Genomic DNA, 72,089 nt, shown 5'->3' with positions numbered 1-72,089 from the left:
ACAGATACACCCAGGTTATCCAGAGACAGGACTTATATATCTGGTCAGTTTACCTTCACATTGTGGTTTACAAGCAGTTTTGTGTCTATTCATTCATGGGTTTGCAGTCAGGGGGTAGTATGGGCAGACATTCAAGTTTCAGACTTCACACACTGTATGACATCCATGCTTCTACACCCCCCTCTGTTATTCTCTCCTCTTCCTAACATTATGTAAGCAATATCTCAGAGGTGTCCCTATAGTTGGGCCTTTATCCCAGTAGTATTTATGGCCTGGTCCACTTGCAGTAGGACATGGGAAGGCATACTACTGGCATTTGTCAACATGGCCTTGCATTTGTTTTCTGTTTACTGTGTTAAGTTGTTAGTTAGGACCCCCTGACATTCCATACATTGGCACTATGGGTGAGGCATGGGCCTTTGCCAAAAGAATGTAGCCCATTTGAGAGTGCTGCAGGCCATCTGTAGCAGGCCAGTACATTCTGTTAGTCATACATTCCCAGGCTGCAAGCCAGTATATTACCCTGGGGTGACAGTGGTGAGTGCTTGAGATGTTCCTGTCAATCCTTCCTCTTCATACTTATCCACAGGTCTGGATGTGGTCGGCTTGCTGCTTACAGCTAGGGACACACCTGCATTGGACAACCCTTCAGCATGCAACATCATAGGTTCATAGGTTCATAGGTAGGTACTAGGCTATCAGCCTAAGGGCCTAAGGATAACCAACAAGGTTCCCTGGCTTACACCACCCAAGAAAGTTAATTTCCTGTGCTCCTGTCAAGCAAAGCCACAGAAGTGATCCACGGGGTATATTTCCTATTCCCATCCACTCATCAAGATTGTTCTTGAAGAGTTCTAATGAGCAATTTAGCTTGAAATAGATGGGTAGATTGTTCCAGAGTATAGGAAGTCTCTGAGACAGGAATCTATCCCTCCAGCATGTCCTGTTTATTGTGGCGACAAAGTTTAGGTCTCTAGAGCATATAGCTCAGAGGGATTGGGATTTCATAAGGTGTAGCATGTCCAAAAGCTCTTGGTTTAACATAGCTTTATGTGTTAGGCAGAGATCTCCTTGGAGTAGGCAATATGCTACAGAGTAAAGCTGGAGTTTTTTGAGACGGTCAGTGTAGGGCATCTGTTTGAGGCCAGTAATCCTCTTTCTGAGGTATTTCTGTGGCCTTTCCAGCTGCTGCAGATGTCTTGTGAGGTACATTCCAAAAGGGGCATTGTACTCTATAATGGGTCTAATGAGTGCCAAATAGAGGGGAGCAATTACCTCTTTTTTTCCTGGATGAGAACCCTTTTGTGATGAGGTGTGCCAGATAGATGGATTTCCTGACTACTGTGGCGATATGATTATCAAAGGAGAGACTACTGTCTACCTGGGTCTCAAGGTCTCTTATCACACATTCAGCATTAAGTAGACTGCCATTTATGTGGTAGTTCATGGGTACAGAGTTTTTACCAAAGGGGATGACAATGCACTTTTTGGGATTGAGCTTGAGGGCATGCCTCTGACACCAGGCATCTGTCGCAGTGAGGCCCTTCTGTAGGATGTCCACATCATTTGGGGACTTGACTATGGCTCCTAGTTTGCAGTCATCTGTGTACTTTGTTAGCCAGAGGCCTTCTGTGTTAGCCTGTACAAAAGAGAAGTAGATACCAAACAGGAGAGGTCCTAGGACTGAACCCTGTGGTACTCCACTTGTCACTGGTTTGAAGTCAGATTTGGAGTCTGCAACTTTTACAGTGTGGGTTCTGTCAGTGAGCCAGTTAGCAACCCATCTTGTGATGTAGGGATTTATACCTAGTTTAGTGAGTTTAGCTATAATTCCAGAATGGGGGATGGTGTCAAAAGCCTTGGCGAGGTCAAGATAGGCTGTGTAAACCACCTTACCCTCATCTACGGCTTTGGTGACTGCCTCAAAGACGTCGATCAGGTTCAGAAGGTATGAGCTACTTTTCACAAACCCGAACTGGGTGGGGTCCAGAGTTTGGAGGTTACCAATGTCTTTGTTTATGAGTTCCATGATGATACATTCCATGACCTTGCAGACCAGGCTCATCAGGCTAATAGGGTGATAGTTCCCAGTCTCAGTGGTGGCTCCCTCTTTGTGGAGTGGGATAACTGTTGCTGTGTGCCATTCAGTGGACACATGCCTGACATGAGACTATGACTGAACATGGTGCTTAGGTGGGGAGTCAGTTCATTCTAATGTTCATGTAAAATGCAGCCTGTGATGTTGTCCAGTCCCATGAATGCTGTGTTTTTGGTTTTAGAGAGTGTAGCTTTTACCTGCATAGATGTGATTACAGGGACTCTGCATTCTTCCTGTATAGATATGGGCCCTTTAGGGGGTGAAAGGGGGGTAAAGTTAGCACTGAACCTATCTGCCAGGATGTTGGTAATATCAGTTGGTTCTGTAATTTTCGTGCCATTGTGCTGTAACTCAGAGCAGATCTGGGTGTTGCCATTGAGATTTTTGACATAGCTATAGAATGCTTTGTGGCTGCCCTTAGAATCAGTGGCAATTTTGTTTTCGTAGCTAGCTTTGGAGGATCTTACAAGGGATCTCAGATTTTTACTGAGGCTGAACAGGGAGCTCCTCCACTCATGGGATTTTACTCTCTTTTGCAACAGTTTCTTCCATCTGTTGTAGAGTTTGTTTATGGCAGGGGACCACCAGATTGGCTTCCTGTTTTTGGAGGATAGCGTCTTGGTTCTGTTTGGGAATGCACGATCCATGCACTCATGTAAGTGCTTATAGAGTGCATTTGTGTAGGATTCAGCAGTCGTAACTGTATTGTCCATCTGCATGGGTGCCATGGAGTTCACCACTCCTGTCTTAAGAAGCATGAAGTTGGCTTTGGAGAAATTTTATACCGTGGTTTCCTTAATGGTGGGTGGGATGCGATTATCTAGGATGATTAGCTTATGCTCGGATCTGACCAACAAGGAGTTGACTTCAGGTGTGGAACACCAGTCACTCATGTTGGTAATGACTAGGTCTAGAATATTGTTGCCCCTGGTAGGGGTGTGGATAAGTTGATCCAGGACCTCGGAATTTAAGAATTCCAGAAAGCATTGCATGAAGGAGCTAGTACATGAGTAGTTTTCCAAGTTAATGGTGGGGTAGTTGACATCGCCCATTATTAGGGTGTTTGGTTGAACGCTAATATTTTTCAGTATATCAAGAAAAGAGGAGTGGGAATCCTGGAGCATGGTGGGGGATCTGTAGCAAGCTACAATTTGGATTGTAGTTTTGCCCAGAGTTAGTTGCACTTGGATAACCTCAGATGCATTATGCTGTTCAACTAACTTGGAGGTGTGGATATCCTTAATGAATATGGACACACCTCCACCTTTGTCCAGGTTAGATGGCCAAAAAGTGTGGTATGAGTTATAGCCTGGTAATGCAGGGGTGCTGTCTAGAGCTTTGAACCAGGTCTCAGTCACTGCACAGATATCGATGTTCTCCATTTTAAGGAGTGCCTTGAGTGAGTGCATTTTCAGATTTAGACTTCTAGCATTGAGTAACATTACCCACAGTTTTTGCTTGCCCATTCCTGTTATGGTGGTGAATTTGTCATTTGAACCTTGCCTAAAAATGGCACTATAAGCGCAGCAAGAGCCTTAACCAGTATCCTGAATCTCATGTGCGACAGGTGCAGGCCATCTCTGGCAAAGCATCGTGGTCTGTCGACCATGTCATCCCAGGCAGACAGATACTGATCCCCTTAGAATGACACCAGAAGCTTAGCCAATTGCTGAAGTCAATCATTTTGTCCTTGTACTGCGGTATCATTCTGGGCAATGGCAGGATGCTACTCAGGGCTAGGGTCATACCTGCCTGGGCTACATGATCGGAGAGCTCTTCCACATATCTTTTCATGTAGTCCAGGGTGGTACGTCTCAGGTCATTCAGGCCAACATGGACAATGACAGAGTCATATTTGTACTTGTTGTAGAGTGACCTGAGTGTGTGGGTTATGTGGTGGATCCTGGCACCTGACAGGCAGCTGACAGTAACCTTCTCCTTGTTTAGTCTGGTGAGTGAGACATCAGTGTGCCTGACTATAGAGTCACCTATAAGTAGTGTGTTGGATACATTGGTTTGCCTTATGGGCTGTGGTTTATTGGCACACTGAGTCTGTGGGCTATGTGTCATTTGGGTTGTGTTGGGGGATGGAGGTTGCTTGCGTTTCTGCTTTGGAGGTCTCTGTTGCCTGAGCAGATTATTATGGAGAGCCTCTGTGAATGTTTTTGTGTTTCTATGTGTGGATTTTGGTGGTTTAGATTTAGTGAGAGAATATGATGAGTGTGGTGTGGTGCAAGTGTTTAACTTTTCTTGACTGTCAAGTTCAGTCTTGGTTGGAGACAGCTTTACCTCCAGTTTGGCTAGATAAGTGCATCTCTCACAGGTTGTGGCATTGGGTGGTAGGAGGAGAGGGTTGTCTGTGTACATGAGGCAATTGCTACATTGCCTCAAGATGCCCAGATTCATCAGATAGACAGGATAGAACACTGGTAGCTGACCCTTGAACATGCCTGAATACAAAACTACTTTCCTCTAGACAAGTGAGGAAAGTGAGTATAAGAGCGTTTTCTCTAAGAAGTGAGGAAAGTAAGTACAAAAACTGTTTTCCTCTAGGTAAAGAGAAAGGTTGAGTGCCGTAGTAATTTGTGGCTTATTTAGTGCTAACAACAAGTTCTGAACAAATTCTGAGCACGAATAAGCAAATTCAAGTGCTAAAACTAAGAATCTGTACTTGAATCTTGTGGTAGATAGGCTACCTAATGCTTACCACTCCCACTACTAAGCTAGAATGCTTCCCTCCAACACAGAAAGGCTTGGTGGCTCAAAAGCTTACAAACAGTCCTGGATACAGCAAATCTGTATCTGGACTAGATTAGTTACATGAAAGGTGGGAAACAAGTGCAAAAGTGGGCTTTTAAACCAGAAAGTTGAAAGAGATGGAAAAACTTCCAAACAGACAATAAACTACAATTTCTGGGCCAGAAACCACTCTTGTGATAGATAGGCTACCTAGTGCTTACCACTCCCATTGATAAGTTAGAAGGCGTTCCTCCAACCCAAAAAGACTTTGGGGGCTCAAAAGCTTGCAAACAGTCTTGGATACAGCAAATCTGTATCTTGACTAGACTAGTTACAGGAAAGGTGGGAAACAAGTGCAAATGCAGGCTTTTAAACAAGAAAGTTGAAAGAGATTGGGAAACTGCCCAAACGGCCAATAAAAGTACAGTTTTGTACCTACCATAAATGTAGATGTTCGAGGATCTCCATTGCTGCAGTCCTGACATATGGGTATTCCACTGTCCACAATCGGCCCGAATACCAAAGGGCTAGAACCGGCGTCGGTCATTGGTGCCCGAGACTGACGTCAGTACGTGCCAGTACAAATGCGCATGACCGACGCCATAACCTCAGTCTTTCTTGCCTCAGACGTCAGAATGCAAAAAACACCACCCAAACCCCAACCTAAAAAGAAAAGGGGAAGGAGGGAGGGAGGTGGACTGCAACAATGGAGATCCTCGAACATCTACATTTATGGTAGGTACAAAACTGTACTATGTTCTTCGTCTCCCATTGCTGCAGTCCTGACATATGGGTAGAATCCCAGAGCAACGGAAAAAAGGGAGGCTGTCCAACTAAATAGCAGTAGGAGCTGCTAACATGCCCTGTAAGATTGCAGTGGCAAACCCAGCCCTAGACCTAGAATAAAGAGGTAAATGATAATGCTTTGTAAAGGTATGTACAGAACTCCAAGTAGCTGCCTCTAGAATGTCTTTAGTAGCTACCCCTCTCAAAAAGGCAGTAGAGGTGGCCGTAGCCCTAGTAGAATGAGGCCTGATCCCAACTGGAACCTCCTTTCCATGATGAGAGTAACAAAAGCAATACAATGGCCAATCCACTTGAAATAGTTTGTTTGAGACAGCTTTCCCTCGTGAAGTCAAAGCAGAAACAAATAATTGTTGAGATCTTCTGAACTCTTTGGTTCTGAACAAATAATACCTTAACTGCCTATGTACATCCAAAGAATGCAAAACTTTTTCCCCTTCATTTTGGGGGTTAGCATAAAAAGTAGGCAAATGTATAGATTGGTTCAATGCCACATTAGAAATCACTTTAGGCAGAAAAGTAGGATTAGTACGCAAGGAAACTCTGTCCTGGTGAAAAATCAGAAAAGGTTCCACTGCCATGAGGGCCTGTAATTCAGATACCCTTCTAGCAGAAGTAACAGCCAACAAAAAAGCAGTCTTCCAAGACAACAACTTCAATTCAGCTGTAGCTGCAGGTTCAAAAGGAGGCAGAGTCAGCTTTTCCAAAATAAAATTAAGATCCCAGGTAGGAGTAGGAGCCCTCCGTGGGGGTCTTATATTCTTTGCCCCTCTAAGAAACTGTTTAACCGGGGCAGGAAGCAGAGAATCTGGGTTAAGGGCAGCCTCAGAAAATACATCCTGAACAACATCCAGTACAGGGGGAATAGCCAAGGGCCTATGCTGAGGCAAAAACAAGAATTCTCTTAGCCTTTTTCGAGAATCAGAATAATCCTGGCCCTCCCATTTGAAATGTTCCCTCATGGAATGCAAAGTCTCAGAGAAAGAAAAATCTTCTGGAGGGGATGCAGAGGGAGTAGTGTCCTCAGCCTCCGAATCAGAATAGGGAGGGAAATCCTGAAGTTCTTCTACAGAGGAATCTGACTCATTGGAAGACTGAACCAAACCCTCCAACTCTGTCTCTACCCTGGGCCTCTTTGCAGGGGGCATAGAACCCTAATTAAAGTAATCAAATCTTCAGCCATTTTAACATGTGCTTCCTAGGAGCTGGACCCTGGGGACTAGCACCAGCAGGGGCAGACTTAGACTTAGAATGGGCTTTGCTTTGAGAAGGAGGAGGCCTAACTACCCTATGAGGGGAGGGAACCACTGACATCAGAGAAGCACCCTCAGCCTGGCCTAACACAGGAGAAGCCACTTCCTGTAGTAACAAAGGCTCCCCTTGAGACTCAGGCAAACTTTCAGAAGGAACCGCTGAAGAAGTCAGTGGTTCTACAGAACCGGCGTCCGGAGTGGACGACTCATCCTGTTTGGACCGCAAAGACTTCTCTTTGCATTTTTTAGCAGAACCAGGCGTTGGCGAATCCGATGGCATGTTGTAATTACAACGTTTACCAAACACCAGCCTAGCACAGTCCAACCGACGTTTAATAGTACGCTTGTTAAAAGTAGCACAAAAGCGACACCCAACAACGTCGTGCTCAGGCCCCAAACAAGGAATACAGAGTGAATGGTAATCCCTATGAGGAATCTGTTTCCCACAAGAAATACAGTTATTAACTTTTTCTGACATCCGTCAATACTGAGGCAAGAAAGACAAAAGTGTCCCTAACGGGTACTTAGCCCAACTTGGTCTCCGGTCTGAAACTCGAAAACCGACAATTCCAGAACGCCGAACTGCACTTGCAAATGCTGCTTCTGCTTAGGACCACGCGGCAAGAAAGACTGAGGTTATGGCGTCGGTCATGCGCATTTGTACTGGCACGTACTGACGTCAGTCTCGGGCGCCGATGACCGATGCCGGTTCTAGCCCTTTGGTATTCGGGCCGATTGTGGACAGCGGAATACCCATATGTCAGGACTGCAGCAATGGGAGACGAAGAACATCTACAATTTCTGGGCCAGAAACCACACTTGTGGTATATAGGCTACCTAGTGCTTACCACTCCACCTGATAAGCTAGAAGGCTTCCCTCCAACACAGAAAGGCTTTGGGGTCTCAGAAGCTTACAAACAGTCCTGGTTACAGAAAATCTGTATCAGAACTAAACTAGTTACAGGAAAGGCAGGAAACAAGCTTAGAATTTTTTTTTTGGAAAGGGAGAAAGGAGAAACAGAAGATAATTCAAAATTAAGGACCTTCATAAATGTTCTCTCTGTATTAGGTAGAATGAGCTAGTGACACTTGACTGGAATAGATCTGGAATATAGCTGAACAGATGGGACTGGTAGGAGTGTCTGAAGTCAAAATATGATCTCACTGTACTCGGTTTCAAAAGCCTTTGTGAGGTCTAGGTAGGCTTTGTGGACCTCATTTCCCTCATCTAATGCCTTAGTAATTGTCTCAAAGAGGTCCACCAGATTTAGGAGGCATGATCTGCCCTTAACAAAGTCAAACTGGGTAGTGTCCAAGGTTTGGATGTTCCCAATGTCTCTGTTAATGAGTTCCATGATGATGCGCTCCATAGCCTTGCAGATCAGGCTAGTCAGGTTTATGGGGCGATAGTTTCCAGGGTCCGTTGTGGCTCCACCCTTGTGGAGTGGGATAACTGTTGCTGTGCGTCGCTCTGTGGGTATGTAGCCTGTAGAGAAGCTGAGTTTGAACAGTGTGTTTAGGTGAGGGGTTTGTTCATTTTGGAGCTTTTGTAAGACACAGCCTGGGACACCGTCCGGTCCCATTGAAGCTGTGTTTTTGGCTTTGGAAAGGGCTGTTTTAACCTGCGTGTCTGTGAATGATGGGGCCCCACATTCATCTGGTATGGTCATGGGCCCTTTAGGGGGTGAGAGGGGGGTGAAGTTTGCACTGAATCTGTCTGCCAGAATGTTGGCAATATCAGTTGGTTCAGTGTATTTTGTGCCATTCTGCACTAACTCAGAGCAGATCTGAGAGTTTCCACTTAGGTTCCTGACATAGCTAAAGAACGGTTTGTGGTTATCTTTGAAGTCATTGGCAATTTTTCTTTCCAAACTAGCCTTGGATGATTTAATGAGGGATCGTAGTTTCTTGCTGATACTGATCAGGGATGTCATTTCTTCTTGAGATTTTACTCTTTTCTGTACTAGTTTCCTCTTTCTGTTGTATAGCTTGTTTATGGCAAGGGTCCACCAGACTGGTTTCCTTTTCTTGGAGGAGTGAGTCTTGGTTTACTTGGGATAGCATGATCCATGCATTCCTGCAGATGCTCATAGAGTGCCTTTGTAAAGGTTTCAGCAGCTTGGACAGCATTGTCCTTTAGCATGGGGGCTGTGAACCTTTCCACCTCTGTCTTAAGTAACGTGACGTTTGCTTTTGAAAAGTGTTTCACGATGGTTTCCTTGATTGCGGGTGGGGGCGGAATGTGGATATCTACAGTGATTAGTCTATGGTCTGATCTAACCAGCGAGGGGTTGACCTCTGGTGTGGAACACCGGTCGCCAATGTTGGTGATGACCAGGTCCAATATGTTGTTCCCTCTTGTGGGGGTTTTGACCAGTTGATCCAGGGCATTCGAGTTTATAAATTCTAGGAAGCGTTGGGCAAGGGAGTTAGTACTTGAGTAGTTCTCCCAGTTTATGTTTGGGTAATTTAAATCACCCAGTATTAGGGTGTTTGGTAGGACTTTCATATTTCCCAGTGTCTCCAGAAATGCAGAATGGGGGTCCTGGGTCATGGTGGGTGATCTGTAGCAAGCTACAATTTGGATTGCAGTTTTGCCCATTGTTAGCTGCACATGGATGATCTCTGATGCATTGTGCTGTGCCACTAACCTGGAGGTGTGGGTATCCTTGATGAATATGGATACACCCCCGCCTTTTGTGTTTTGGTCCTGGTTCTGTGGCCAAAAAGTATGTTATGAGTTATAGCCTAGTAGTGCTGGGGTGCTCTCAGGAGCCTTAAACCAGGTTTCTGTTACTGCACAGATGTCGATGTTCTCCATACTGAGGAGTGCCTCGAGTGCATGCATTTTGAGGTTTAGACTTCTGGCATTGTGTAGCATTACCCTCAGTTTTTGGTTACTTGTGCTATTTATGGTGGTGGGTTTGTCTTTTGAGCCTTGCCTAAAAAAGGCACTATGGGGGCGGCAAGAGCCTTGGCCAGTATTTGAAAGCTTAAGAGTGACAGGTGCAAGCCATCTCTTGCGAAGCAACGTGGCTTGTCGAGCATGTTATCCCAGGCGGACAGATACTGGATCCCCTTTGAATGACACCAGAAACTTAGCCAGTTGTTGAAATTGATCATTTTTCTTTATACTGTGGCATCATTCCTGGTGAGGGCAGGATGCTACTCAGGGTCAGGTCATCACTTTGTAACTGTGCTTTTTGTGGTCTGTCACTGATTGGCCAGACTACCAGTATTCCTTACTAGAGGAACAACTAATGTGATGCTAACCCCTATGTATAATTCCAAACGTGTGTGCAGTTGACAGTTATTGTATGTGCACTCTGTGTAGGTTACTTCCACCTGTGTATTGTTTCTATGTATGGGCCCCAATTCATGGCATGTTCAGCTTTCCAACAGTGACAAATATTGACATCTGGACAGTGAGTATGTACAACTGCTGACATGGGTGTAGCTGAGAAATAGTGTGGTTGGCATTGTAGTTGATGGAACATGGCCCTGTCATCCACTGTACTGTACCTAGGTTGCTGAGACACAACCATCCAGGCTCACATGCTGACCACTTCCAGGCAAAATTAAACACACAGCAAACTTACCACACTGACCCCCTGCATATTGTACTCATGCAACAATGCAGAATGGGAAAGCTCTGGCAATCTGTGGTCCAGTGGTATTACTCCTCAAACTTACATGTTACTGCATTTCTACATGAGATTTGGGGGCGGGGTGCACACCTGAAGACTTTAAACATTTGCAATGACTGTACTGGTATTTTAGTTATTCTGTTGGCTTCCATTTCATATTGTATTGTGACCTATCATGCAGAAAGGAGGCATATCAGTAGAGTACACATTAGATCTTAATGGCATATATTTCAGTTTCAGACTTCTTACCCTTCAGAAGTAAAATGCAACTGCCAGACCTGTTGTAGCATGTCTGTGTAGGTCTGGTGGGGGGGGCTGTTCACCATTGCCATCATTGGGGGGCCTTAGCCCAGCCTTTCTTTATGGTCATCTACACCTGTTCTGCTGGGTGAGGCAGGTGGTGGGTATGTGTCTCTCATTGACATCCATGTGTGTGACCTATTGACACCCACAGTTATTTGGGCCATCACATGTACTGCATTGGGAGTTATTACCTTGTGTAGTACTGCCTAGTATGTTGACACCAGTATTTGTTATGAATTTCCTGCTGTGCCATGTAGCTGTCAGCTGTCTGCTGCTATCCCATTCAGCCACCCAATTCCCTTGCATGCTTGCATCCATGTCATACATACAAGTAGGAGAACATACTACTCCATTCAATAATTGATAGGAAGGGTTACTTACCTTGTTGCTGGGCCAGTATTGAGGACGGTGCTGGAGGGCTGACTATGTCACATGCACATAGTGCACTCCCTATAGATGGTAAAGCACAGGTAGTGTCATGTTTGGCATCTCTTTTACTGTTTGTGCGAGTCAGAGAGAGGTATCAGTTCCTGGGTCTCTACAGTGTCAGTGTATGTGCTTTGCATTGCTTCTTTGCCAAGGCATGGGCATACTGGGTATTCCTGCTTCTGCCTACAGGGGCAGGCTCAGGATGTTCCTCCTCCGAGTCCCTCTGTGCCTATGCTGGCCTTGGCAATGGTGGGGAGCTGTGTGGCCCTGCCCTGTGCTGTTCCTGCTGCAGGATCATATTGTGTAGCATGACACATACTATGAACATTTGTGTACATGTAGCTGGAGAGTACTGCAAGGCTCCACCGGATATGCCAAGGCAGCAAAACCGTGACTTCAGCATCCCAAACACACACGCTACAATGATCCTGGTTTATGCATGTGCTCATTATGGTGTTCGTGTTTGGGTCTGTGTGCATTTCTGATGGGTGTCATCAATCATGGGTCCAGTGCATAGCCAGCATCCCCCACTAGATAGCCATATGGGATGTCCTGCCTGGCAAATGCCTGCTACAGCTGTGAGCAATGCAAGATGTGGAGTCATGATAGCTTCCAGGGCTGCCAGCACACACATTCATGATACTGCCCTCGGCATCGCACATGACCTGGTAGTTGATGGAGGGGAAGCCCTTGAGGTTTATGTAGACCCTACTCCTCTCAATGGGTGGCGCTTTTATGTGGATGTGCATGCAGTCTATAGCACCAACTACCTCAGGGTATTCTGCTATATAGTGGAAGAGAAGCATACATCTGGTCAATGCCTCACAGGTGGTGATGAAATATGTGTGCTCATTGGCATGTGGTGTCACGGCATCCAGGAACTGGTGGAGTACCCTGGATGCTGATGCCTGTGAGACCCCCATGATATCCCCAGTTGGTCTTTGTAAGGTACCTGTGGCTAGTATTCCTAAACCTACACATACCTTGGTGTCCACTGGGATGTGTTCCCCTGTATTAGTTCTGTGGGGTCTATATTGTAAGTTTGAAGTTTGAAAACTTCGAATCTCATATGATCAACATCATATGAGCGAAGTTTTCAAACATCAAATGTTACAACGGAGATCGCCATAGGGAATATTTCCCTTTACTTCAATGTAGTGAGATCTCAGAGTTGGTATATTTAAGTACCGGGGGGTGTGGGGATTCAGGGGGGCTTGCCCCCCTGCATTGAGCATTCAGGTAGGTTTTTTATTTTTAGTTTGTTTATATTTTATGTTTGATGTTTAAAAACTTCGCTCATATAGAGTCGAGCATATGAGGTTTGAAGTTTTCAGATTTGAATATATAATGTAGACCCATTCTGTGTGTGAGGTGTGGCCAGCACAGCTCAACAATTTGCTGTAGAATGTCCCTGTCCACCCTATAGCACTCCACTATCTCCAGCTCATGTAGGCTCTGGAAGGTTACCCTGGGTCTGTACACTCTTCTCCTCCTCACTGTGGGATGGTTGTCAGCATTCACCTCCTCACAACCATAAAAAATTTCTCCAAAGCCAACTTCCCACTTCTTAAGACAGAAGTGGCAAATTCACGACACCCATGCTGACGGACAATAGAGGTACGACTGCTGAATCCTATACAATTCCACTTTCTAAGCACTTACACTAGTGCATGGATCATGCAATCCCTAACAGAACTAAGATGCTATCCTCCAAAAAAAGGAAGCCAATCTGGTGGTCCCCTGCTATAAACAAACTCTACAACAGAAGAAAGAAACTGTTGCAAAAAAAGTAGAATCCCATGATTAGAGGAACTCCATGATCAGCCTCAGTAAGAAGCTGAGATCCCTCATAAAATCCTCCAAAGCTAATTATGAAAACAAAATTGCCACTGATTCTAAAGACAACAACAAAGCATTCTATAGCTATGTCAAGAATCTCAATGACAACACTCAGATCTACTCTGAGTTTCAGCTCAATGGCACTAAATATACAGAACCAACTGATATTGCCAACATCCTGGCAGATAGGTTCAGTGCTAACTTTACCCCTCTCTCATCCCCTAAAGGCCCCATCTCTATACTGGAAGAATGCAAAGTTCCTGTAATCACTTGCTGCACAGATAAAAAACACACTCTCCAAAGCCAAGAACACAGCATCCATGGGACCTGACAACATCCCAGGCTGCATTCTACATGAACTACAGAACGGACTGGCAACCCACCTAAGTACCATGTTCAAGCATAGCCTCACCTCAGGCTTTGTGCCCACTGAATGGTGCACAGCAACAGTTATCCCACTCCACAAAGGAGGAGCCACCACGGACCCCAGGAACTACCGCCCCATTAGCCTGATGAGCCTGGTCTGCAAGACTATGAAACGTATCATCATGGAACTTATAAACAATGACATTGGTAATCTCCAAACTCTGGACCCTACCAAGTTCGGGTTTGAAAAAGGCAGATCATGTCTCTTAAACCTGATAGATTTTTTTGAAGTGGTCACTAAAGCTGTAGATGCGGGTAAGGTGTTTCACACAGCCTATCTAGATCTCGCCAAGGCTTTCAACACCATCCCCCCACTCTGGAATTATAGATAAACTCACTAAACTAGGTATAAATCCCTATGTCACAAGATGGGTTGCCAACTAGCTCACTGACAGAACCCACACTGTGAAAGTAGCAGACTCTAAATCCAACTTCATATCAGTGACAAGTAGAGTACCACAGGGTTCAGTCCTAGGTCCTCTTCTGTTTGGTATCTATTTCTCTGAACTACAGGCTAACACAGAAGGTCTTTGGCTAACAAAGTTCACAGATGGCTGCAAACTAGGAGCCATAATCACAACTCCTAACGATGTGGACATCCTGCAAAAGGGCCTCACTGAGACAGATGCCTAGTGTCAAAGTCATGACCTCAAGCTCTATGCCAAAAAGTGCATCGTCATCCCTTTTGGTAAAAACTCTGTACCCATGAACTACCACATAGGCGGTAGCCTACTTAACACTGAAAGTGTGATGAGACCTTGGGACACAGGTGGACGGTAGTCTCTCCTTTGATAATCACCGCCACAGTAGTCAGGAAATCCTTCTACGTGGCACACCTCATCACAAAAGGTTTCTCATCCAAGAAAAAAGAGGTCATTGTTCCCCTCTACTCATCATTCAGTAGACCCATTATAGAGTACAACGCCTTTTTGGTATGCACCTCACAAGACATCTACAACAACTGGAAAGGCCACAGAAATGCCTCACAAAGAGGATTACCGCCCTCAAACAGATAGCCTATGCAGGCCGTCTCAAAAAATTCCAGCTTTACTCTGTCACATATCGCCTACTCAAAGGCAATCTCTGCTTAACATACAAAGCTATGTCAAACCCAGAGCTGCTGGACATTCTCCAAATAAAGAAATCCCAATCCCTCTGAGCTACGCGCTCTAGGGACTTAAACCCTTAAACCTTGTCACCACAATAAACAGAACATGCTGGAGGAATAGATTCCTGTCCTAGAGACGTCCCATACTCTGGAACAAACTACCTATCTATATCAAACAAAGCTCCTCATTAGCACTCTTCAAGAACAATCTTGATGATTGGATGGGAGATAGGAAATTCACCCTGGGGATCACTTCTGTGGCTCTGCTTGACAGGGGCACAGGAAAATAATTTTCTTGGGTGGCAAAAGCCAGGGTACCATTTGGCTAGGCTTATATAGACCCTAGGGCCAATAGCCTAGTACCTACCTATGAACCCATGAACCTATGAACCACCCTCAATCTCTAACACAAATTGATGGAGTAAAGCAGCTGCATCCTCTAACATTTTTAGTTAGTTTTGCCAGTTAAAAATCCCCCCATCTGTGTACACCGGTGGTGCAGAGTTTGTGGGAAACACCAGTCTGTAGTGTGTTTGCATAGTTTATAGTTGTGTGCTGGGCTGCTGCATGTGTAATTGGCTGACTCTTATACATTCCACCTGCCAGCTATGCTAGTTCTCTTTGATTGCCTTCCTACCCGGTTCCTCTCTATTTAAGCCCTGAGGCATGCCGCGCATACCCAGTGCTCAAATGTAAATAGTGCTGCCATTTCCTCTTTTTTTTTTTTGTTTTGTTTAAAACCCGGTGCGCAGCATGCACACCAGTTTAGGACATGTACACACTGCTCAGACACATCTGACACACCCCCTTCCTTAGCTGTGCTTAGCTAAGGGCAAACATGAGCCACAGAGCTCCAATGAGCTTACAGCAAGTATGACATACCCCCTTATGCAGTCATTCAGCTGTTACACTTGCACTGTTGTATTGCTGCACCTACACGGTTAGGTACAAGCTGACACTTTGAAGAAATCTGTGATTCAGTATAACTCCCCTCATTTGCGTACCTCAGTGTGTAGGTCATTAGTTACTGCACTAACACTGACCCTTTCCCCTTGACAACCAGTGCTACCTGGTATTGTTTGCATTCTGCATGCCATTGACTATAATGGCAAAATGCAGAATTAACTTAAAATTGACTTTTCTCTTTTTTTTTTAGGCATGATCCTATTTGTGTGCCACTATGCTTAAATGGCTGAAATTGGCCAAAAAATTTTAAATTTTCATAATTACTAATCATTTTTTACTGCCAATGGCCTTATATTTGGCCACTGGCATGTGTAATGTGCATAATACATGCTTTTTCATGAGTTGTCATGCCTCCATTTTGTCAGTTGTAGAAATGTACTCAATTATTTTCCGAATACATTTCTACACTGACACTGTTCTAGCACGGAGACCTGGAAGCTTGGTGAATTGCAAAATCACCTCATTTGGATGTTTTTCACCAGCAAATGAGGATATTTGCATATTTGACAGTTTTCCATGCTAGAACAGTGTAGGACCACTCATGCATATGAAAACAGCACTATCCTGAATTGCTCAGCGGCCATTTTCCATGCAGGAGTTCCTACAATGTTCCTGCATAGAAAAAACAGCTTCCTGAATCCCAAGGAAAGTCTTCATTGCTTAATATCTTAAACATCATGTGGTGGAGACCCATGGGATACATTCAAATAATCCCTTAAAGACATACCAATGTTTTCATCTATATGGTTTCTGAATGCCCATGACTTTTTACTTTTAAGTCCTTATAGGTACATTCAGGCCAATGAAGCCAAACCACACTAGATGTAGACATGCCATGTTTTGGACTTTTTATGACCTCATCTGTAGATCATAATTAGATTATTTGGCTATACTTTAGAAACACAGAACTTAAAAATTCAAAATCATTTCGCAATAAAATCATTTCTTTCAGTTTTTGTAAATATATTTGGTTGCATATATTTATATGTGTACTTATCAAAATAGCATAATTGCCCATGTACTAACCTCATTACTTGTTCATATTATGCAGTCAAATCAAACAATTAACACTAAGTTCTCAAACTTTTACTTTTGTAACCTGTGGTTAATTGGTGTCAAGTGAATCTAAGTGATTGAATAAAATATACCTATTCCTTATTTGCTGCCTACTTGTTAATTATATAGTGGGAGTGGTCCCACTTCATATGATCAAAAGCTCATAACATCTAAATTCCAAACAGCGAGACCAAATGATCGAAAATTCAAAACATCTAAAACTCATAACATCGAATCTCAAAACATTGAAAGTACAAAGCAGCTATAAATAACATCCCATGCACTGTTTACTATGTTTATGCAGGGGGGGAAGCCCCCCTGCACCCCCCAAGTGGGGGGCTCCGCCTCCCACACCCCCCCGTAAATTAAATATACCAACTCCGAGGTTGCACTACAGTGGGGAAAAAAGTTAATTTCCTAACTCCACTGTAGTGTGACCTTGAAGTTGGTATATTTAATTTACAGGGGTGTGGGGGTTGGAGCCCTCCACATGGGAGGTGCAGGGGACTTGCCCCCCTCCATAAACATAGTAAAACCTCTGTGGGATGTTATTTATAGTTGCTTTGTAGCTTTTAATGTTTTGTGATTCGATGTTATGAGTTTTTGATGTTTTGGGTTTTAGATGTTGTGGTTTAGATGTTATGAATTCAGATGTTATGGGTTTTCGATGTTTTCAAGTGGAACCGTGGGAGTAGGTCCATGCACTATAAAATAATACTGAATGTTACTCTGATGTGTTTACAAACTGTATTTGTTTATTTATTTATTTTATTTTACATTTGTTGACAGGGCTAGTCCAGCTGGATAAACATCCATTTTCATCAGAGGCCCGGGGAGAAAAGCTCCTTGAAAACACAGTAAAATTTATATAAAATAACAGTTTTCAACAGATACAGGTACAATACATATTTAAGCAATTTTTTAAGTGACAGATTTTACAGATGTGGGTACATTAAATATATAAGCAAACATTTTCACTTCAAAACATGTCTGCTTACAGAATCATATTACTTATAACATTTGGTTAGTTATAGGGAGATATTGATGAAGACATTTTATTGATATATATATATATAAGGCCCATTTTCTTTATGGTTTTCAATAGGCAATTAGTATATACAGTTGGTGTGACTGGTGTGTTTGTGAAAAAAGGTGTAATTAGTCTGGGTTCGCACACGGACATAACAAATGGGATTTAAGGTAGGTTTTCAGCTAGCTTTTAAATTGTGTTAATGAGGAAAGAGAGGTCAGTTCACTGAGGAGTGAGTTCCAGATTTTGCCCACGGTATTAGAGAACAAAGAGTCACCAGCCATATTGTTGGTTTTACCTATTTGTACTAATATTTTATTAGATGAGCGTAGGGTCTTGAGGTTGTTGTAGGGGGTGATAAGGTTGGTAAGAATTGGAGTATTAGTTGGCTGATACAGGATTTTGTGGGCAACTGTTAATTGGATAATAGAAGTAAATTTGGCAACTCTAGCCATCCTAGTTGTTCATAATTAGTACAGTGATGGGTTCTGAATGTAGAGCCTGTTGCAAATCTGGCAATATTATTGTAGGAGACAGAGAGCTTGTTCAAGTTGTTTTTAGAGAGGTTAGTATATATAGGGGAGGCATAGAGGAGGGTGGAGATTAAGTGGGTGCAATAGTAGCCCTTGCTATGTTGCTATGCTTTATACTATGTTCTAAAGATTTTATTGAAAGTAACATGCTAAATATTATATAGTGCATGTAACACATTGATCACTTGTTAAGTTATATAATCATGAGTGTTCTAGTATATTTTAACTTTTGTCTCTTTCAAATGAATCGATCGTTAAACACAGAACAACACCAGAAATGAAAAAAAACAGACGGTAACTACCGTCAGCTAGGTTCAAAGAGGCAGCAATGAGACACCGGCTCGGACTAAATAAAAAGCTTTATTAAAATACTTCCAAAACTGTTACATCCATGTTAAGCGCTTTCATCTGCTAAGCATGCAGACTTCATCAGAACAATTAATTGTGTATCAATACGCTAATTTAAAAACTTTTTGGTGCCAAATGTGTTTCACAAGTTTAAAGTGCAAGTGCTATTATTTAACAAACAAATGAATAAACCATAAATAAATATTAACACATAAAGCTTAATATATTTAATCTAAATCTTCAATTTATAGATTATATATATATATATATATATATATATATATATATATATATATATATATATATATATATATATATATATATACACACACCCTATGCTAATACAAACTAATGCAGCATTGTAATTTAAAATGAACTTCATATTGTTCCTATAATAAAAACTTGCTATAACATCTTACGTGACTTCACATGAGTAAACTACCCTGTCATGACTTATAAAATACTTCGTAATTCATATAATTATTCTAATGGTACTTTGTTGTCTATAATTGTATGCATAAACATTATTAACATACCTTAAAACTACAGAATAGGTATTACCATATTGTAGTGAGGGATATAAAAAAATATAAAAATTATATGTAAAAAAATATGTAAAAAAAATAAAATAAAAATTGAAATTGGAAATAAGACTTCATACTATATTATGTCGCAACAAGGAAACATATGTTACTTCTACCCTTACTGTAATTCAAGAAGAGGTTTTATAGATATATATTCATTTAACCCAGGTTCCCTCGTTGCATCTGTTCTTATTTGCCAGACAGTCTCCCTTTTACTTAGTACTGCCTTTGCATTTCCTCCCCTAATGGAATTATAAACCTGATCTATAATTCCAAAGTTAAAACTGTGTCCTTCATTATATTTCTTTATATGTCTGTAAAGTGCGTTTTTTGTATCTTTGGTTTTTATTTTATATAGGTGTTCGTAAATCCGCTTACGTAACTGCCTCTCAGTTTTTCCTATATAAAACGCAGAACATAATTCACATTTTGCCAAATATATGATGTTTTTAGTGTTACAGTTTCCCCTTTTAAACTTAATATATGTCTTATTGATATCATCCAGTTTACATCCATCACCTTCATTGATCACATAACACTGTTTACATGATCCACATTTCTTGGTTGCCCCATTTTTATTAATGTTCATTTTATCTCCTGCACCATGTTGTAAATATTTTCTTATACTCATACCCGTCTTATATACAAAACTAGGTTTTGGGCCTACTATATTTTTTACCTCATCTTCCACTGTTAAAGAATTCCAATGTTTCATAATAATATTCCTAATTTCATTACTATATGGTGAATACATCAAAACACATACTCTATTATAGGAATTTATTTAATCTGAAACCTTATTCTTATTAATAAACTCCTTACCTAAAATGGGGGGATATTTTTTGCCCCACTCATTTCTAACATAGTTAGATATGTCTTCTAATAACCATCTAGGGTAACCCCTATTTGTTAACATAGAGGTAACAAATTCCATCTCCTTCTCCATTACCTCAATATTAGAGGACATTCTTGCTACCCTTATGGATTGTCCTTTAAATATGTTTTTCAAAATATGTTTTGGATGACCACTAGTATATTCCAGATATCCGTTTGGAAATGTTTCTTTCCGATATATTTCGGATTGGAAGCCATTCATAGTATGTCTTATAAATATATCTAAATATGCTATCCCATCTTTACTAATATTATATGTAAACTTTAAGAATTCACTAGTCTGATTAATATATTCTATGAACTCTTTGATAACCTCATCAGGTCCATTCCATAATATGAATATATCGTCCAGAAATCTAGAATAATAAGATATAAACTTATAATACTTACTCTGAAATAGATATTTGTTTTCCCATTCTAACATAACCATATTAGCAAATATGGGAGCACGAGATGCCCCCATTGCCACTCCTTTTGTTTGTTTATAGTACTCCCCTTCAAAATATATAAAATTATTATCCAGAACAATTCCCATCATATCCGTAATAAGGTTAATACGATCCCAAGTCATGTTGGAGTGTTTCCTAAGACTACTACAAAAATCTTCCAGTCCTTCCTCCCTTGGGATACTTGAAAATAAATCAACCACATCAATCGTTATATAGGTCACTTTATCTCTCCATATATCAGATGTAATATGTTAATAAAACATCCTGGAGTCCTTTACCAAGTGTGGAATGTTGTTATATATCAATTTGACCCATCTATCCACTACCACTTCTAACTGGAACGTTTTTGATTTGCTACCAGATATGATGGGTCGAAAGGGTGGTTTTACTATATTCTTGTGTACTTTGCGGATACCTACAATAGTAGCCAAAATGGGAAATTCAACCTTCGTAAAATTATATATTTCCTCAGTTATTCTTTGATCTATTAAGTATTCATCTAATGCCAAGTCTATCTTCTTATAACTAATATTGATCTCATTCAAAGAAGTAGTCTCATAATTACCCGAATTCATCAATATATTCTGCATTTCATTTATATAATCAAATGAATTGTAAAGTATTATACCCCCACCTTTGTCAGGTTTCATGACTCTTATGTTCTTATTTCTAGTCAACTCCACCAGACACTGTCTCTCCTTAGTACTTAAATTGTCATTGATTAACTGTTTGTCACTTAATTTTTTAAAAAAACTGGATGTCTAAACAAACCAGTTCCTCAAAATTTGACACCTTTTTGTGGCAAGGGGGAATGTATGTACTTTTTTTCCTACATACATTTCGATTAATATTAGTCATATTCATAGACTTGTTATTTTCAGTAAATAATAGGGCTAGATTTAGCCTTCTACAATATAGTTTAAATTCTGTTATAGTATCAACTACATCAAACCCAACTGTTGGTATGAATTTCATTCCTTTCATGAAAAGTGAGCCGTGTTCTTCACTAATAATACTACTAGTGTAGTTATAAATCTTTAAGCCATTGTATTCATAAATTATTTTTTCTTCTTCATCTGTATTTCTATCATATACTTCCTTATGTGTATCTAATATAAAAGATTCATCACAATCGTGTATATTTTTATTTTTATTTAAATACTCATTTTCTACCATCGATTTCTTCGGTTTCTCTGCTGATAGTTCTGCTTTTTGTGTGGTGTGTAAAAACGTCCACCTTGAAAATTTACACCCCTTTCCTCATGTAACTCATCATTACCATCCCATATCTTGTTATTCTCATCATTATTATATGTATACTTCCAAATATATGCTTTATTATCCTTATATTGTTCCATGTCTCGTACAATCTTTCTATTTTTCCTCTCATATATTTTACCTGCTTTAATGTCAGCTAATTTAAATTGTTTATCATACAATTCACTCCATTGGGAAACAGTAAATCATTCATTATGTCCTTATTCAATTTTTCCAATTCTATAACCATCCTACTTATTTTCTCATCATTCTTCTTAATTAACAACTTCATATAATTTATAACACAAGAATTAAATAAAGTGTTAAATTCAGCCTTGGTATCATTATCTAAGTTAACACTCATTGGTAACTTAAAAAACCTTAACCCCATTGGTACTATTCCCAGGGAAATACATTTCATAAGATAGGCATTATCAATTTTAACACTTTTGAAATTCAACAACTTTTTTCTCTTTAAATATATCATATCCTTCAAAGTACCATAAGCCACACTTTTTCTACTCTGCAGAGCACTTTTAATATGAACAGTACTGTTCGTAAATTCATAATCATTTAATAAAAAATTGTCCAGTTTGTTAACTCCATTGTCAATATTACGAACATGTGCTACATTGTCCCTTGGACTGGAAGCATTATGTACAGTACCTTTTACACAACCAGATTTTGGTTTCGTTGTTGCTGCATAAGTTTTTACTGGCTGTGCACATTTTGGCCGAGCTCCTATACTATCAAATTCATCATCCACTTTAAATAGTGAGAAATCAACCGTTAGCTCATTTTCTGACAAGACACTTGCATTATTGTTAGTGTTCCGATGGACAGGGAGAAGCATCAGCATTATTAAATGAGTTACCTGTCCATCGGAACACTAACAATAATGCAAGTGTCTTGTCAGAAAAGAAAATCTAACGGTAATATATATCTATAAAATCTTTTTGGGAATTAAAGTAACATAGATGTTTCCTATGTTTGAAGATAAGTATTAATCTTGTTAATGAAGTTTTATTTTTTTTTATTTTTTTATTTTTTTTTTTTTTATATTTTTTTTTTTATTTTTTTATTTTTATATTTTTTTTATTATTATTATACCATTCTGTAAATTTTTATATATTAACCATGTTTATGCATACAATCTTAATTTATGATTAAAAGTACCATTAGAAATTATACACTAGAATAGACATATTTTATTTATTATAGTTTGTTTAGTCAAGATATGTAAAGTTTACAAGATGTGTTAGTGTAAGTTGTTATAGCATAGAATATTATAGGAACATTATAAAAATGTATTAGTCTATTTTGTATTATCAGTTTTATATATGTATATATATATATATATATATATATATATATATATATATATATATATATATATATATATATATATATATATATATATATATATATATATATAAGATTAAATAATATATTAAGCTTTATGTGTTTATATTTATTTATGGTTTATGGTTTATGTATTTGTTTAATAAATTAACTTTACTTTAAACTGAAACACACATTTGGCACCAAAAAAGTTTTTAAAATTAGCGTGATGATTCACAATTTGTTTCTCTGAAGTCTGCATGCTTAGCAGATGAAAGCGCTTAACATGGATGTAACAGTTTTGGAAGTATTTTAATAAAGCTTTTTATTTAGTCCGAGCCGGTGTCTCATCACTGCCTCTTTGAACCTAGCTGACAGTAGTTACCGTCTGTTTTTTTCTTTCAAATGACTGTAATAGTCAGCTTTTCTCCTTGGGCCTCTGCTGAAAAGGAGTTTTACTCAGCCAGACATTCCCAATAAACAAAGTCAGATAAATCAATAAATAAGTAAAAAGTGAATTAAGGAAAATGAAGTTTGGAAAAGTGGTCGGCTCAGATGAAGTCATGGCAGACGTAATCAAGCTGTTAGGTGTCTTCAAGTGGAAATGTATCTGTAGGGTACTCATTGTGATATGGAGAGAAAAATGTATCCCAGATGACAGAATAAGCAGTCCAGTACTAGTGTTCTTGAGATCAAAGGAGATATTCACAACTATAGGCAGTACAGAAGTATCGAACCCTGGTTACACTGCATGAAAGTGCTGGAGAGGGTACATGATAAATAAATAGAGTAATAGAAAGTGAGGTTGGAGATGAGCATCAGATTAGGGTGTGGTACAAACGGCTTGGTGCTTAAAGTGAAAAATATAATATTGAACCCCCCTCCTTCATTGGGGCTTATTTTTATTAACCTGAAATTTTCCACAAAAAACTTAAAAAGAAAAAAGAAAAAGTCATGGGCATTCAGATGCTATACTGCAGAAACCTGATAACCTTAAGGATTATTTGCATATATCCCATGGGTCTCTATTACAGGAGGTTTAAGGTATCACACAGGGAAACCTCTAGCTTGGCTAGGTTTTTCTTGTAGTTTTTACTAATTGATTTGTCTGTGCGACCTTTTTACTCTTTGGTTTGGATAAGGATGTTAACAAATTGGTTATGTATAAGGAACTTAATTGACAGTGTCCAATTATCTTCATAGAAAATGTTGTTAAAGTAATAGGTAGACTTGAAAAAAGCATCCTTAGTCGAAACAAATAGCATCCCAGGAGAATTGGTAAACATTATTTCTCAAGACAGTAGCCCTCTTGACTTATATGTTTAATGGGATTAAAATCATAGATAATCACAGTTTATGATGGAGGAAATTAGCATGATATACCTGTTATCAATTGAGTAGTCTGACATCTAATATCGGGAAGGTATTGAATAATGTTTATTGCAACTTTTGATGACAGAAAAAAAAGTATGGCGCAGAACTTCAACATTAACATGTCAGCTAAGTTTTATGAAGGTATATTAGAGCTGAGATGAATGAAAACAATGCTTGTAGGCAAAGCTGTAGCTCAATGCAAGTCTTTTAACTCTAAATTGAGGAGTGAAAACAAAAAAGTGTCTCCAATCTGATGTTCCTAAGGATGAGCACCAGGTCCTCTGTGCCCCTAAAAAAACAAAAAAATAAAACAATCCTGCTCTTTTAAAAACTGTTGCAAACTACTTCCACTTGCTACTTTTGTAACAAGCAGCTTGCAACAACTTAGAGCGCACACAAAGAGCTAAATGAAGCACTTCAGTCTTGACTGCAGAGACAGTGTCATAAGTGATTTCCATATCAACACTCAGAAATGGTGGCATAGAAATGAATGCCAGTACTGCAGTTGTACCTGTAACACTGTGCACCAGGGGTGGCTACCCCCTTTCCCCATCTTAGCTAGTCTTCTGCTTGGTGGTAACACAAATGTAACAAAACCTTGTGATACTTTGTCATGATCAGATTATAAAAAATTGAGTAGCATAGGAATGAATTCATATGTCATTAAATGGATAAGATTTGGTTAACAATAACAGAATAGTTTGTCCTAATAAGGGGTTTTAAAACATCTTGGACAGGAACTAAAAAAGGACCTTCATATGGTTCCATTTTGGGACCAATCATTTTCAAATAATTTTTTAATTTATCACTTGAAAATATTACAGATGATTGTAAAAGTGTGTCTGTAACTGATAAATCTAAAGATGTTAATGACCTGAATGCTTAGGGTCTATTATGGACTGGTCTGAAAGTAAGGGTTTAAAATTTAATAGCAAGGAAACTAAGCATGCAGTGCTTAAGTTGGGAACTATGAACTTGAAATTGTGGATTATATAAGGGATGTAGGTGTTATAATTAGTATTGGCTTTATTTATTTATTTAACATTTGCTGACTAGGTTAGTCTGGCTGGGCAGAAAGCCCATTTTCAGCAGAGACCCAAGGTGAAAATCTCTGGTGAGGTACATAAGATACTGTTTCTTACACAATTTATCTAGATACAGTAGCATCGTAATCATATACAATAAACACAAGATAAAGAAAATGTACATAAGAAAGCTATAAAGGTTTAACTATGTATTCATTACACATACAGCTGTTGAATTTACAGATATAAGGTATACTCACTGTACATTGTATAGGAGATTTTGTAAAAAATGTTGTGAACTTCATGTCTGATTTTATGGAAACAGAAAGGGATGAGAAAAAGGAGGTACAGTAGGTAAAAGAAGTAGAGGGGAGGAAAAGTAGTGGTTGGGGTTATGTTAGATGAAGAGGAGGATGGTTAAGTAAAGTCAGCACAAGAACAAGTCCAATATTTGAATAGATAGTCTTTCAGAGTTTTTTTGAAGCAGTTAGTGTTAGTAATTAATCTTATGTGTTGTGGCAGATTATTCCAGGCTTTGGTGACAGAGTGGCTATAGAAAAGTTTGCCAATGGTTTTGTTTGGTTTATAGATTTGAAGAAGATGTTGGTCTGAACTATGGAGTGTGTGGTTAGGAATATTGGGTGTAATGAGGTTGGAGAGAGCAGGACATGAGTTGAGTTGGCTGAAAATGGAGTGGGTGAGGTGAAGTTGAGGAAAGAGGAGTTAGTTGTGAAACTCAAGCTAGTGAAGGGTTTTAAGAGATAAGCAGTGGTAAGAATGATAAGGTTGATTGGCAGCAAATCTAACAATTTTATTATATGCCAGTTCAAGCTTAGCTAAAAGATTTGTTTGGAAGTTAGTGAGGATAGGTGCTGCATATAGAAGGGTTGGTAGAAGGTAGGCTTGTGCCAGAAAGAGTTTGGCTTCATTTGTAAGGACATTTTATTTCTATAGAATAGACCAAGTTTTTGGAGGGTCCTTTTTATTAAGTTTTGTATATGAAGATCAAATTTAAGTTGATCATTGATTATGACCCCTTAGAGCTTGGTGTGGGGTTCAACCTTGATAGTTACATTGTTTAGTAAGCTAACAGTGAAGGAGGATTTAAGATGTCGGAGGGATTTGGGGAGGAAGAGGAGCAGTTTAGTTTTGTTTGGGTTAAGAAGAAGTTGGTTGCAGTTTAGCCAGTTTTCAACTGAGTGTAAAGATTCTCATGTAAGGGTGAGAAGGTGAGGTAGAGTCAGAGGTAGAAATTATAGCAGAGTCGTCAATGTATTGTATTAGAGAGCGTTGAGGACAGGCTTGGTGGAGATTATTAGTGAAGATGTTGAATAGAAGTGGACCAAGGATGGAGCCTTGGGGAACCCCAGTAGAGACTGGAAGGAAAGGAGAGGATGTTGACATCCATTTCACAGCCTGAGATCTGCTGGAGAGAGAGAGCTTGAGAACCAGCAGAGAGTAGAGTTGGAGAGATTAAGCTTAGACAGTTTGTCAGAAGAAAGTTATGAGAGACAGTGTCAAAGGCATTACAGAGATCAAGAAAAAGACACGAGACTAGTTTGTTGTTTTCATGAGATGTAGAGATACTATGTATAAAGGATATTAGAGCAGTGGCAGTGCTGTGGTTGGGACAAAAAACATGTTGTGTAGGTGTAAGGAGGTTTTCTTAAAGTAGATGTGCAAGGAGCTGTTTATGAATACATTTTTCATGAATTTTTGAAAGGAGGGCAAGATAGCAATAGGCCTAAAATTTGAGGGGTCAGTAGAGTTACCTCCTTTATGCAGGAGAATAACATACTATTTCTTCCAGACTTCAAGGACGTTTTCTTGGTTAGATCTGTTGATGAGTATGGAGATGAGATAGGCAATGAATTTTGCTGCAAGTTTAAGGTAGTGGGGGATAAGTTAGCAGAAGGGGAACATGGTTTGATTTTACTAAGCAGTGTTCTGATATAGGAGGTGGAGATGGATTTGAGCACTAAGGAGGTAGAGCTGGTGGAAGTGATGATAGAATTAGAGGGGTTGCTAATTAACTCATTTCTAGTTAACTTTTGTATGGAGTCAATAAAGAAGGTATTAAGAAGTGTAGCTGTTTGTATGGGGGAGGTGTTAGGGGAAGGGTTAGGTGCATGGGGTTACCAGGATGTAAGAGTTTATTGACAGCATGCCAGAATATTTTTTTTGGATTAGAGTGGGCACATAGCTATGGGTTAAGGTAAACATTTTTTTTTATCTAGGTTAACATGTTTTCTTGTTAAGTTGCATAGTTCTCTGTAATATTGGAAATTGGAAGGAGATTTGTGTTTGTTATAGTTTTTCCAAGCATTATCTCACCTCTTCATAAGGGAGTGAGTGTCTTTTGTTAACCACGGTGCATAGTTATCTTTAATCTGGATCTTTCTGATTGGAAATAGGGAATTTAGGGTGTTAAGGAATATAGTATTGAATTGTTGAATGGCTTTATCAAGAGGTAGTTTAAGGAGGAAGGGCCAGTTGATAGGGAGAGTAGTTGATTAAATATGTTAGGGTTGAACCGAGATAGTATGGGGCAGTGTTTGAAGTGATGGGTTTTGGTCCCTGGAGGGGGAGAGTCATTGGATAGAGGTGGAGAGGTGATCACTTAGGAAATCAGGTAATGTTGAGGGGTTATGGTACTGGTGAGTGTGAGTTGTGTGGATCCAATTGACTGTGGAGCTTGTGTTAAAATGAGTATTCAGGTGGGTGGGGGGGTAGTGATAAGTTGGGAGAAGCCATAAAGATTGATACTGGCATTGGGAGAGTTAGAGGAGAGAGAATTCCAGTCAACATTTACATCACCTAGTATGATGGCTTCATAGGAAATAATAGTAGAGATGTTATTCCCAGGGGTTATGTAGACAGTAGCAATGGCTATCTTTTTATGATTGTTAAGTTTGCAGTCTAATGTGAGGACTTCTGCTGGGTGAAAGTCTGGTAGGAGTAAAAGACAGAGGATAGAGGATGGAGGGTGAGTTAGTTAGAGTACATTAGTGCTACCCCTCCCCCTTTTTGTTAAGCCTATTTTGGCAAAATATGTTATAACCTGGGGGTAGTATTTCATTGTTTAATATGTGGGGTTTTCGTCATGTTTCAGATATAGAGAGAATGCCAGGGGAGTGATGAGACAGCCAGGCATGTAATTCAGTGACTTTGTTAACAACACTTTGAATGCTGAGAGATAGGAAAGTTAGTTTTTTTGGCATGTGTGGAGGAGGATGTCTGTGAAAGGGGGATAGGAGGGGAGGGTGTTATGAGTTGAGTAGGGAGAGAGGGGTTGATGGCTGGTCCAGGGTTTGGGTGTACATATACTGATAGTAGTGAGTTTAATATAGGTTGTTTAAGGCATGAATGGAATTTGTTAAAACAGAGATGTTTTGGCTTTACTTTGGGTGAGGGAGTAGGTAATGTAAGAAGTTTCTTTTTAACTTCGAAAACATATATGTAAGACATGAAAACCAGAGCAACAAGGCAAATTGGATTCATTTTTAAGATGTATGAACTAAATAATGAAGTTTACATTATATAAATCAATAGTTTGTCCAGTAATAGATACAGTCTTTGTTTTTGTCCTGCTAGATTCTGTAAAGGAGACTCAGAAAAAGAAAAATAATCATCAAAAATTGGCCTATGATGAAATACTTAAAAAAATTAATTGATATAGTATATTATACGGATTAATAAGGCACAGATCATGTCTTGTTATATATTGCTATGTATTGCCTTTAAGGCTTTGACAGATAATCACTTGAAAAAGGACCTTGGTTTGATTAATGGTGAACAGTATTCAAGTAACAGGTGCCATGGATCTACGGTTAAGATTAAAATTAATAAAACAGCTAAGAGGGATTACTAAACCAAATCAGCAAGGAGCATGTTAGCTGCCTTTAATATTTTACTGAAGTTATAACACCCCCTCTCCCCCTTGGGAAGAGAGCAAGTGTATGCACATGAGCCATAATTATTTTCCCTAAACGTTTTTTAATATTTTTGTTCTGTCCTATGGAGTTGGAGTTATAACCTTTGTCTGTAGAATTTGACATTATATTCTCACTGTTGTGATGAGAGTAGTGGAGGTTGTGCTGAGATATTTTAATTGAGAGGCTGAAATTAAAAATTAATTATTTAAAAACAGCTCACCAGCTGAAAATAGGTTTTAGAAGACTGCAGCTGCACCTTGTAAATGTACAAAAATAAAATTGTGTTGTAATTTGCTGAAAATAATTGTGTTTCTTGCTGTTATAATATTGTGTTAGCTGTTAACTGCTTTTGCTTCATGTTCTTTTTGTTGCTGTTGCTGTCTTTCATAAGATTGCTGCAAAACCATGGCTACTACTCTGTGATAGGTTCAGATCATTAATGGCAATGTAGACCAATAGTCAGCATACATTACCTGATAGAGCAGGACCATTCTAAATACTATAAATGAAATATGTAGACATTAGTAGCACAATTATTAAACCATCATCATCTAAATTTCTCCTTCTTCCCATGAAATTTAAGGAAAGTGTAAAACAATGAACAGGTTAAAGTAAATAAACAAATGCTTGACCATGAATGCCCATTAATTAGAAATTCAGTCTGAGCAGTGAAGTATGTAGGACACTTGTTTACTGTAAATACTCTTCATAGAAATTGACTGGATGCGTGAAATATTTTTTTATTTTTGTTTAATAAACAAGTACTCCTGATACAATTCCACAGTAAAATGAGTAGTTCAGAAAATTTCCAGGTTGAATTAGATTCACTGAGTGACAGAGAGTACTTTTTAGAGAGACTAAGTATCTGAGACTAAGATTAAAAATTCTAAAATCAATGACCTTAGCAAGAATAGGAAGGACATGCTGTTTTATGTATCACATTAATTCAGGGCAAAAGAACTTTAAAGACACCATTAACGAGAAGCCATGCACCTCAATTTTCTGGCTTTGTCCAGAATTCTTGAGCAAAGAAGTTTAGAGCTATGTTTACATCATGTTGGTACCCTCCCTCAGGCTACAACTTCTTTCTCAGAATGGCCATACCAGTTAGTCCTCAAGCAAACTTGTGAAACCCATCTGGTTATCCATCCATCCTTCCATCCATCCATCCATCCATCCATCCATCCATCCATCCTCAACCCCTTTTCTTATTTTTGCACATGGGGTAGGGTGTGTCACTTCAGCAGTGACAATCATCTCGAGCCAAGGTTTACACCACTGGCTGGCTGGACATGCACACATCCAGGCTGGTCAAACAGTATGATGCAGAGGAGACACTCCAAGTACAGTTAACTGTTGACAAAGCACCTGTTCATATTATAGCTCGCTACAGACCCCCAACCCTGACTTAGGAGGCCAACTCCACCTATCTGGATTTACTTGAATCCATCAAGATTCAACCCTCTACCCTGATCTTGGGCAACTATTGAAAAATTATATTGATTCTGCTTACTGCTTGGTGTGATGGATTTGAAGTGTTCTTATGACACTCAGTCTTGCTGGCTGGATTCTGCTAAAATTCAAAGTCTGGTTATATTTGCATTCACAGTCTGTTGCATACAGAAACTTGCAGAATATACACTGATGAGAGAATATACTTTGCAGCACTTCTCTTTAAGAGCAGTAACCATTAACTTTTATAATAAATCAAACTGGACAAACGTTGCAACTTAAAATTACTGTTCCAACTTTACTTCTCATATAGTACAGATGATGTGAGAGATATACCATTTACCTCAGGACTTGTGTCCCTACCATACCTCTAACATAACTGGATTTATACAGCTCTTTATATACAGTTTTAGTCATGCATAAACATATACATTTCCTCTTGATATTCTATTTTGGAGAATTGCTTATCCTGTAGAAACAATACTAAGCTTCCTTGTTTAACAATGTCTTGTAAGAGACCATCTTTTCTGACAGTGTGAACATCCTGTAACAGTGTCCTGTTGTCCATGCAGAAAAACATGTTTTTGAGGAAACACATTGTCCTGTATTCTATTTGGATCTTTGTATAAGAACATCTGTTCTTGTGCCAATGCTGATAAGCATGTCCTGTTTTCCATGCAGAAAAACATATTTTTGAGGAAACACATTGTAAGAGATCAGCTTTTCTGACAGTGTGAACATCCTGTATTTTATTTTGTTCTTTGTATAAGAACATCTGTTCTTGTGCCATGTCCTGTTTTCCATGCAGAAAAACATATTTTTGAGGAAACACATTGTCACAGTGTTATTGTCCATTCTTTAAAAGCAGATTTTACATTTTTGCTCTTGCATACATCCTGTTTTAAGTCTGTAAGGGAAAAATGTCCATTCAGCAGATTCCTTTTCCAAGCCATGGTAATTTAGTATGGATGCTGATTACATATTACTAAACTCTATTTCTACATTTAAGCAAGCTTTATCTTATACCTTATTTATGTTGCATAATTGTAGCAAAGTTACTTTCAACCTTAGTATATTGTTGAGCACACTCTAACAATTCCGTCTTTTTTATTTTAAACCGGAGAAATAAATTCAGCATTATTTGGTAATACTTTTTCATTATGACAATTAACAACAGTAACTTGACTAGTTTTTGCTAAGCAGACTTTAATACATATAAATAATATGCAACCAAGCATTACAATAACAATAAAAGAAATTAAAAATACAGTGATTTTTCCTGTCTATCATGTAAATAGATTACTAAACCATTCACTCCAGTCATCATTCCAGTTTTTTCTAGTATGTTGAGACACTTGTGCAATCACTTCTAAATGTGCTTTTACAGATTCTGTTTTGTCTGGAATAAATGTACAACATTGTTCTCCTATTAAAGCACATGTACCCCTTTGTGATGCTAATATGTAATCTAATGCCATTCGATTTTGCAAAACCATAGTTCGTATTGCTGTCATTTCAACAGTAATGTCAAGGACTGCATTGAAAGTGGCATTTGCCAATACCTCAACTAGTTTAGATAGTTTTCTCAGTTCCCAGATGGCTTTTGCAGCCCCGTACCAAGGGAAAATACCTGCTCCAGAGATTACATTATCTCCTAAATCCATATCTTTTAATTTAATATAATCAAGATTTTGATGATATATACGTGATGTATCTAAGGTGTCTACTGGATTTTCTGGACTTTCAATTACAGGTAATATATCCCTTTTCTTTTTTGTATTTCTAATGTTTTCTTTTGGTAACTCTTTTACATGATGCATTGCTGGTACCACTAATCCTATATAACAGGTGCCATCCCATCCCTTTGGTAACCATTTATAAGCATATTTACCACAGATGTAATATAACCAATCTGATAGAGCAACACTGCTATTTACCAGACTGCCATTTACTTGCCCCATAGTAGGAGTTTTATCATGTACAACTGTAAAGTTTTTATCTGTTTTACTTCTCCAACATGTAATATTAGTTTTACAGTCATTTTTGTCATTTTGTGAAAAATTAAATACTGCTGTGTCACTTAATATTAACTGACCCTTAATTGGTATTAAAATAGGAAAACCATGAGAAAATACTCCATGTACTGGTATGTGGTTGTGAAAATTTATCATTTCAATTGTTTGAATACAATTGCTATTACCCATTGGAACAGTTCCATTTTGTTGAAAACATGTGATCCCCTGCACTATAGCAGATAACTGTACTCTTGCTTTACGTAATTGTACATTTATAACTTGATCTCCTGTTTCATTTATTAATACTCTCCAACTACTAAGAGAATTTAGTGGAATAGGTATTAGAGGTATTACCCCTGTTATTTTTGGTATTAAACTACATACCCAACAATTAGAAACATTCATGCTTTTTGCATACCAACATTGTCTTGCTAAAAAAGTGTTAAAAGATGGTGACCAGTCTTGTTCATTTTTCCACATTTCTTTACTCTCTCTCTCTTATGTAACTTTACAGTTTGATTAACAGGTTGTAAGTATAATTTAATACTAAGCAATACAATAATAGTTAGTATGATAGCTATTATCAATTTAAAAAAACATCCTTTAAATAGAAATTCCATTGCTGAATCATTTTGCCTTTGGTTATCCGAAACTGGATTTCCAAAAGGATGCACTTTAAACCATGATGCACTTTAAACCATGTCAATTTCATTATGGTTTTCTCTGTTGGAAACCTACAAACGAATACATTTAATTAGATTTACATTGTTCACTATTTTTTATCATTCTTAGTTGATCTTTATGTACCAACATTGTTCTGTTTTTCTTTTTTCTTTTGATTTTGTACTAATGGTCCAATTTGTTCCACTACTTCAAAAGGGCCTTGCCAATTGCTAGCCCATGGTCCTTCCATTTGGAATGTTTTTACCAATACTTTGGTTCCACAGGGAAGGTTTTCTTCAGCTGGTATTATTGGCACCTTTTTCCATAGATGGAACGCTTGCTCCCTTGCATTATAGTCACATATACTAGTAAGTTGTTTTAGCCATTCCTGATGTTTGCTAATTTCTAGCATGGGCCTACCATTAGGTAAATCTGGATCAAATGGTAATTGTATGGGCATTTTGCAGCCTGTCATTATTTCATATGGGGAAATACCTGTTTTGCTGTTTGGTGTTGCTCGAATACCCATTAAAATACCAGGCAGATGATGTACCCATGTATTGCCCTTTTCCAAGCATGCCTTTTTTAGACATTCTTTTAACGTCTGATTCATACGTTCTACAATGCCATTAGATTCTGGATGGTATGGTACATGAAACCTTTGCTGTATGCCTAACAAATTACACATTTGTTTAATGAGATCACTAACAAACTGTGGGCCATTGTCTGACTCTATGACCCGTGGCCATCCCCAATGACAGAAAATATTTTTCCATAAGGCTTCTGCTGTTGCCTTTGCTGTCATGGTTTTGGTAGGAATTGCTTCTACCCATTTGAAAAGACGTCCACTGCTAGTAGATATCTGTAACCTCCCTTTGTTGATGGTAATGGACCTGCATAATCTATTTGAACTGCATACCATGGCCCATCCGCTGGCTGTACTCGATGTAACTGAGGCCTTTTGCTTTTAGCATTTACCTGCAGGCAGATTAAACATTCTTCTATAATCAGTTTGCAGACCTTTTTTAAATTTGGGTTCCAATACTTTTCTTTTACAATTGCCCATAACTTATCAGTTCCTATATGGCCCAGTATTTGGTGATTTAACTTGACCAACTGGCGTGCCAACTGAAATAGTACATATGGCAACTGTAACCCTTTGGAGGTGGTGTATGCATAGTACTCCTTTGGTGGTATACCTGCCAATCTGCATTGATTGGTTTCTTCTTTTAAGCCCTGTTGTTTTTGTATATTTACAAGGTCTTTCTCTATTGACTCTTTATCTAACTCTTTTAAGACACTAACTTCTACACTGGCATACTCATATTCTGGAAGTTCTTTTCCATTTTGTGCTGCTTGTTTGGCCAAGGTATCAGCTAACACATTTAATCTGTAAGTTTCACTGGTTGGCTTTTGATGTGCTTTTACTTTTAAGATGCTATACTGTCTTTGTTGTTTTGACATTGTTATAACTTTATATATGTCTTTTAATACTTCAGCATGTAATGGTTTACCTACACTATCCACAAATCCTCGTCTTACCCAGGTTTCCATATGTAGTCTTAAAGAATTTACTACATAAGCACTATCTGAAAAAATGTTAATAGGATTGTAATACTTTAGCACATACAATACTGCCTCCAGTTCAGCTCTTTGAGCTGACATATGCCCTGGTAACTTGATTAGTTCAGGAGAACCCAGTTGTGGATTCTCTGGAACTATGGCAAATCCTGTCCAGTATCTGCCTTGGTCCCAATATCGTGCTCCATCCACAAAGATGGATGGCTTAAAGTGATCAAAATCAGATGCTAAAAATTGCACCTCAGGTGACATTATCTTTTCTAAACAGTTATGCTGTTTTCCTTCATATCCCATATGGTTTGACAAATGGTATTTATCCCCTGTCTGTATAGTAACAGTTTTCATTCCAAAAAGTGCCATCCATTTTGCAAAGACTGCCTGACTAATACCATCTGTAATTTTATTCATTTCAAAACTGTCTATCAAAGTTTTTACAGCTTGATGTGGTGTTTGTACTATAATGCTGGAAAATACGGTCAAATATTCAGTTTGTTTAATACCCCAGTAAATGACTAATAACTGCTGTATACATGGATGGTAGCCCAATTCCACTGGAGTCATCTTTCTGCTAAAGAAAGTGACTGGGCATAATGTTTTTTCCATTCCGTTGTCACTACCATGTGGCCATTCCTGTAGTAGTACCACAGACAATGTTTTTTTCCTGCTGCTGCTTGTAACACAAATGGTAACCTTGGAGTGGGCGCTATTAGTTCTGTAGCTTGTGCTAGTTTTATTTTTACTGTGAAAATGCCTCCTCTTCATGAGATCCCCACTCTAAAAAGGTGGAGTTCTTTTGTTCATGTAACATTTTGTATAGGGGAGCAGCCACGGCTGCATAATCCTCTATAAATTCCCTATTGTAATTCATGATTCCCATGAATTTATGTAAGTCTGCTATAGTCAGTGGCTTTTCCATTTGTAAAATGCCTTGTACACGTACAGGGCAAGGAGATCCTCCTGTTGGTTTTATAATAGTACCTAGAAACTTAACTTTTTGTGTCATAAACTGAATTTTTCACTTTTAACCTTAAACCCTGCTTGCTGTAGAGTATGAAAAACTCTCTTAAGAAGCCGTACATGCTCCTCTACTGTTTCTGACTGAATTAAAATATCATCAGTGTAATGTATTACTGAATCATCCTTTTCCAAATGTTGTAGAATGGATCCTACTGTCTGATGAAAAATAACTGGACTGTTTTGAAACCCTTGTGGTAACCTTGTCATAACATATTGCTGGATTTTAAATGTAAAGGCAAATCTTGGCCAATCTTTTTTCCTGAGTGGCACTGCAAAAAAGCCATTTGCTAAATCTATTACTGTAAACCACTTACTTTGTGGCTTAATATGTGCAGCCAACTCTGGGACTCCTGGAATCAAGTGTGCTCTAGGAGTGGTATATTGATTAACCTTTTGTAAATCAATAACAAGACGATAACTACCATCTTTTTTCTTAACTGGCCAGATTGGTGAATTTGTAGGACTGTTGCCTTTTTGTATAATCCCTTCTCTTTCCCATTCTGCAATACATTTTTCCATATGTTCTTCTGCTTCCCTAGGAATAGGATACTGTTTTTGAAAAGATGGTATATAGTCCTAATCACTTCCTATTCCTACTGGGCTTTCTAGTTTCCTACAATCACTGGGACCCTTGGACCGTAGATTTGGGAATTGCTGTTGTAAATGCTTCCATACATCCTCACTGTCTGTATTTATATAGCCTGTAGGTTTTTCAGGTTTGTCAGGTAGAGAGATTGCATAGCAACCTGTATTTTGCTCTTCCTCTCTTTGTTGTTTGTCTCTCATCCACAGAATTTCATTAGGTAAATCAATTACTATGCCTAAAGGTCCTAGAATGTCCATACCAATAATGGTATTTGTGCAAGATGGATGCATTAAAAATGCACCCTTCCATATTTGTCCCTCTTGACTAAACTTTATGTCCACATTTTGGCTACTCACTGCATATCATCCTGTGCTATTAAATGCCAAAATGCAAACCTTTTTTATAGGATTTACTGGTAACTGTCTGTTTGTGACAGATACTGCTGCTCCTGTGTCTATTAAGACATTTTTCCACAGTGACCCCTCTACCCAAATATCAATCAGTGGTCGTCCATCTCGACCCTTTTTAAAGGTAGTCAGGAAAGATACCAGAGTAGGGGGGGCACATCCCTATTGTAAGGAAATCCACTCATCTTCTCCTTTATTATCAAATGCAATATGACACACCTCATGTTTTTGTTTGTCATCTTCTTCTGTGTCTGAATGATCTACATATTTAGGTTTTTCAATCTCTTTTTTTAACTGTTGCCTAGCTATTCCTTCTGCCTGTTCTATCAAATGTTTTGGATTTACAGGTGAAACTGTTTGAAAATCTACCGGGCATACTTTCCCATTTCCTGTATATTGATGGCTCTTATAACTGTTTTTACTAATATTGTAAGGTTTTTGTACATAATCCTGCTTTTCTGACTTTTCTTGTAAATTTGTTTGCTCTCTTTTTGGAAACACTCCCTGTTCTTCCTTCTTTTTGTGTCAGGCTTTGTAATGATCACAATTTTGATTAACGTGTCCTATTTTTTTTACAAAAGAAGCATGTTGGTGCCTTTTGCTCATTACCTATGCTTGATCCTGGTACTACAAGCATAGAGGCAGGAGCTGGTGGTGTTGACACAGCTCTTTCTGCTGGTGGTTGGTCACACCATCTTTGCCTTCCCCTGTTTTTGACTTCACCAATTACTTCAAATGGCTCACTATTATCTTCAAATGCAAAGATATGGTGTGAGTATAAAGTCCCATCATCGGCCATAGTCCGTCCCCTCATTAGTATTTGTACCAAATCAGTGAGGGTATCAGAATTTTCTTCGTAGATACATTTAATATCCCCTGGAACCCCTTTGACTTGTTCTAAGAAGCAATGTATTAACTGTTTTGTATGTCTCTTTTCCCATGTCTCTGTCTGTTTTTTTATATATGATTTGAAATGCAAGTCTAAAATGATCACTTTGTTCCATTAATTTATCTGTGATAGTAATTTTAAAATTATCTAATAATTTGGCTGTGAGAGGCTGCCCTTGTGTAAATGCCATTAAAATGGCTGTTATACTTCCTACTTTAGTGTTCAACTGATAATCATCTTGTTTTAATTGTATGAAAGTTTTAAAACATTTGGGAATGAAAATCCAGAAACATCTAAGTAATGCATCTGTCCATATATCAAATCCTGCTGCATACGCCACCCATTCTTCAAATGTAAGCATGTTATAAAATATGCCTTTTTTATCATTCCACTGTGGTAAACTCTGTAATAATCTAGACTGTGTATATAAATCTGTAGTGGTTCCCTGTCCCTGTTCTATAATTTGGACTGGTTTTGTGTTTTTTAACTCTTCTTTAAGCTCGGATATCAAAATAGTATTTTGGAGGTTAGTCTCTGTTAATTCATCTAATTTTTCTTCCTTTTCCTTCAGATGCTGTTTAAGGTCTGTCATTTCTACCTGTAACTGTTTAAGGGATATATGATACCTGTTATTGGATTCCTCTGTTGACTGCAGAGCTCCTATGCACTTTTGACAGAGATCTTGGATGTCAGTTTTGAACATTTTAAACTCATTTTGTTTCTCTTTTAAAAACTTATTAAAGTCTTCTGTCAATGTATCATAAGCTTTGTTTCTGTCCTCATCTGTATGTGTAGCCGTGGCATCATTCCATGCTTGTACATAATTTTTAAAGGGAGTTACAAGATCTACAGGGGACTCTGTCAATAACAGATTTGATTGCTGTTGTAATTCAGAAATTAATGTACTGACAGGACATAACTGCTTTACATCTGGATATAATGAAAACTGTGTACCCTTAATCAATTCTTGATCATGAACAGATCTGTCTGCACAGTCTAGTTTTTTAGCAATATCATGCAATACTTGTTTATGGCATATTACACAAAATGCAGTTTCCTTTGAATCACACAATAAACATTTACTATGATATACTTCATTTTTTGTTGCAAATACCAATCAAATGTTACAATCCACTTACATAATGCTGGTATGTCAACTTGCCCTAACAAGGTTTTATACTTACTAATGTGTTGTGTATACCAACATTGCAATTTACTCCATATTTTATCTGGTTGTTCTGCTACATTAAGAGTAAAACTTGGCTTACATTTGCTAGAATTCTGCCTGATAGCATCCATACTAAAAAAAATGTGACGTAGAAAAAAGTCTTACCAGTGAGCAAGAAAACAGGTGATCAGGCTGTTGTTGCAGATGGCTGGAAATTTTTCAAAGTCACTCGAGAAGCTGGGAAAGCACAACAGGCAGCGGACTGCTGTGCTAGTGGATATCCACCTTTTCTTAGCGAAGTTATGGCACTGCGACTGGAACTTCAGTCTCACTCCGGATGTAGACGTCTAAAAAACTGTACTACTGCAAGCTGCATAAACTGGAATACTTCTGTTTAGGATTTACACATACGTACAAATGTTAGTTACTGCAATTTGACTGAAGTGACCCTCTGCAGGGCTTACCATCACTCCCCCTGTGTTTGAATTGCAGATTGTAGGTTCAAATGCAGGCTAGCTTGGCATTGAAAAATTATACTGATTCTGCTTACTGCTTGGTGTGATGGATTTGAAGTGTTCTTATGACACTCAGTCTTGCTGGCTGGATTTTGCTAAAATTCAAAGTCTGGTTATATTTGCATTCATAGTCTGTTGCATACAGAAACTTGCAGAATATACACTGATGAGAGAATATACTTTGCAGCACTTGTCTTTAAGAGCAGTAACCAATAACTTTTATAATAAATCAAACTGGACAAACATTGCAGCTTAAAAGTACTGTTCCAACTTTACTTCTCATATAGTACAGATGATGTGAGAGATATACCATTTACCTCAGGACTTGTGTCCCTACCATACCTCTAACATAACTGGATTTATACAGCTCTTTATATACAGTTTTAGTCATGCATAAACATATACATTTCCTCTTGATATTCTATTTTGGAGAATTGCTTATCCTGTAGAAACAATACTAAGCTTCCTTGTTTAACAATGTCTTGTAAGAGACCATCTTTTCTGACAGTATGAACGTTCTGTAACAGTGTCCTGTTGTCCATGCAGAAAAACATGTTTTTGAGGAAACACATTGTCCTGTATTCTATTTGGATCTTTGTATAAGAACATCTGTTCTTGTGCCAATGCTGATAAGCATGTCCTGTTTTCCATGCAGAAAAACATATTTTTGAGGAAACACATTGTAAGAGATCAGCTTTTCTGACAGTGTGAACATCCTGTATTTTATTTGGATCTTTGTATAAGAACATCTGTTCTTGTGCCATGTCCTGTTTTCCATGCAGAAAAACATATTTTGAGGAAACACATTGTCACAGTGTTATTGTCCATTCTTTAAAAGCAGATTTTACATTTTTGCTCTTGCATACATCCTGTTTTTAAGTCTGTAAGGGAAAAATGGCCATTCAGCAGATTCCTTTTCCAAGCCATGGTAATTTAGTATGGATGCTGATTACATATTACTAAACTCTATTTCTACATTTAAGCAAGCTTTATCTTATACCTTATTTATGTTACATAATTGTAGCAAAGTTACTTTCAACCTTAGTATATTGTTGAGCACACTCTAACAACTATAACTACCGAACCATAGAGTGAAAGACCTATTCTAGCTCAAACACGAAAGCCCAGAGATTCCTTGACTTTGCCAATGCCAATGCATTGGATCAGCTGGTGGACATCCCCACAAGAGGTGAAAATATTCTGGACCTGGTACTAACCAACATGAGTAGCCATTGTAGCACCTCTACAGTGTTATCCTCCTTGGTAAGATCTGACCATAAAGCAATCGCTTTCGAAGTTGCCATCTCCCCAGAACCCCCCCCCCCTGCCAGGGTCGAATAAAAAAAAATTCCAGAGCTGACTACAACCTCCTGAGAGCAGGTATAAACAGCTTCACAGCCACCATCCTTCAATTGGAACAAACACTAATGTCCAAGCCTACACCAAAAAAAACTATATGAGCACCTATATAGCTGCATAGACTCAGCAATCCCTGACAGAACCAAATCATCTTCCTCAAGGAAGAGTAAACCTGCCTGGTGGACAGCAGCAATAAACAGACTCTATAATAAAAGGAAAAAATTGCTGTTCAGTACCAAGAAGGAGCAGGTGTCAAGTTGGAAGCAATCTCTTCTTAGCCTGAACAAGCAAATAAGGTCAATTAGTGAAATCTTCTAAGGCTAACTTCAAGTCCAAATTGGTCACATCCACTAAGGACAATCACAAGGCCTTCTTTGCATATGTCCACAATCTCAAAGGTAACTCCCAAATCTGCTCTGAATTGGTGGTCAAGAATACCACATACACAAATGCCATAGATATAGCCAACCTGCTGGCAGACAAGTTCATTGAAAACTTCACCCCCCCATCCCCTCCATCAGTAAACCAGGACATCCCAAGCACCTGCCCCCCTCCCCGCATCACCAGAGAGCAGATCATTAATGCCCTCTCAAAAACAAAAAATACAGCCTCCATGGGACGTGACAGCATCATTGGCTGTGTCCTACATGAACTCTGGCAAGAGCTCTCAGCACCACTAGGCACCCTATTCAACCAATGCCTGTGCAGAAGCTTCGTTCCAGCAGAAAAGAGGACAGCCAATGTCATCCCTCTACACAAAGGTGGAGCATCCATCGACACAGGCAATTATAGGCCCATCAGTCTAACTAGCCTGATCTAAAAGGCTATGGAATGCATTATCATAGACCTTTTAAACAAGGACATTGGCATCCTCCAAACACTTGATCCCACACAGTTTGATTTCATCAAAGGGAGATCATGCCTGTTAAACTTGGTTGCCTTCTTCGAAATAGTCACCAAAGCCATGGATGAGGGGAAGACAGTGCACACCATCCATCCTCAACATAGCCAAAGCCTTCAACACTATTCCCCACTTGGGCATAATAGATAAACTCTCACAGCTAGGCATCAGCCCATATGTTACCAGATGGGTAGCTAACTGGCTCACTGATTGAACCCACTCAGTCAAAATAGGGGAAGCCACCTCTAGTAGTAGACCCGTAACAAATGGCGTACCCCAAGGATTGGTCTTGGGGCCTCTGCTATTTGCAATATACTTTCCTGAGGTGCAAGCCAAAACCAGTGGTCTATGGCTGACCAAGTGTGCAGATGACTGCAAGCTGTGAACTGTCATAAATTCTCCTAGTGATGTGAACATCCCCCAAGAGGGCCTTACCCAAACTAATAACAGGTGCCAGAAGCATGGCTTCAAACTGCATTCCAAGAAATGGATCATTATCCCCTTTGGGGAAAATGGCATCCCCACTAATTATCACATTAATAACAATGTACTAAGCATGCAATCAATTGTGAGGGACTTGGGCACCCAGGTTTATAGTAACCTGACTTTTGACCACCACGTTGCCTCCATTGTATGGAAGGTTTTCTACATGGCCCACCTCATAAGTAAGGATATTTCATCCAGGAATAAGAAGGTCATAACATCCCTGTACTCCTCCCTTATCAGACACATTACTGAGTACAATGCCCCCTTTGGCATGTACCTTGCCAAGCACATGCAGCAATTGGAGAAACCACAAAGGTTCCTGACCAAGAAAATCCAGGGTCTCAAACACCTATCCTATACAGAAAGGCTAAAAGCCCTGTCCCTCTACTCAGTCCCATGCAGACTGCTCAGAGGTGACCCATGTCTGACATACAAGACCATCTCAAACTCAGCCTTAATAGAGTTGCTGCATATCCATAAGTCAAACTCCACTCATGCAACCCACACACAAGGCCTCGACCTGGTCTGTGACATTAATAGAACTTGTTGGCGGGATAGATTTGTGTCCCAATGACTTCCTCATCTGTGGAATAGACTCCTTCTCCATGTCAAGCAGAGTACCTCACTAGCCCTCTTTAAGAGAAACCGGGATGACTGGATGGGAAACAGAAAATACATCCCTGGGATCCCTCCTGGATAGGGAAAACAGGTGTTGACTTTGTGGGAACATAGGTGAAATTCTTGGCTAGGCTTATAATGGCCTCTGGGCCAATAGCCTAGTATCATCCTATGAACCTATGGTAGTTTATTTGTATCACTCACTCACACACTCTCACCTATGGCTAATTTAGAGTGTCTGATCTACCTACTGCATGTCTTTGGAATGTGGGAGGAAACTGGAGCACCCAGAGGAAACCCACTTGACCACAGGGAGGGCATGCAGACGGCACCCCAGCCAAGAATTGAACCAGAGAACCTCTTGTTCTAAGCCAACAGCACTAACTACTGCACCATCATGGCCACTGGTCATCTAGGTTGTATTTAAAGGAAGTTAAGAGTCACATGGCTTAATATACAGAGGAAGCTTATTCCAGAATTTAGGGAGGTACTGAGTTATAAACATGTCCATCTACTTTGTTTTATTTATCTGTTGGTGAAGATTTAGGTAACTGCTTTTATTATTGGTGGAACAATTTGACTTATGTAGATACAGGAGCTGGATCACCGGGAGGTTATTATTGTATTTCCCATTAAAATTTGTTCTGGTAGGAAGTGCTACCACTATGTGTTTTTCTAAATGAATATATAACTTCTTAATGAAGCTTGCTGCTGTAACAAGGTCAGGGGGTGATGCAGTCATAAGTGAATTTTGATTATTTATTTATTTATTTAATTTATTAAATGTTAACCAGGTAGGTGGACTGGTCTACTGATCTGTTTCAGCCATGACTTTGGCAGAAAAAGTTATCAGTACAGTTAATCCAAAGTAGTACAACAGTTTAGTACAAACACCAGTGTAAATTAATTAAGTCAATATCAAATATTTCTATAATAACACTGCAAACAACATAGAAATATTGTGGAGATTAAATTGTTGGTTGACCTGTTATGGTACATGTTGTGAAGTCATTTATGTCATATTTTATATATACTATAAAAAATTATAATATGCCATCTGTTTACAAAACAGATAACTGTATCATTGTATGTAGGTATTGTTAGCCATTGTCTCTAAAGCATCAGTGAGTAGGTTAAAGTTAACATGTATGTAGCCTTAAATTCAGTAGAGTTTGTTGAAGGGGATTTTGGCAGTTTAGAGAAGAAAGTCACACATCTGTGCTCAGATTTCACTGGGAAAGAATATACCAGAGGAGAGGTGCAAGTGACCACTATATTTGTAAGAAATAAATAAAGAATGCTGTGTTTACTAAATGTACAAGAAAGTTTTTTAATAAAATATAGGAATTTTTGGGCATACTCTATATTGGAAGTATAGATGTTCCAGTTTTTTGAGAGGTGATTAAAGTCACCAAAATAGAGTTTTTATTAATAAGGAGCTCATTTAGAACATTGAGAAATCTTACATGGTCATCAAGGGACAAAGAAAGTGCTCTGTCACAAGCTATTAATTAATAATTAATATTCCAGATCAGTACCATAGTTAAAGTGGGGTGAGAGATGCAACAGCCACATGCTCAAAGTGTTAGGAGGCACCATCAGCCAATCCTGATCTCTTTTTGATATAATGCTGGCTTTTAAAAGCCTGTATTGCATTTGCTGTCAAACCTGAGCAGTATAACGCTCTTTGTGTGGTGTTAACTGTAGTAACTTAAAAGAAGATTTTTTTTTAACTGCAATATGAGCTCCATAGAATTCCATGTAAGGAAGGTAGGATTGGGGCAGGTGAATGACTGGGGCAGGAGGTGGGAGGCATGCCATGCATCTGGCCACCTGGTTGGTGTGCAAGTATAAGGAACATATATTTTCTTTTTTTCTTTTTTTTTTTACTCTTCAGTGGAAAACCTTAGTGGCAGAGGGTATGGACCCTGAACAGAGAGTTGAAGTAGAAGTGATGCAGGTGATGCAGGTGAGGAGTGAGTTAGGTGGAGGGTCCAGCAGAAAAGCACCTGCAGTCAGATTTTTGATGGAGGTATAGTTGTGCTCTGAAAGGTGGAAAAGAGGAGATATTTTTAAAGGGGGGGGATTGCCAAAGTATGGGAACAAGAATAGTCAAGGAATGGTCAGTACAGTGCAGTTTAATTTCGAGTATCAGAGTGAGGGAGTTAATTGGGAGAGGTTACAGAGATTGTAAGAAGCGAATTTATGATGGAGTTTGGCTGCAATGAGGTGGGAAAGTAAGTAATTATGTTTTGCTTTGTTTGTAACTTTGATACAAACTATAATATCTCTTTTTCATGAAAGCTATGTACAATATACAGGTTCAAAATTCATTGGTTTATAGGTAACTATTAGTCTAGGTGCACTTATGAACCATTTTAAGCCTAGCAAATTTCTCTTTTAAAGGTGAGAATTAAACTTTGTATCTTGTGTTTGTGAGGGAACACCTTAGCTATTGTGCCAACGTCCAACCTCATGTGAAGTTTACTGTCATGTTACTTATTCCATATATTACACACTGTTTACTAGTCATCATAAACCATACAGCCAAGCCATTCCAAATAATGCGCCTTAACATAAAGTACTTGCCTCAATGCTCATGCAGTTGTGCTGATGGCATGAATGAAAGTATGTAGGCGTAGTTTTTTCTAGGTTGTAAATAGCTGAATGCTGTAGGTATCATGTGAAATATGTTATTGTCCATGTCTCCACCCTTCACAGCACACGACATGCCAATTATTCACATTATCTGCACTGAAAATCAAGTTATCTCACTAGATCAACAGCACTGATGCAAAGACAACAAAATGGAGTGAGAGAGAGAGACAGAGATTGACAGAAAAGGACAATCCCAAAACTTGTTTAGTGAGGTTTATCTTGAGAACAGAGTTTAACTTAGTGTTAGATCTATTCATTTTTTCATGAACAAATACATTCTTAAGGCAGACTAATGTGTACAAAGTCATCACAAAAGAATTTTGTCATTTACAGAAAACACCTCACTCTGCTTTTTTACCTCATGTTGATATATTAAATGCATGCCTGTCTGCCTGTTGTTGTCATTCTTATAATCAGTATCAGCCTTTCTTTTGAGTCACTGTATGGTATTCAAAAATATCTATCACATTAAAATGCACATTGTCAATGCCAATCCTGAATTATATACTTCTGTTCCTACAGTACTGTGACGGATACAGGTATGCAGAGAACAGTATGTTCTAGTGAGCAGTGCATGATGGAAGGCCGTAGTTAATATTGTATTAGTAATTTATTTATTTGATGATCAGTTAACTGGACTTAAAATGGGCACCATTTTCAGTCAATGTCTGGAGATTGCAAAATGCAAATATCTTCTGTGTTTAGTGTGCCAAGTGTAATATATCCAAAAACTTTGTTCAAAATAACAGAACAAATTATATTGTTTACCTGTAAATACGATTACAAATCCGGTCAGCTAAAGGAGGTACTGTCTTTAGTCTCACAAGTCAGCTAGGGTCATATGATATGACTACACTTACCCATTTTATCTGGAGTCATTGATCTGTTCCTTGTCAGTTTGATAGGGGAAATGTGCCAGAAACTATAGCTCAGATAACCTTTATCCACTTTCAGAATCCATACTTTAAAGTTTTCAATCCAGCTTTTGACTCCCACTCACTTTCCATTTGAGGAGTGTTCTGTGCAATATTTGCATTGACTTGTGGTAGCATGAGTGTCTGAGGTGGTAGCACATCTGAAAGCCATTTACCCTCTGGTGTGTGTGTGTGTGTGTGTGTGTGTGTGTGTGTGTGTGTGTAAGTTATGCTATCCCGGACTGCTTCCTGCCATCACAGGTTTCATTTCTCCAAGAGTCTGTAAACATGAACTGGATAGAACAGGCTTTCAAAATGGATGGATGGATAGATAGATTTGTACTGTAAACAGCATGCCATTCAGCATGAAAACCTCTACAACACATTTTGTATGCTATAGATGTTTTATGTGTAGGTAACTTAAAGGAAATTCAAAACTTTTTTTTTTCATTTTTAATAAACAAATATGGATAACGTAAAAATGAACAATGACACCAAGGCACAGTGAACGTAGCAGTTGGTCAGCATGCATATTTCTATAAAATAAATATTTCAGATTGCATATAAATATTCTACTTTTGTGTAATGGACATAAAGAGACATAGAAAGTAATCTATTCATGTTTATTAAATTAATATAATTAATTTTAACAAAGCGTTACAGCATAGTATAGAAGTTCAGCATTCAATTGTGCATAAAAAAAGAAGTATTTTTATACATATGACCTGTACCTTTTCTTTCTTTTTAGCAAGAAATCTGAAAAATATATTTTCTTATATTTAAAAAACAATTGTTACAAATGTCTATAAAACAAAGGTTGATGCCAAGTTAGTATTTATGTAAACGCTGTTTTATTTTCAGATAGATTATGCTAGCTCCATTGACATAAGTTACAAAGTCCTAATTATGACCCAGAACACCCTGGTTTTATTAGCAGCTTGTGCATTTGTTGAATTGTTTGTGCCTAAATGATATGCATGCCTATCGGGGGGGGGGGGGTGTCTGAGTTCTGAGATGCCACAGTTTCTGGAGGAGTGGCAGTAACTACAAATGTGACCCAGGGGGACACAGACAAGTCAAAAAGCTACACTCCAATAGTTTTCATCATGACTGCACTGGAGCATGTACTTTCATGGGAAAAGCATAGTGACCCCCTGCAAGGTGTTGAGTTATAGCCAAGCTAATGAACCCCCTGATAGCTACCTGTATGACAGCCGCATCATGACCATGACGAACAAATGGGCTGGCAAGACTATGTCCCAGCTAATAATTAGCAGGCAATGAAAGAGTGAAAAACAAAGAATAAAGTAGTCCCTGGAATCATTAAACTCCATGCAGGAATAGTGCTATTCCTGAGAACAGCAGCATGCCTTGCATATTCATGAAGGCCCACTGCTGTATTCTCTACATGGACACAATCCATGTTCGAGCGCAGGGGGCATGTCCGAGCAGTGCACGGACACTAAACATACCCCCTGCACTCAGAAAGTGCTGTACAGCACATATTAAAGCTTTGCTCTAATATTATGCCAGTATTTCAGTGTTCACGGACAATGAAATGTAAAATTAAACACAGATTCTGTGACACACCACTTCTGCATCCTGCAAAAGCAGGAAATGTGTGCAAATGCACACTTAACAGGGGATAAATCCCCCATCAGTTAAAAAGCACAAGCACAGCCCTGTGAACACATAAAGTCGATAGAGAACATGTTATGCATCAGCATGAAACACACATAGAAGCTGGAAAGCCCAATGTTAGTATTTCACAAATACAGCCTCAAATAGTTGTCAGAACACCACACTACACACCCATATAGCCTAAAAATTTAATAATAAATATATACTTATTTATAAGACCCTAAGGAATATCCCTTAGCATAGCTTAAACATCCCATAGGAGCTAAATGAAAATAGACAGGTAAAATTAACAAGCCAACATAGTGTAGTGGTTAGAAGTGCAGCTGTACATGCAGGTATTCATGGCTTGAGTCCCAAGACAGGCAGCTTATTCTCCCATGTGAAAGTAGAGTTAAAATTATTTTAGTAAACTTAAATTATGTAGCAACTATTTTTGTTAAATTGTAGCTTGCTACAGATCCCCCACCATACCCCAAGATTCTCAGTACACCTTTCTAAACATACTGGAAAATATTAAGATAGAACCAAACACCATAATACTGGGTGATTTTAACTACCCTGCCATTAACTGGGAAAACTACTCATGTACCAACACCTTTGCCCAACGGTTCTTGGAATTCATAAATTCCAACACCATGCATCAACTAATCCATAGTCCCAGCATGGGCTCCATTATCCTAGATGTGGTCATTACCAACATGGGAAATCAATGCTCCACACCTATGGTCACACCCTCATTAGTCAGGTCTGACCATAAGCTAATCATCCTTAACATCCACATCCCACCCCCACCCCCAGTAAGGAAACCTCCATAAAAAACTTCTCCAAAGCCAACTTCATGCTACTCAAGTCAGAAGTGACAAACTTCATGACACCCATGCAGACGGGAACTGTAAATTCAACTGCTGAATCCTACACTAAGGCACTGTATGAGCATATCCACTCTTGCATGAATCATGCCATCCCAAATAGAACCAAGATGCTCTCATCCAAAAAAGGAAGCCAATCTGGTGCTCCACTACCATAAACAAACTTTACAACAAAAGGAAGAAACTGTTGCAGAAAAGAGGAAAATCCCAGGATGCAAAAATCTCCCTTACCAGCCTCAGTAAGAAACTGAGATCCCTCATAAAATCCTCCAAAGCTAGTTACAAAAATAAAATTGCCTAAGATTCCAAAGACAACCACAAGGCATTCTATAACTATGTCAAGAATCTAAATGGCAATGCTCAGATCTGCTCTGAGCTAAAACAGAATGGCATTAAATATACTGATCAAAAGGATATTGAAAATATCCTGGCAGATCGATTCAGTGCCAACTTCACCTCCCTCTCACCCCCTAAATGGTCGATCTCAATACCGGAAGATTGCCAAATTCTGGTAATAACGACCACACAGGTAAAACACGCACTCTCCAAAGCTAAGAATACAGCATCCATGGGACCAGATGACATCCCAGGCTGTGTACTACATGAACTACAATATGAACTGGCACCTCACCTAAGTGTCATGTTTAATCATAGCCTCACCACAGGTTTCATGCACACTGAGTGGTGCAGAGCTACAGTTATCCCATTCCACAAGGGGGGATCCACCTTGGATCCCAGAAACTACCGTCCCATCAGTCTGACAAGCCTTATCTGCAAGGCCATGGAGCGTATTATCATGGAACTTATAAACAAAGACATAGGCAACCTTCAAACACTGGACTCCATGCAGTTTGGGTCGTGAAGGGCCAATCTTGTCTCCTGAACCTGATTGACTTCTTTGATTCAGTCTCCAGAGCCATAGACAAGGGTAAGGTGGTCCACACAGCCTATCTAGACCTTGCCAAGGCCTTTGACACCATCCCCTACTCTGGAATCATAGATAAACTTACTAAGCTGGGCATTAATCCCTACTTCACCCAATGGGTTGCTAACTGGCTTACTGATAGAACCCACACTGTAAAAGTAGCTGACTCCAAATCCAGCACCAGAAAAGTGACAGTTGGGGTACCTCAGGGTTCAGTCCTGGGACCGCTCTTGTTTGGCATCTACTTCTCTAAAGTACAGGCCAACACTAAGGGTCTCTGGCTAACAAAGTTCTCAGATGACTGCAAACTGGGAGTCATTATTGAATCCCCAAATTATGTGGATACTCTACAAAAGGGCCTTACAGAAACAGATGCTTGGTGCCAGAGCCATGGGCTCAAGCACAATGCCAAGAAATGTATAGTTATCCTCTTTGGGAAAAAACATGTATCTGTGAATTACCATATAGGTGGCAGTACACTAAACACCGAAAGTGTGATAAGAGACTTAGGGACACAGGTGGACAGTGATCTCACCTTCGATAACCACATCGCCACAACAGTCAGGAAATCCTTCCATGTGGCACACCTCATCACTAAGGGCTTTTCATCCAGAAAAAAGTAGGTCATTGTCCCACTGTACTCATCCCTCATTAGACCCATTATTGAATACAACACTCCATTTGGTATGTACCTCTCAAGACATCTGCAACAACTGGAAAGGCTGCAGAAATACCTCACCAAAAGAATCACAGGCCTAAAGCAGATGCCCTACGCTGACTGCCTTAAAAACTCCAGCTATACTCTGTCACATATTGTCTACTCAGAGGCGATCTCTGCTTAACATACAAGGCCATGTCAAACCCAGAGCTGTTGGACATGCTACACTTAAAGAAATCCCAATCCCTCAAAGAAATCCCAATCCCTCAGAGCCACATGCTCCAGGGATCTAAACCTTGTCATCACAATAAACAAAACATGCTCGAGGGATAGGTTCCTGACCCAGAGACTCGCCATACTCTGGAATTGATTGCCCATACATGTCAAGCAGAGTGCCTCTTTGGCCCTCTTCAAAAGGAACCTTGACGATTGGATGGGAGAAAGGAAATTCACCTTGGGGATCACATCAGTCACCCTGCTAGACAGGGGACCCTCACTATCGCACACTTACCTGTCCACTCCCTAACGCTAAATCCCTCACTATCGCACACTTACCGACTCGCGCTCACACGTTGCCCATGTTGGTGTTTCAGCTGTCGGGATTTCACCTTGTCGATCATCTGTCTCGTTGGTCTCGAGTCGGTCTTCTTAGCGTCGGTGTTTCGGCATGTCGATCAACTCAAGGGGACCCATATATATATATATATATATATATATATATATATATATATGTATACATCTAAACATATATATATATATATATATATATATATATATATATATATATATATATATATATATATATATATATATATATATATATATATATACACACATATGTATGTATATAACCTGCAATGCAGTTATACCTCAGAACCATCCCTCTCAACTTGTTAGTGCAAGGAACCTGTACAAAGGCTGTAAAAAGGGTGTGGGGTGGACCACATATATGGACATATCTCAAAAATCACTGTTACAAATTAAGACATGTTACAGCAATAGTGTGTGTTTCAGCAGACAATTACTGAAGGATATGAGGATGGAAACTGAAATGTCATGTCATTTATTTACTGACATAAATCATTGGATCATCACCGTGATTTACCAGGCAAATAGGAATACATTGTGGAACTGAACAAAAGTATGGTCCAAACATCTGAACATTCTGTGAATATCTGGCAGTGGAGAGGTATGCTCATAACCCCTTAGTTCAATGAATCTGGACCAAGACTGATAATGTGTGGGGACAAAGGCCTGAAAATAGGGATATGTCCAAAATGTGTTAATATATAAGCTGAGAAAATTCATGTAGTAACAGTGTATGTCCTAACATATATAGACTGAAATATCACAATTCCAGGACTCAATTGCTTCTCATTAGTTACTGACCTCAATCCCAACATCATCCCATTGATGTGTCATGCATACATAACAGTCATGGGGACCAGACCAAAGATATTGGCCAGACAACTGGACATCCTATGAATATGTGGACATAACACAACATCAGGGAAACTACTGAGCAATGTCTGACCTACAATCAGACTGGCATAACACTACCCAAGTCCAGCTCTGGTGTTGTACACATGCATTAGCAAATATAACAGACACTACAGGAATGTAACACTAATGGAAAACAGACACTGGTGTGAAAGTTCATACCCCCAAACAAGTGCACCACAGTCACAGCGACATACCAGTAAGCAAACTGAAAACTACAGTATAATGACTGTGTGAGCAACAAAATCCCATTTGCCACTCACACATTACCCCTACATATACCGTCCCAAGTCACAGTGAAGTGGGAATTCTGAGGTGTTACATGACATGTCATGGTCTGCATGTACAAACATATACAGGCGATAGGGAACCAGAAACTGGAGCAGCATGCACAGTCAGATAGAAAAGGCCCATGACACTCCCATGTACCACCTCCCTACACAGCCCAAATAACATGTACAAACTACACTGCTACACAATCCTGACAGTCTTTTAACAATGGGCAGACATACACAGACCTCTCAAATGTACAGTTTCCCACAGAATGTACAGGCACAGGACTCATATCTATGGCCACTTCCTTGTTACATATTGGTGGGGTCTATGACGTCACTGGGATGGTAGCAGGAATGAATGCAATAAATAATGTTACTACATACCTCTGAGCCTCTTAGTGCATGACATCTGAATAAAGCCTGACATAATTGGGGGACAGAGGCCCAAACACAGGGATACATTGGACATATTGCTGTCATAAATGTAGACAGTTGTTGGTGTTACCGGCTTTGTTGTAACATATCTTTTCTGAGGGATATAAAGTCAGTAACACCAATGGATGTTAGCATTTACTGACTTCATTCCCCAGAGCATCCTACTGATTAGCCAAGAACAACAACTGTCTGGGGAACAGACCAAACATGAGCCACACATCTGAACAGTGTGTAGGCCTCTGAACAGTGTAGAGGTATGACCACAGTGATGTAACAGAATGAAAATCACCTGTCAGCTGCCAAACATGTCACCCAGCACCCTATGAAATGCAGTAAGACCAACATGACACCCCCCCATATCACCTCTGGGCAATTACTCATATATATTCAAATATAGCATGCACTACAGGGATGGAACTGTAGTGAAAACCAGAGACTGGTGCAAAAATATCCACCCCAAAACATGTGCATCACAGTCACAGCAACATACCAGTACCCAAAATGAACTCTAGAGTAGAACGACTGTCTGAGCAAACATATCGTGACTGCCAGTCACACACAACACCGACATATACTGGTCCAATTCACAGTGCACTTGGAATCCTGAGGTATTACAGGGCATTGCACAGTCAGCCCCCACAAGCATACAGACCTGATAGACCACCAGCTGCTATATCAGCATACAGAGTCAGATAGGTAAAGGATGTATGACACTCACATCTGCTACTCTCCCTACCCAGCTGAGCAAACATTTACACACAACATCACTACACAATCTTGCCAGTCTATTCACAATGGCCAGACATACATAACTGTCATATGTACAGATTGGCACAGAATTACCAGGGTGTGGAACCCTAATCCTGGCCACCACTGCATACCATGGCCAGGAGTCTGCCAGGTCATTGGCATGATAACTGGAGTGCAGTTTCTAATTAATGATACACCATACCTCTGCACCTCATACTCCAGGACATCTGGACAATGCATGATGTACTTGTGGGGCAGGGGGCTGGAAAGAGGGACATATCACACATAATGGTGTTACAAACTGAAACAGCAGCTGGTGTTACACATGTTGTTGTAACATAACATCACTGAAGGATATGATGTCTGGAGCACCAATGGATGTCAACAGTTACTGACTACAGTCCTCATGTTATCCTACCAACCCCACAAAAACAGATGTTGTTTCAGGAACAGACGAAGCATATCAGGCAAACATCTGGCCAGTCTGTGGACAACATGCCAGTGGAGAGGTATGTCAGAGACATATCACTGTCAGATCACTGTCAGATGTCAGGTCACCCAGTAATTGCATGTCCAGATGAACCCTGTCAATCTAGCAACTCTTCATGTCTATATCAGCACTAATGACATACAATCTGCACCCAGTTCTTGAGCTTTGTCCCCCATGTTGTTGGGCTGTCTCCACATGTCCTGTCCTTTGAGGTATTTCCACCTACTGTCTGTAAAGCTGTAGCCTCCACAACTCCGTAATGCCCCCCGCACAGGCAAGGAAATGGGCAAGGCCCACATGAAGGGTGTCCCATATGTTGGAACTAGCAGCAGTGTCCAGGCCCACACCACAATACTATGTGGGCACCTACATAACTTTATGGCCTTAGCAATACCTGACAGGACAACATCAACATCAACCCCCTCAAGCTAGGCTGAACATCTGTGCTGGACAGCAGCAATACACAACTACCATCATAAGTGGAAATAATTGCATGATGGGCCAAGAAGGAACAAGTGCCTCAATGGAAGCCATGTCACCTTGTTCTGCACAAGCAAATAAGGTCACAGGTGATGTACCCTAAGGCTGTCTATGAGTGAAATATGGAGGCATCCATCAAGGCCAATCAATAGGCCTTTCAGACGTGTGTCTACAATTCCAGAGGCAACACACATATCTGCTCTGTAGTGGTGGTCAATAACACCACACACACACATATGCCATATGGATATAGGCAACCGGCTGCAGACAGGTGAAGTGTAAACTTCACCCCCGTGTCCCCCGATAGGTACACATGTGCATGTACAGCACCTGCCCCCCTCTCCTCATGATCAGGAAGCGGGTCTGTAATGCCTTCTCAATGGTCTCCATAGGCCTGATACCATTCCTGGCTGCATCCAAAATGAATACAGGCATGGGCTCTCAGACCCATTCTGCAGTGTAGTCAACCACAGCCTGAGAACTGGTGTCAACCCATCTGTACAGAGGACAGTCAGAATGTTGATAGAAAACAGGTTATACATTAGCATTAATGTTCACAAGGACACAAGTCTGAAACTGAAATGTATGCCATCATGTCATGAAAGCAGTCCTCAATGACATGTCCAAAAACTTCAGTACTCTCCCTTTAATATAGTAATATAATATTAATATACAATAGGCGAGAAATAAAAATATACAGCTGAAATCTACAAGCCAAGATAGTATAGTGGTCAGAGTCCCAGCTTTGCATGCAGGCATACACGGTTCGAGTAATACAATAGGCAATCTCTAATTTACATGGGAAAGCAGTGTTAAAAGTGCTATGTTCATATTAAAATATGTGGTAAGTTATTTTTTGTCACCTAGGGTAGTGTAGCTGGTGTAACATGGATGTGTGAGTCCATATAACATGTGAAAACACCAATGCATACACACGTCCCATACAGTATAGTTACACCCCTTGCTACTGTAAGGAAAGCACATACAGCCATGTCATGTAATGGAAATCATATACACTTACTAAATTAAGTTATTAGTGTGGTATATTATGAGAATGAATTGTGAGTTATGGTTAGCAATGCTCAGCAGTTTTAACAACACATTTCTGTTGTCCTCACCTTTCCCTCTGGGGTTTGAGTGTTCAAATTCACCTCCAAATTCTGTACAAATGCACAGCTGTTGCTGCATAAGAAATGAACAGATATGGACCTTCTGTACACCCATCCTGCTCATCCGTAGCTATCTGTCATATTGTTCCTCCCTCTGCGTGCCCCTTTCCCACCACTTTCCTATCACCCTTTTCTATTTTCTTTTAAAGAATCAGTGCGGGTGTAAGCGGGAGTAAAGGCAACAAAATCACCACCCCAGCCAGATCGTGAACCCAGGGCCCTGTAAACCATAGTTTAAGCAATATACCACAACACCATTTGAGATGTAGGGATCTCTGATGCTTTTACAAACATATGCTCATTCAACAGTAGGGAAAAGATTCCATAGAATCAGTCAGGTTTTGTATTTATACATATACACATGTATATATGTAAGGAGATGCATATATATATGGGCAAATATATACATAATATAAATAGTGATAAACATATACAATATATATATATATATATATATATATATATACACACACACACACACACACACACACACACATATATATATATATATATATATATATATATATATATATATATATATATATATATACATATATATATATATATATGGATAAATATGTGCATATATATATATATATATATATATATATATATATATATATATATATATATATATATATATATACTCATAACATGCAGTGGAGTCATAACTCAGAACCATACTTACCAACCCCTTACTGCAAGAAATCTGGCCCAAGGCTGCCCAGATCAAACTAGGGACATAAGTCAAATATCACTCTTATAAATGTAGAATGATGCCAGAGTAACAGGGTTTGTTTCAGCATACATGTTCTGAAGGATGTGAGTTCTGAAACTGAAATGTATGTCATCATTTGCTGTCAGAAATCCTCAGTTCCTCACAGTGATTTACCAGGGATATTAAAAACATGCATCTGTGGAACAGACCAGAAATATGAGCAATAAACCTGGACATACTGCAATAATCCAGACGGTCCTGAGGTAGGCTCAGAACCCCTTAGTGCAATGAACTTGGGCCAGGCCTGACAAGGTGTGAGGATAAAGCCATGGAAATAGGGACATTTCTGAAATACTGGAGTAGATAAGCCCCTCATATCTGTCCTAACATATATTGACTGAAATAGCACAAGTCCAACACTCAATTACTTCCCACTAGTTAGTGAATGAATTCCTCACATCAGCCCACTGATATGTCAGAAATACACAACACTTATTGAAGCCAGGCAACACTATGTCCTACAAATATCTGGACATAACATGACATCACGAAAACTACACTCAGCTGCTAAGCATTTCACCAAGCACTTTCCCAACTACAGTCAGACTGACACAACACTAACCCAAATCTGCTAGGGAGAATTACACATGTATTAGCAAATATATCAGACACTACAGGAATGTCACAGCACTGAAAAACAGTCACCAGTGTGAAAGTGCATGCCCTCAACCAATTCAACCACAGTCACAGTGACATACCAGCAAGACAATAGAATGGTACAGTATAAGGACTGTGTGAACAAAAACATCTCAACATGTTTGCCACTCACATACTACCCCCACATATACTGGCCCAATTCACAGTGTACTGTGATGCCTGACTGTGGTATGGGACATGTCTCAGTCTGCTCCTACATACATATACAGCTGATAGACCAACAGAAACAGGAGCAGCATGCACAGGCAGATAGAAGAGGAGCTGTAACACATACTACATCCATGGCCCTCCCTACACAGGCCAAATAACATTGACACAACACACTGGTACACAATTCAGACAGTCTGTCAACAATTGCCAGAAATACACAGACCTCTCAACTGTACAGACACATACAGAATGTCTAGGCTTTCCCCTCATATATAAGGCCTCTTCCAAATAACATGTCTGGGAATCTGATACATCACTGAGATGATGTCAGAAATATAGGCACTAAATAATCATATACCATACCTATCAACCTTTTACTGCATGACATCTGGACAAAGCTTGACATAATTGTGGGACAGAAGCCCAAAAACAGGAGCATATTTGAAATATTGCTGCTATAAACTGAGAATGTTGCTGGTGTAATGGGGTTAGTTGTAACATATCTTTTCTGAGGGATATGAGATCACAAACACAAATTGATGTTAGCAGTTACTGACTGCAAACCCCAGAGTATGCTACTGATTTTCCAAAGACAAAAAATGTCTGAGGAACACATCAAACATATGCATCTAAATCCTGGCCATTCTGCGGATAGCCCTACAGGTGAGAGTTTTGTCAAACACATAACAATGTCAGAATTAAAATCACCCAAGAACTCCATGTCCATGCAAACCCTGTTAGACTAGCATTAATCCAAATGTATAACAGCAATTCTTACATTCTGTCCCTATGTCTAGAGCATCCTCCCCCAGTCTGTTGGCTTGTCTCCACAGATCTGGTTGTAAGAGGTATTTCTGAACACCCTATATGATGCTGTTGTTCACACACCTCCATGAAGTCCTTCTCACTGGAGGACTTCACATTCCTCTTACTCATCCATTGCAAAACCAACTTGTGTAGCATATTTACTAACAACAATCATCATTAAACATTCAATTTCCAGCTTCATACATCAGTATGTGCTGGAGGCTGATGGTGGTGAGGAGGATAATGCAGACAACCACCTCAGACTCAGGAGGAAGAGGAGAAGATGTGCAGAACCAGGGTAGCCTACCAGGTGCTGCATGACCTGTAGATAGTAGAGTGCTACAGGGTGGATAGGGACATACTTCAGCAAAATGTGGAGCTGTGCTGGCCTCGCATCACATCCAGAATGAACAGAGGGGAACACATCCCAGTGGATACTAAGGTAAGTGTAGCCTTAAGAATACTAGCTACGAGTACTTTCCAAAGACCTACTGGGGATATCATGGGGGTGTCACAGGCATCTGCATCCAGAGTACTCCACCAGTTCCTGGATGCCATACTACCAAATGCCTGTGACCACATATACTTCCCCAACACCATTGAGGACATGACCAGCAATATGCGTCTTTTCCACTATGCAGCTGAATACCCGGAGGTACTGGGTGCCATAGACTACATGCACATCTACATCAAAGCACCACCTGGTGAGCAGGGTAGGGTCTACATAAACCACAAGGGCTTCCTCTCCATCAACTGCCAAGCTGTGTGCAATGCATAGGGCATTATCATTAATGTGTCTGCTGGCAGCCCTGGAAGCTATCATGACTCCCACATCTGGCATTTCTCACAGCTGTATCAGGGATTTGCCAGGGGGGCATCCCATATGGCCATCTGGTGGGGGATGCTGGCTATGCACTGGAGCTGTGGATGATGACATCCATCAGAAATGCACACACACCCATGCAAGAATGCCATAATGAGGCACAAGTCTGCCAAATGTCTCAAGAACAATACATCATGCCTCCCAAATACATGTGGGGAAATGTGTTATGGTGGAATGAGACCAAGGTTGCACATTTTAGCCACAATACCAACATGTTTGTTTGGCACATTAACATCACTGTGCATTACCAAAAGAACACCATCCCCATGGTGAAGCATGGTGATGTCAGTATCCTGCTTTGGGGTTGCTGTTCATAAACTAGAAGTGTGCCATTAGCCAAGGTGGAGGGGATTGCAAAAATGACCAAATATCAGTTCCTTTTGGCCCAAATTTTTTCTGTGTCTGCTAGGAAGCTGTAGCTGGGGAGGAATTGCACCTTTCCACACAACAATGACACAAACCATACATCCGTATGCAAACATGGATGTCTTCACCACAAGACAATACATGGTTTGGAATGGCCCAGCTACAGTCCACACCTACATCCAATAGAAAACCCATGGGGTGCCCTGTAGAGGGCTGTGCAGAAGACATGTCCTTGCAATCTGATAGAGTTGGAGGACTTTTGCAGAAAGAGTGTACAGATATTGGTAAGTCGAGATATGCCATGCTGATACACACCTTCCCAAGAAGACTGACTGCTGTTATGATATTCAAAGGTGCTTTAACAAAGTAGTACTATGAGTGTGCACAGTAATGTAACCAACCTATTGTATGTATTTCAAATTCCATATGTCACCCCTAACAAATATGTTTGTTCTTCTATTAGATTGTACAAGTTATAGGTCACAGTAAAGGTGAGAATAGTTATCACATGATTTATGTGGTCTCATGTCATTTATCAGACAAACTTGGCATATTAACAGGAATGTCTGCACTTCTGATATACACTGTAAGCCTGAGAGGATGTTATTGTAACAGGGTCTGTTGTAACATACATGTACTGCAGGTTTTAGTGTGAAACCCAAAATATGTCATTACATTAGTCACACCAGTCCTCAGCTCATCCCAATAATCTGTCAGACTAACACAGGATTTATGAGGAACAGACCAGAAATATGAGCCACACATGTACACATTCAGCAACACTATACACAGTTATGATGTATACTCTGTAGGAGTTGCCATTGTGCTATACAGGTGAACAGCAATTATGTGTACATGGATGCAGTGTGTGCCACTTGAAGGCCCTTCACCTACTAACAGTACGCATGTATCACAGAGGTGTAAATAAGTAATGATATTAATTGGAAAAGCTGCACTGCATAATGTAAAGGGCCTGTCCAGGGGGTGTATGTAGTTGTCTGACTGTGTTGTGAATGTCACCATTTGGCTGTTGTGAGGTCTGTGTAATGCCTGGTTGCCACCTCACATGTGTGTGTGTGTGTGTGTGTGTGTGTGTGTGTGTGTGTGTGTGTGTGTGTGTGTGTGTGTGTGTGTGTAGTAATTTACATATGTTGTCTTCTCCTCACAGGTGGTCATGGTGGTCATGGTCCCTCCCACTCAGAATCTGATGTCTGTGTCTCTACAGACTCTGACGATGATGACAGTCATAGGCAGAGTTGGTTTTGTCAGTGGCTGAATCTGTTCCATGGGTTGGCATCCAACATTACTTGACATTGTCCCCACACACAGTCACAATGCTCACACATATCCCATCCCCAATAGCCACAGATAGTGGACAGTTGGCAGGTGGTGGCATGGAATAGGCTAGCGTGGTGACTATGGCAAGTGTGACTGCAGCCACTACCCATAGCTAGAGTGCTGGCGAGGTCCTACACAGGCAGATGGACAGGGGTGCCCAAAAGAGGACTGCTGCCTGTCAAGCTGCTGTCTTAAGTGCCACAGCAGGTGTCACCAGACACATGTTTCGGGCTGTAATGGATGCACAGGCCCATAGTGAATGCAACACCAGACACATACTCTGGCCCTGCAAACATGACCAAGAGGGAGTATGGCAGAGTGGGAATACACCACCTGTGTCATAGGTAAGGTACACCTTTATATGTACAACTACCAGGTGTGTATACATGCAAGAGTGTGTGAGTGACAATGTGACCTTCCATACATACCCCTGTCACAGACAGGTAACCTTCATACATGTCACCTCTGTGTTGTGTACTGCCACAGGCTCATACATATAGACCAGGTTACTAAAGTACTGTTAGCAGATCCCTCATAAGCATAGCCATTACATTAACCACAACAGATTCACCTGGCAACACCTGTTGGTCCTGCCATTTCTTTCCCATACACTCAACCCTGATGCAGTTGGTGAGGGTATGCATGAAATGTGTATGGAAAGTTTGTGCTATGTATTCCTGAGTTCACAGGGTGGAACATGGAAACAAAATGGTATATCTTTTGCATACACACAGTCAGGACTGACAAAGGGGATATGCATACAGCAACACAAACACAGATGGCAATAGACTGATTATTAAAGGTACATATTCACTTTGATGTATTGTACTACTACATACATGACATGCCCCACATAGATGATATACATGGGACATTACCCACTACCTGTTACAGCATGTACTGTTGTGAATGCCCTCATGGATGGTGAGTTAACCCACCAGAAAAAAGCATCTGGAATCATGTTTTGCTCCTACAAGCCTGGGCAAGTGTTAGGGTAGCAGACATTGTATCAGCATAATGTTTCAGTCAGGTATGATACCTAATGCTGCCATATGTATCAGTACACTCATTGTGGTCTATTTGGCAACAATATCACATACATGGGCATTGTTAAGGGGCACAGACCACTTATAGGTTGCAAACATCTGGATATTCTGGACGTATATGTACAGAGAGCTGGTATGGCCTGTACAATGGTTTAACATGCTGCATGTGAGACAGATGCCATTACCACACTATATAAAGTAATGCCATCAGGAGGTGGTAACCAGCCATATATGGTACACACATTAAAATGGTATAAGCCACACAGTATATGATTCTCACACAAACACAATCCCTTATTGAGATTAGAACTCCTACCTATCTAGTTATTTCTATTATAGTGTTACACAGTTATCTGATGCACCACAGAGCTTATACAATTTCACATAGTAAAAAGGTACTTCTAAGGTGAATGACATCAACAGGACTAGTAAATTAGGGTGAAGGGAAGTGTACAGGGTGGTATACAACTCAAAATGTTATAAACCGCACAGTATATGATTCCCACACAAACACACACAAACAGTTTCCAGTATTGAGCTTAGAACTCCTGCCTATCTAGTTATTTCTACTCTAGTGTTACACAGTTATAAGATACGCCATGGAGTTTATACAATCTCACCAGTCCAAAGGTACTTCTAAAGTTCATTACATCAACAGGACTAGTAAATTAGGGTGAGGGGAAGTGTAGAGGGTGGTACATAACTCAAAATGGTATAAACCACAGTATATGATTATCTCTCTCACACATACACACACACACACACACACACACACACACACACACACACACACACACACACACACACACACACACACACACACACACTTACTTGCCAGTATTGAAATTAGAACTCCTGCCTATCTAGTTATTTGTACTACAGTGTTATGCAGTTACTGCACACACTATGGAGCTTACTAGACTAACAACTGGCCAAAGGTGCTGATAACTGCACAGCTGAGGTAATGTATTACAGGTGGCACTAAGTCTGCCTTCAGTTTTTTCCTTGGATCTTGCTAGTTCTTTCTCTCTTGCACTTCAAATAGCATAATAGCTTTGCACTTCAACAGGTTATTGTATCAAGAGGTGTAGTACACCTGAAAACCATCAGCAGTAGTCATTCCTCACAGAATTAGCCACAGTACTTAGTAGTTATGGCCTCCCCCTGTCATGATTGAAGTGCAGTTTTCTGTGCTTTTTCCCATTAACCTGGTGCACTTGGCCATTCTGAGGCACTGTTGCAACTGCCTCAAGTACACAGGTAACCCTTTCCTTTAAACTCCAAACACTCAGACTTGTGAGAGTTACCCCTATATCACCAAATTTGGAAATATGCACTCTCCAGCAAAGACTGGACTAGCTGGTCAAGAGGATGAGGTAACACCTGTACTGCACCATGTGGAACACATAGCTCACCACAACACCTACTATCACTGGCCTGACATAGACTCACAAACCACACACCCACCTTCACAGAGACATTCGATGGACACATTTAGCCAAACAGCACAGACCAGCAAGACAGACACCCACTCAGCCACCACAACACAGTACATGCCAAAGGAGCTATATGTCACCAACACAGTGTGCCCCTCAACCTTAGCCTATAAGGCTAACCACCTTGCCCAATACAGTAATTATGGGTGACTCAATACTGAGGCACACAGATATCCCACTCCCTAGGTTGAACATGGAGGAGGTAACAGTCAGCTGTATATCACATGCCATCATCCAACACATGACACACCCAGTCAGGTCACTCCACAACAACTACAAGTATCACTCTGTCATCGTCTCTGTGGGTGTGAATGACCTGAGATGCACCTTCCTGGACTACATGACAAGAAACATAGTTGAGCTCTTGGATTATGTGGTCCAGGCAGGTATGACAGTAGCCCTGAGCAGTATACTGCCATCACACAGAATGATGCTGCAGTACTATCAACAAATGATTTACTTCAACATTGGCTTACATGTTGTTTGTCATTCTCAGGGAATCCAGTCTCTCTCTGCTTATGATAAGATGATTGACACTCCTCAATGCCTTGCCAGAGATGCCCTGATTCTGTCACCCCTGGGATTCCAGGTACTGGCTAAGTCTCTTGCCACCCCTATAGTGACTTTTTAGGCAGTCTTCCAAATCACATTACCACCATAATAGCTAGACATGAATGCAATCTGAGGGTCATGCTGCTCAACAGTAGACATCTAACTCTCAAGATGCAGTCACTCAAAGCACTCCTCAAAATGGAGAACATTGACAGTGGTGCAGTAATGGAGACCTGGTTTACAGCAGCAGACAGCAGCCCTGCACTAACAGGCTATGATGCATTCCCCAGCTGTTATCCCCAAAACATGGACCACAGCTCCACAGATGGGGGTGACTACATATTAATAACAGATATGCACACCTCCAGACTAGTATCCTAACATAATGACTTTGGTTAATACTGCAATCCAGGTCATAGCCTGCTATGGGTCCACATCCATGTCCCTAGATTGTCAATCCATATTCCTCAGCAGCATGGCATCTATCAAGGTCCAACCCAACACTGACATAGTAGGAGACTTCAACTACCCCTCCATCAACTGGGAAAGGTAGTCAAGCACCAATAGACTGGCCCAATGCTTCCTAAAATTCATCAGTTCCAATGCTCTGGACTGGCTCATGCTGACCTTGAGTACAGAATGCAACAACCTTGACTTGTGTTGATTACTTACATATGGGACCATTGCTCAACAACAGTAGTCAATCCCTACCTGGTCAGATCCAAACATGATGTAATTACCATGACAATCCACATCTCACCCACACCCCCCACAAAGGTAACCACCTTGATAAACCTCTCCAAAGCAGACTGTGGAGTCATAAAAACAAGGGTGGATGACTTCACTGCACCCATGCCAATGGAAAATAGCTGCATGACTGTCGCATGACTGTCATCTCATACACAAAAGCACTGTACAAACATGTACATGAATGCATGGTACTAGCCATAGCCAACAGAACTAAGACACTGTCCTCAAACACTGGAAGCCAATGTGATGGTCCCCTGCCATTACTAAAGTGTACAACAGAAAGAAGACACTGTGGCAGAAAAAGGTGGTGTCCCAAGACTGGTAAACTCCCTTATTAGCTTCAACAACAATGTGAGATCCCTCATGGAATCATCTACAGTCAGCTATGAAGGCACAAACTGATAACAATCGCAAAAGCCTTTGATAGTTATATCAACAACCTCCACAGCAATACCCACAAGTGCTGTGAGTTACTGCACAATGCTAACTCCTATCCTTAACCAACAGATATTGGCAACAGTCTTGCCAGCACATTCAGTGCCAACTTTACCCCTCACTCCTCCCAAAGGGAACAATCACAATGGCAGATGAATGCTAGGCACCCAGCATTACTGCAGCCCAGACTAGACCAGCATTGTCCATGGGAAAGAATACAGCTTTCATGGGACCCAAACATATCCATGGCTGTGTTCTATATTATGTACAAAGAGATCTGACACCACATCTGTGTGCCCTGTTCAGTCACAGCCTCACCACAGGCTTTGTCCCTTCAAAATGGTGCAATCTTACAGTCATCCCTCTCCATAAAGGGGTAGCAACTACAGACCCTGGAAATTATTGGCCAATTAGTCTACTATGTACAGGTATGGATTGCATCATCAGGTACCTGATTGACAAAGATATAAGTAATCTCCTAACTCTGGACCCCGCACAGTTTGGATTTGTGAATGGCAGATCATGCCTGCTCAACCTGGTTGACTTCTTTGAGTGAGTCACCATGGCTGTGTATGATGATAAGGCACTGCATACAGCCAACCTCAATCTGGCCAAGGCTTTTGATACCATTCCTTAGTTAGGAATTATTGATAAACCCACCAACCCCTATATCAGTAGGTGGGTTGCAAATTGGTTCACAGAACACACAGTATGACAGTGGCAAGCCCCAAGTCAGACTGACAAGCAGTCATGAGTGGAGTCCCACAGGGATCAGTACTGGGTAGTCTTCTGTCCAGCATCTACTTCTCAGGAGTCCAACCCAACACAGAAGAACTCTGGCTGACCAAGTTCACAGAGGACTGCAAGCTGGGAGCCATCATTAAATCCACAAGTGATGCCAACATCCTACAGAAAAGCCTCACGGAGACCAATGAGTGGTGTGGAAACCATGACCAGAATCTTAACAATGCAAAATGCATCATCATCCCCTTTGGCAAAACACTAAGTTCCCAGTAAGTACCACATTGATGGGAGCCAAATGAACATTGTAGGCATTGTAAGAGATGTGGGGACACAGGTTGACAGTAACTTCTCCTTCAACCACCACATTGCCACTGTGGTCAGGAATTCCTTCTATGTGGCACACCACATTACCAAGGGTTTTGCATCCAGGAAGACAGAGGTAATCATATCTGTCTACTCTTACTTCATTAGACTACTCATCAAGTATTATGGCCCATTTGGCATGTGCTTCACTAGACAACTGCAACAGCTGGGGAGGCCACAGAAGTACCTCACAAAGACGTTTCAAGGCATTAAACACATGCCCTAAACAGATAGACTCAGTAGACTCCAGCTATTCGCTATGTCATATCACCTAGTTAGAGGCTATCTGTGCTTGACTTACAAAGCCATGTCTGAACCAACTCTTTTAGAAATACTACATATGAAGACATCCCAATCCCTCCACTTCACACATTGCAGAGACTTCTACCTTATTACCACAATCGACACAACATGCTGGTGGGACAGGCTCCTCACCAAGAGACTGCACATGCCGTGGAATACACTTACCATACATGTCATGCAGAGCACCTAGCTGACCCTGTTTCATAGAAATCTTGATGAGTGGATGGGTAATAGACAGTTCATCCCAAGGATCACTGCAGTGGCTCTACTTGATACAGGCACTGGGAAGTAACATTGGGGGGAACAATGGCAGGGCCCTTCTATGGGCTAGGCTTGTAAAGGCTCCTGGGCCATTAGCCCACTACACACTTATGAACCTATAAGAGGGGTGACATCAGCAGGACTGAAAAAGTAGGGCACTGGGTGGGAAACATATTAAAATACTTTTGCCTACAAACATACGCACCCACATTTGCCAGATACATGAGTAGAACCCCTGCCTAAGTAGTTATTTGTACTATAGTGTTAGGCTATCACATGTGCTACAGAGCTTATGGGGATGACAGCTGGCCAAAGGTACTGACATGGGGAATGACATCAGCAGGACTGAGCATGTAGGGCAGTGGGTGTTAAACTTATCAAAATACTTTGTCCTATGAACAGACACACTTGTACACACACATTTGCCAGATGTGAGAGTACAACCCCTACCTCACTAGTTATTTCTACCATAGTGTTACACAGTTATCACATGCGCTACAGAGCTTACTGAGCTAACAGTTGGCCAAAGGTACTGATATGGGGAATGACATTAGCAGGACTGATAAATTAGGGCAGTGAGTGGGAAACATATCAGAATACTTCTGCCTGCAAATATACACACACATTTGCCAGATACAAGAGCATCACCCCTGCCTAACTAATTATTTCTACTACAGTGTTAGGCATTTATTGCACTCTTTACTGAGCTTACTGGGCTGATAGCTGGCCAAGGTTACTGATAAAGGGAATGACATCATCTGGACTGATAAAGTGGGGCAGTGGTAAGTGTTGTGGGTGGGAATGGCATAAAACAGTTTCACCTACAAACAAACACACAACTACCTCAGTCTTGCACACACACCTGTCACACACACAAACACACACAGTTACCGCTATTGGGTTTAGAACTCCTACCTGTTTAGTTACTTGTACTATAGCATTACACAGTTATCACATGCACTACAGATCTTGTGCAGCTGGGCAATGTGAAGTGTACTGAGTGGGAACAGTCTGCTAATACTTAGACCTGCTGAGACACATGCACACAGGCAGATGATGTGATATTAACATCCCAACCTCAGTACTATTACACAATGGGGGTCACCTTTTATGCTTGCATGTGCCACTGTTTAAAACCAGTATGCCACTGTCCACAACAGGACATCACTGTATGTCATTCAGGGTACCCATGTGTGTGACCCACTCTGCTGTGTCTGTCCCCCTGTGTCTCTTTGTCTATTACTGTCTGTCTCTCTCTTCTCCACATCTATGTGTGTGTATGCTTGACATACTGTATATAGTAGTCTGACTGTTGGCCATATATGTCTGCATGTGTGTCACACACAACAGATGTGGATATATCACATATAGGCCACCTACAGCTAGCTGGAGGTAATCCTGTCTGACGTGTGTGTGTAGGGACAATTAAGGTGTACATAGCTGTCTGTATGCATGGATATATCTACACAATATAGTTATATAGACCAATGTAGGTTCCAACATGTCCTGTGATTCTCTAAGTGTAGGAGCATGCCCAGTGTGACCTTGTATAGTTAGAGTGGGACTCCATTCCAGAGATATGTGTACTCTGGTCCAAGGTATTTTGTGTTACAGACATACCTCTCAGAAGTACAAAGAACTTTCCTTGGGGTAATGGTTTGTTTTGGCAGACATTTTCTGACATATCTGTATTCTGACACTGCAATGCATTGTGTCATTACCTAGTGTCAGATATCCTCAAATCATCACGGTGCTTTACCTGAGGAATACCAGTTGTATGATGTGTAGACTGATATTATGATAGCAGCTGTGTACATTCTTGCCCAATAAGGCCAATTGGGAGGTGTGGCTACAGTCAGTTGAGTGATAGTCCAGAAACTTGTTTCTTATACTGGCTGGGGATCTTCTGCTTCTGTAGTATCTGTGTAACCTGAGATGTGTTATCCTGGTGTGCCCATACCTGGCTGCTGTACATTTTTTTGGCAGATTGTTCGGGTGGTTTGCTAGAAGTTTTGTCCAATATGCATAAACATGTGTTTTTATGGCAAGTTATTTCAGTATAATTGGAGTGATGTTAAAAAATATTGACAGACATTACTGTGTCAGCCTACATAACCTTCAGACAATTGCTACTGCAAACCCCTCACCCTACCAACTTTCTCAGTATGTCAGGTCAATATTTACCGCACATGCCTATCATTGTGCCTTTGCTCCACATTGACTTCTGTCCTTATTCAGACATGTTGCTGTCAGAGGTTTGGTGTTATGGGTGTGGGCACAGAGTGTGTTGAACTGTGTAGGCATGTCCATTGTATACAGAAGCAGATATAAAACAAGGAAACAAGCCATATTGACAATGACCACTGGCAACAGTACCAAGAAGGATGATTATTCACAAAAGCCCTAGCACCTCGGCTACACAGCCCTCATGAAGTCCATTATATGTGTAGTATATTCCACATAGCACTGTGACTTTCAGGTATGTTAGTGGCAGAGCAGTAAGTGTCACTGACATTCATATTCATTGACACTGCATTTATCTGTACATGGCACTGTGTTAGACAGCCTGTACCTAGGGCAGTACAAGATCACAGCCAGGAGAACATGCTGGCTAGATTCTGACAGTATTGACCGCACATGGACATAGCTCATTGACCCCTGCATATCGAGCACATGCAACATGTTTTCATGTGTATTGGGACAGCCCTACCAGTCTGTGTTATGCTGCTATTTCCCTGCAAACATACATGTTACTGCATTTCTGTGGGTATATGGGGGTATACCTGTCAATTGTAGACATTTGCAGAGACTGTGCTGATATTTGCTTTACATTTTGATTCCATTTACCATACTATTGTGCCCTGTCTTGGGGACTACTGGCATATCAGTAAAGAGCACAGGTGAGATTGTAATGGGATACATTTCCATGTCAGACTTGTTACCCTTCAGTGCCTTACTGCAACTGTGAGACCTGCTGTGTTATGACTGTGTGAGTCTTTAGAGGGGGGGTGATTCAACATTGCTGCTATTTGTGGAGCTTTTCCAGACATTTCTCTCTGGTTTTCTATAGCTGACTTGCTGTGTGGGTCTGAGGGGTGGGTATGGGACCCCACACTGACATCCATGGCTGTGAGCTATAACTTCCCAGTTAGTTGGCCCTACACATATACTGCAGTAGAATTTTCCACCTTGGGTACTACTGCATAGTGTTGGGAGGCCAGTATTGGGCAGACATTTCATGGTGTCCCACATAGCTGTCAGTTGTCTGCTGCTATCCCAGTAGTCCACCCCATTCCCTTGCATGCATGCAACAATACCATTACATATGCTAGCAGAACATACCGATACATTAATTTACTGTTAAGGCAACTGACTTACCTTATGCCTATGGCAGTTGTTTGTATGGAGCTTGAGGGCTGCCTATGTTGGATGCTCACAGTACACTGCCTATACATGTTAAGTTACAGGTAGCATGATGTGTGTGTCATCCCTTTTTACTGTGTGTGCGAGTAGAGAGAGGTGTCAGTCCCTGGGTGCCTACAGTGTCAGTGTGTGTGCTGTGTGTTGCTTCTTGGCCAAGGTCAGGCCATACTGAGAACATCTCCATCTGCCTACAGGGGCTGGCTCAGGGGGTTCCTTGTCTGAGTCCCTCTGTGCCTGTGGGGACCTTGGCAATGGTGGGGGGCTGCGTGGCCCTTCTGCATCCTGTTCCTGCTGCAGCTGTTTCTTTAGGATCATATTGTGTAGCATGGCACATAGTATGAACATGTGTGCATATGTGACTGAAGAGTACTGCAAGGCTCCACCAGATATGTCCAGGCAGTGGAACTGTGGCTTGAGCATCCCAAACAGATGCTCTATAATGATCCTGGTTTGTGCTTGTGCCTCATTATGGCATTCTTGCATGGGTGTGTGTGCATTTCTGATGGGTGTCATCATCCACGGCTCCAGTGCATAGCCAGCATCCCCCACCAGATGGCCATATGGGATACCCCCCTGGCAAATCCCTGATACAGCTGTGAGAAATGCCAGATGTGGGAGTCGTGATAGCTTCCAGGGCTGCCAGCAGACACATTCATGATTAGGTTCATAGGTTCATAGGTTCATACTAGGCTATCTGCCCTAGGGCATTTAAAAGCCTAGCCAGAATGTGTTGGGCTTTCACTACCCATTTTAAATTTATTTTGCTATGCCCTTTTTCGAGGTTAGTATACTGTGCCTCTGTCTAACAGTGACACAGAAGTGATACCCGGGGTAAACCTATGATCTCCCATCCACTCATCAAGATTCCTCTTGAAGAGAGTCAATGAGGGACTCTGCCTAACCTGGACTGGGATTTTATTCCAGAGTGAAGGGAGCCTCTGGGTTATGAATCTGTCCCTCCAGCATGTCCTATTTATTTCAGTGCTGAGGTTCAAGTCTCTCGAGTGCGTAGCTCGATGGGATTTGGATTTTCTGAGGTGCAGCATGTCCATTAATTCCAGGTTGGACATGGCTTTATACATCAGGCACAGATCACCTCTGAACAGACGGTATGCCACTGAGTAGAGCTGGAGTTTCTTTAACCGGGCAGCATATGGCATCTGTTTGAGCCCTTTGATCCTCTTGGTGAGGTACTTTTGGGGTCTTTCCAGTTGCTGCAGGTGTCTGGTAAGGTACATCCCAAAAGGGGCATTGTACTCAATTATGGGCCTGAGGAAGGATTAGTAAAGAGGCACGATGACCTCCCCTGATCTAGATGTGAATCCCTTCATGATTAGGTGGGCTATATAAAATGTTTTTCTAACCACTTTGGCTACGTGGTTGTCAAATGAGAGATTGCTATCAACTTGGGTCCCCAGATCCCTAATTACTTCTTCTGTACTTAATGGATTACCACCTATGTGGTAATTTGTGGGCACTTTGTTTTTGCCAAAGGGGATGACTATACACTTTTTGGCATTTAGCTTGAGGCCATGGCTCTGGCACCAGTTGTCTGTTTCTATGAGGCCCTTTTGGAGGATGCTTGTGTCGGCTGGAGAGTCGATTATGGCCCCCAGTTTGTAGTCATCTGCGAACTTGGTAAGCCACAGTCCTTCCATGTTGGCCTGTACCTCCGAGAAATATATACCAAACAAGAGAGGTCCCAGGACTGAGCCTTGTGGGACACCACTTGTAACTGGTTTGGAGTCTGACATGGCTCCAGCAATTCTAACCATGTGGGTTCTGTCCTTGAGCCAGTTTGCAATCCATCTAGTGACATAGGGGTTTATATTTAAGCTGGTGAGCTTATCTATAATGCCCGAGTGGGGTATTGTATCG

This window comes from Protopterus annectens, chromosome 7.part0 (assembly GCF_019279795.1).
Source record: "Protopterus annectens isolate FY-2018-M chromosome 7.part0, PAN1.0, whole genome shotgun sequence".
NCBI lineage: Eukaryota > Metazoa > Chordata > Ceratodontiformes > Protopteridae > Protopterus > Protopterus annectens.
Note: the sequence above shows the minus strand (reverse complement) of the source record.